The sequence below is a fragment of the Cavia porcellus genome, unplaced genomic scaffold (genome assembly GCF_034190915.1).
Source record: "Cavia porcellus strain 051 isolate PalLab524CR breed Dunkin Hartley unplaced genomic scaffold, mCavPor4.1 scaffold_6, whole genome shotgun sequence".
In the NCBI taxonomy this organism is placed as follows: Eukaryota; Metazoa; Chordata; class Mammalia; order Rodentia; family Caviidae; genus Cavia; species Cavia porcellus.
In genome coordinates this window covers 20813143-20880508 of record NW_026947489.1, presented here as the reverse complement: position 1 = coordinate 20880508, position 67366 = coordinate 20813143, and the positions used below count along the sequence as shown (strand labels likewise).

The window sequence follows — 67366 nt, the reverse complement described above, 5'->3', positions numbered from 1 at the left end:
GTGGGGTGCACATGGGGTATAGAGGTGACCGAGAGGCTCTGGGAGGGCTCAGTCCCCAAAGGAAAGCTCTGCAGTGCAAGAAGAGGGACAAGGGCTGGCCTTGAGGATTTTCGCGGTCAGGGCAAGGACATCTCTGCTTTTATCTCTGCTCTTCATTTGCAGACGGTCGCTGCCCACCCTGACCGGGGAGTACCCATGGTGATCACACAGGCGCACACTCTGGACGGTTAAATAGAGGCAATTTGCATCTCCTTAAACACTCACCGTTTCTTTATATTAAGAGCCATCCAACTCTCCTCTTTGAATTCTTCACAAAATACACAGTTAGCTGCTGTGAGCCACCATGCTCTCCTGTGCTGCAGAGCACCGGAACTTTGGTTTTTAATTACATTTATTGGTACAGTTTAAATATACCCAGTGATCACATCCATCCCAGGGACTCTGACCTGCGCGCGATACATCTGAGCTCCTCCCCCTCCACTCCCCTCCCTTTAACCCTCCTTCCTCTCCTTATTTGCAAAGCTTTGTTTCTATTTTATCCTGTTTTTCTTTTCCCTTCCATCCCCTCCCATACTCCTCTCCTTTCAAACAATCACTTTCTGTTTCACAATATCTACTATACAACCTGGTTCTTATTTACACCTTCAGTTTCTCACACCAGCGAAATAATTCAACATTCGACCTAGTGAAATAACCTGTTTTATTTCACTTAAGAATATGGTCTCACGGGCCATCCATTTAGCTATAAATATCCTCAAGCTTATCCTTCTTTATGGCTGAGTAGTACTCCTTTTTTTGGTACTAGAGATCGAATTCAAAACCTTGCACTTAACCTAGCAAGTGCTTGTACTGCTGAGCTAAATCCCTGGCCCCTTACTCCATTGTATTAAAAAAAACACCTCTTGTTTTTATCCATTCATCAGTTGACTGATGAACATTTGGATTGTTTCCAAAATTTAGCTATCACAAGCTGAGAGTACCAGAACTTCTCCCTCCTGTCTGACTGTATTTCCACCCCCACTGTCCAACTTCTTTCCGTCACCTCTCCCCGTTTCTAGCCTCTAATGACAACCACTGTATCCTCCTAAGAAATCTGCATCCACTGGAAGTGGCCTTGTTTATTTCACTCAGTGTTTTGGAGGAGGACATTTCTTGAAGTCAATGCAAACAAACCTCATAGAACAGAGGTCCCCAACCTCCATGGCACTAGGAGTCAGCTTCGTAGAAGACAGTTTTGCTGTGGGTATGTGTGGGTGGTGATGGTTTTGGAACGATTCAAAGGTGCAGGCAGCCTGGATCCCTCCAGTGCACAGCTCATGGTCGGGTTCGTGCTCCTGTGAGAAGCTAATTCTCTGATTCTCTGATTCTTTGACGCTCTGGTCCTCTGATCTGGCATGAGCAGAGCCCAGGCAGTGGTATGAGCAGTGGGGGTATAATTACAGCCGTAATTACACATGAAACTTTGCCCGCTGCTCGCCTCCACTGTGTGGTCAGGTTCCTAATAGGCCCTGTGGCTCTGGGGTTGGGGACCCCTGCTGTAGAACTTAAGAGACAGGAAAGCAAGTTGTATCTGCTCCACGATGAATCTCAAGAGGGACTTCTGGGAGCCCGCTGGCGGGGGAAAGCCATGACTGCAGGGTCTAAGGAGAGGCTGCTTCAAGAGACAGACAGCAGTGACATTTTGCCTCTGGCTTCCACACACTGCAGTTCAGTGATGAAACACTGGTTTTCTACAGCGAGCACATTTACAGTCATGTCGTCTGCGATATCTGAGTAGGATTCTGTCAGGACAGGGTCCCCTGAAAGGGGACACCTGCTCTGTCATTTACTACCAATAGCCTGGTACCTCGGAAAGAGCCCCAAGCTACGGATAAATCTGGTCTCTGGGTCTGAATCTAGTGCTAACCAACTGGGTTGTCTTAATCAGATAACTCACCCAGAGGTCTTCACCCAGACATCAGCGAGTTCCTAACCAATCCTTACCTGCTATTGCTGTTCATGTTGGAATCCCCCTAAACACTCCTGTCATGGTTTAGGTCTAAAATGTCCCCCAAAAGTCTCATGCATGTGGATTGAGCCCTGGGTTCCAATGGGCGGGTCCATTCTGGGGGTCACCCATGGAGTTCAGGAGCTGGATGTGCTGTCAGGAGTGGGGTGCGGCTGGAAGCGGCAGGGCCCGGGGATGTGACCTGGAAGGCTGTGTTCTTGTCCCCAGCTCCTCCTTCCTCTCTTTGCTTCCCCGCACGCATTAGCTGCTCAATAAGCCTGCCGCCTGGGGAGGTGGAGAGATGAGTGACTAGGTAAATGGCAGCTTCTGGAGGCGGTGCCCAATCCATACACAAGGGGACAGGAAGTAAAACTCTCTGCAGTTTCCATCCACGGCCACCAACCTATTTCCTGTCACATTTCCGCAGCCTTGTCCTGTACAATCAGTGACAGGATCTTTGAAGACTGCTGCTAAGCATTCCTTGAATGAAAAACAGGTCATTCCCAGCTCTACTCTGGTTCTCCAGGAACACATTTCAGGACGTCGGCACATGTGGTTCTCACGGTAGACAGCGTGCCACCGTGGCTGCCAGCCGCTTGAAGATTATCCTCGACGACCAGACAGGATGTGTTCTTGTGGCCACTTACTGGTGTGACAGATGTCACATCGGCTTGGCAGCTGTGGGTTTGGATTTGTCCTTACATCCGTCAGCCTGTCACCACAGCACTAGCAAGTGTCCTGACTGGGGTGGCCACTGTGTAAGAAAGAAGCTGACAATTTAGAAAGTGCCTGGAGCATGAGGCCAGGATCGAGAAGGGTCTGGAAATGTCAAGAATCAGAGTATTGTTCACTAGGAGAGGAGACACGGTGGCTGCCTGTGGATGCATACAGCACTGTAGCAAAGGGTATTGTCCAAGTGGACTGGGACCAGACTCTACTTTTTCTCCCTACTTAATCCTCCTGGAACAGACCATTGGCTGTAAGTTACAGGGAAATCGATTTCAGCTCCTTCGAAGGAACTTAAACCTGGTTCTCCCCAGAGTAACGTAGAATTGACTGTCCATTCACACTGCTGGGGCCCCTGGGAAGGAGTCCACATGGGCCGGGAGGCTGGGTCAGGTCTCAGGTCTCCTCAAGTGGAAGATCCAGGATGCCAAAAGAGTTGGCACACAGGGCAAAAGAGAAAGGACCTTGCTTTGTCAGTTTACAAACTGACTCCAGCTCTTTACTCTGGTACATCTAATTCCTGGCTCATCGCCTCCAAACACATTTTTCTAGCCTGTGGCTTTGGCCTCCTGATGTAGATGAACTGCAGGCCTCTCTCTTTTCTAGCTTAAAAAACGGAGAAATTTTTTTAAAGTTTTCCTAATTAAGAACTTAGAAGGCCTCAGGAAAACTGTACCCAAATGGAGAAATTCTGCAAGAAACAAGCAAACAATAAACTTTCAAACCAAAATTACATGGCAGTGAAGGCTTGCCCAAACTCAGTTAAATTAATACAGCTCTGTCCACCTCCAATCTCTTCAGGAATGAAGCGTTTGCCTGACCAAAGGCTGGACCCTGAAATTCAAATCTGGAAGCAGGTAGGTGGGACCTTCTGGACCTTGAACCAAAGGTGGGACCTTCTGGACCAAAGGTGATGGAGAAGCATGGTCTCCATGGCAACTGGAGGCCCCAAGCATAACACCTTCCTTTCCACCTGGGATTTAGTCTTCCAGCAGCCTCTAGGCCTGAGGTTTGCAGCCTGGGGCCTCCTATCTGGTGGCTGGTGACGTCAGTGGAGCCTCTGATGGAGTGATTTTCTTGGAATTACGCAGGGAACGTGGCCCATAAAATAGAAATTAATGTATCAGCTGCAAGGCTTAAAATAAAAAGTGATTCACAGCCACTTTATTTGAGACAGCACCCCGGCCAAGCAGAAGTAGCTGTGGGCTCCCAGACCCGGAGCTCAATGGGGTTTTCTTTTCTTAGTGGCATGAGCTGTCAGAGCAGAGGGCTCTCTGGGATCTGCCAACCCCCTCATTTTACAGATGAGGTTTCCTTTGAAGCTTGCTTCCAGGAGGTTTGGCGTCCAATAGGGAAGTGTTAACATTTTCCAGAAGCAGCCTCCGCCTCCCAGCTGAAGGCTACTTTAACATGAAAGTCCACGGCTTGTTTCAATTAGTCTGCTGCTCTGGCTTCATCACTGGGAAAGGGGAGAGTGACGAGGGGGAGTGACATCACTCGGGACCCCAAGTAAAAGCTGAGGGACAGGATGACGGTGGCAGCAGAGCCTCCCTGGCTCAGCCAGCAGCCGCGTTGGAGGAGCAGTGGGGCTGTGTGTGGGGGCCGTCTGCTCTTCCTCCGAGAAGTGTCAGCTACTCATGTTTTTGATTGGATCTTAAATTTTGAGGATCTAATATTTTGAGTTCTTTATATGTTCTATGAGTTATTCCTCTGACTGAGGAATAGCTGGCAAAAACGTTTTCCCATTCTGTAGGCTGACTCTTCACTCTTGGTCATCTCCTTTGCTGTGCAGCTTTTTAATTTGATACAATCCCATTTGTTGATTCTTGTGCAACTGGGGTTCTTCTGTTCAGAAAGTTGTTGCCTACGCCTGTGTCTTCAAGAGTTTTAGTTATTTTGTCTTCCAGCAGATCATGTGTTTCCATTTTAGCATTTAGATCTTTTGATTTTAGCTTAACATTTTGATGTGTTTTGATTTAGCTTAGTGCATGACGAGAGATCTGCTCAGGGCACGCAGTTCCCCAGCACCGTTTGGTGGAGAGGCTGCCTTTCCTCCTTTCCCCTTGTCAAAGATAAGGTAGCTGACGTGCCAGGAGTTGTTTCTGCTTCTCTACTCTGTTCCATTGACACGCACGCCTGTTTTTGTTCTGAATTTTTTTTTTTTTTTTTTTTGCCAAAATCGTGTTGTTGAAAAGAAAATCAAAAAATTTTAAAAAGAAGAAGAGGAGGAGGGGGAGGGGGAGGTGGTGGAGGGGCTGGCCGCTCAGGCTTCTGTCACTAGGGGCCACTGCAGGAGAGGCACTGCTCTGCAAGCATGGTGGGTCTAGACACCAGGGTGCTGCCTGCTGGCCATTGGGATCAAGTGTGCCCATTTGGAGCCACCCTGTGTGAGGCTACTGTAGCTAGCCATCTTTGCAGGGTATGTTTGCAGGGGCATGAGTTGTTTGAAGAGGAGCCTTCTCTCACCCCAACACCCCCACACTCACCCACACTGGCTCCCTCCTTTCTCCATCTTGCAGCAGAATAGATGTCAGTAAAGAAGGGCTCCATTCTCTGGGGGCTCAAGTTCCTCTACAAACACACAGAAGCCCCCACTGGCACGGTTTCTTTTCCATGTGCTTGCGGTGTGTGCTGGGGGAAGGGAGGGAGACGGAGGAAGTCCCGCTGACAATTGCAAGTCTGTTTAGAAGCCCAGAGGAAAAAGTTAGCACAGACTAAGTAGGAGAAAGAAAGTTTCAGGGTTTCCAAGAATACTTAAATAACTGCTGTGATTCTGGCCCTTGGATTGGCGGTTTGTTTGAGTAACAGCTCTGGCGCGTGGCCTTTATACCACACTTTGTCTTGGTGGAGGCCCCCTTGCCTCTGTCATGTTTGCAAGACATGTGGCAAGGGTGCATGGTACCTGGAGGCACTCACCCTTCCGGCAGGCGAAGACACGAAGATGTGGTCAGTGTGGTTAAGGGGATGTCACCATGGGGGACCATATCTGGGTGCCCACATGTGCTTAGTGCCTGGGAGGTCAGTTAGAGGCTCTGCCATGCAAATGCATGACTTGTCTACCACCCAATCAGGGCTCAGCACATAGAAAGAGGCTTTTGGTCATTATCTGGGGACACTCTTGCCTGGTGTTATGGTTTATGTCTGTGTCCCCCAGGCCTCATGAGTTAGCATTGTTCATTTGTGATGGTTCATTGTATAGTGCTTGGATTGATGGTGTTAGTGCTACACCTGTGATAGCTCGGACCCCGGAATAAAACCCAAGGAAGCAAGAAATTAAAATTTGGGGAGCAAAGGCTTTATTTTAGGCCAGGCCTGGCGTCACAGTCTCCAGGAGCCAATTTGGAGATTGCGCACCTCACAGCTAAGGGAAGTAGCTTTTAAAATTAAAAACCACAGGAATGCTGTAACTGTCAACACAGCTACATAGCAGTTGGGCCTTATAAAACTTCTTGTAATTTCCTTGAAGTTAAGCATTTCTTAAAGAACAGCACATTTTATTACAGATAGCCAGATGAGGGGTAGGGGAGGGGGTTACAGGAAACTGATATCTAAGGCTTGTATAGCTTTCTCAGGAAATTGAAACTTAACCTAGATAGATAGGAAGGGGAAAGGGGAGGGGGAGGCAGTAAGACGCACACAGAACAGAAAATGAGGCGCAATGGTTAAAATAGGTTACAACATTCCCCTCTGATGTTGTGACTGAGGTCAAATCTTTGACCTAATTTTTAAGGATTTTGAGGTATGGGCTCGTAGGCATGCTGGTGTAACATCATCAACTTTATGCCTTGCATTTGTTGTCTGACATATGTAGTTATTTTATTGAGTAATCAAGGACCTACTGTGACCAGGAGCAGTACTCCTAACAATGGTCCAAACAAGGGCAGGAGATAGGGCAGAATTTTATTTTAGACACTCCATAAAGGGTTTTTAAATAGCTCTCTCTTCCTTTTAACTAGGTCTTCCTGTAGTCTCTTGATTTTATCTTGGACAATGCTGGACTTATTTACATAAAAGCAGCATCGTTCCTGCAATGCCGCAAAGATCCCTACTTGTTCTGCTGTTAGGAGGTCTAGTCCCCTTCTGTTTTGGAGAACTACTTCAGCCAACGAGTCTATTTCGTCTTGAATGACCTGAATGGTACTAGATAATGCCTGCACATCACTAAAAATCTGGTTGGAAAGTTGGACAGAAACCCCTACTCCTGCTGCCCCCTTACCTAAGGCTTTTGATATTTCTAGGCCTACCAATAAAGGGATAAATTGAATTGCCCTCTTTGAGCAGTCTGTAATGTAATCTAAACTAGGAATGGGGACAGGCCCATCCCCAGGTAGGATCTCTATATCAGGCAACAGGACAGCTGTTACACATATCCCTGTCCAGTCAGTTGGGAGGAAAGTATAGGCCATATTTCCTCCACACATAAATACTTGTCCTTCGGCGGGATAAAGGGAGGTAGTCCGGTTAACTATGGAACTACAATTAGTAAATGCAATGAACCCCACGTCAATGTCAGAGGTATCATTATGAAAACCTCTTTGGAGACAGAGAGAGTCCTTGAAGCCTGCTGGTTGTACTCTAAAGGGGGGGCCAGCACTACAATTTAAGTAATCTTGTTCCTCCAGCATAGTCAGAGAAACATTGGTGGGGATCCCAAGGGGCATTGGGGAGCCCTGTGCCATGCATAACTAGCAATTCTTCAGCCAAAGTTAGGTTGGAAGCATTTAAGGCTTTATGAGTGGCCTCTAGAATATCACAAGTTTGAGCATCCAGATCAACTCGCTGCAATTTAGGCAGCATCAAGGGGTGGTAATGTATCTGGGGAAACATTATTTTTATTAGCTGCTTGACTCGTTCCTCAACCATGAGTTTTCTGATCTTATCTTGTGGGCCGCCCCATCAGACACATGTATAGGGGCCACCCTCTCCAGCACACTGATTTACCAACCTTGCCAAGACATGAGCCTTGGGAATACTTTGAACTTCCTGTTACTGTTGGATTGGTGGACCAATCACCTCTAACACTTTCAGCCCTTGTCCTCATAAGCTCAACAGTGAAGTAAGTTTTGCTATCTATGCCTATACATTCTTGTACAGAATCTTAGCAGGAGGGATGCATTTCTGAATAATAAGTACAATTCTGAGGGCATGGCCCTGGCTGGCTGCCTTTATTAGGTATCACATGGGGCTTTAACATACACATCCACCTTTGAGTCAAACCCCCTGTAACTGAGGGTATAGCAACAAGGAATGTTAACTTGTCCCCACAATCTGTCCGAAGACTGTATGTATACAATTTATCATTTGTGTGGGAAGGATCTCGACCCTTGTTTCCTATTGTATGTATAATTCCCCCCCCCCAGTTGGTGTCTTTACCTTAGTAATATAGCCCCCTCCGTGATCACAGGGGCTCCCATACAAAGACCTTAACAATTGTTCTTTGCTTACAAGGGGACCAAAGCCACCGTGCAAGGTTGACATCAATGTTATTAAAATCAAAGCAAGCAAGCTAAAACAGTTCATGATCTAACTATGTTTTATGGCGTAATCTAACTATGTTTTAATCAACTTTAAGGGGTTACCAGTCTGCTGTACAGTCCATTGAGAACACTCCTCGCTGTCTGTTGCTTCCAGTGGTTTGACGTGGGTATGGCTTTGACGGCAGTGGGAGTGCTGAGCACCCCGGTGAAAGGTCCTTCCCAGTGGGGTTCAAGGGAGTCGCGGTGGTGACATCACACCAAGACTGGAGTCCCCAGCTTGATCAGCACTTTGAGGGGCATCTCTGAAGGCAGATCCGGGTGTTTTTGTCTAAACAGCTGGTGGATTGAAGTCAACATGGGTTGGAGAGTCTGCTGGGACTTAATGAGATCTTGATTAGTTATTTCAGCTAGTTTGTCTTCTGACAATCTTGGAACCAATGGCAGGGGCCTCCCAAACATAATTTGAAAGGGGGAAATTTTAGAAACATATGGGGTACACCTAGCTCTTAACAGTGCAAAAGGAAGAAGGCTCACCCAATTATTGCCAGTTTTTGAAGACAGCTTAGCTAAAATGTCCTTGAGAGTTGGGTCATACGTTCTACTTGCCCTGAGCTATAGGGCCGATAGGCACAGTGGAGTTTTTAATTAACCTTTAATGTCTGGACTAACTTTTGGGTGACTTGGGCTATGTAAGCCAGGCCATTATCAGACCCCATTGATAGTAGGAGGCCAAATCAAAGTATGATCTCATGCAATAGCTTTTTAACTACCACTAAAGCTGACTCAGACTTAGTATGGAAAGCCTCTATCCAGTCAGTGAAGGTGTCTACTAATACCAAGAGCTAGTGGTGCCCCTGTAAACTAGGCTTTACCATGTCTGTGAAGTCTACTTCCCAATGTTCTCCTGGAACAGTCCCTGGATGTTAGGTGGTCTCCAGCATAGAGCTCTTGGCTGAGTTGACTAACAAGCACTGTGGGCATCTGGAGCTCAAAGAGGTGGTCAGTTTGCAGAGTTTTGGAATAAAAAACCGAGTTCTGAACAATTCAGCAAGTTTAGTTCCCCCTAAATGGGTAATTTGGTGAGCCCGGTGTAACAGCTCCCGCCCTAGTGCCTCTGGTAACAGTACTCGTTTATCAGGTAACTGGTACCAGCCCCCTGGGGTGGGGGACTTCGCTCCAAGTTGAGATGCTAACTGTAGGTCTTTTTTTTTTTTGTGTAGACTGGTTCTGACCAGGTCGGAGGGACTAGCATCAGAGCAGTTACCTCTTTGGTTGGCCCCTCTGATATAGTGGCTATTTTTTGAGCGGCCTGATCTGCCAAATTGTTTCCTAAGGTGACAGGGTCATCTCCTGTCTGGTGAGCTTTGCAATGAATAATAGCAACTCGCTGTAGCCAGACAGCTGTCAGCAAGTCTAGAATCTGTGGAGCATTTTTAATCTTAGTCCCAGCTGACGTTAAGAGACCTTGCCCCTGATAGAGGGCTCCATGTACATGTACAGTAGCAAAAGCATATCTACAGTCAGTATAGATGTTTACCCTCTTTCCTGTGGCTAGTTTTAGTGCCTCAGTCAAAGCAATGAGCTCTGCCTTTTGGGCAGAGGTGCCAGGCTCTAACTGCTTAACCCAGAGTACCCCTTTTTCGGTGGTCACTGCTGCCCCAGCCACTCGTTTGCCATTCTGGATGAAGCTGCTTCCATCGATGAAATAGTTGTCGGCATTTCCCAAAGGCTGGTCGGGAAGATCAGCCCATAGGTTCTGCTGCAGTTCGACGATATCAGCACACTCAAGGAGAGGTGTCCTTTGTTCCTCCAGGTCGTCATCAGGCATAAGGGTGGCTGGGTTTAAAGCTGAAGAAGTCTTGAATATCACTGACTCTGGGTCTAGAAGCAGGGCCTGGCAGTGTAGAATTTTGGCATTTGAGAGCCACTTTTCAGGAGGGGTTTTGATAAGTCTCTAAACTGTGGGAGGTCACTACAGAAATCTTCTGTCCAAAAGTGAGGGGTTTTTTTTAGCCTCTTTAAGTAACATTGCCACAGCTGCTAGGATTCTCAGGCAGGGGGGCCATCCTCCTGTCACCAGATCAAGTCTTTTGGAGAGGTAGGCTATAGGCCTCTTTTAAGGGCCAATGTCCTGGGTTAGGACTCCTTTGGCAATGCCCTTGAGTTTATCTATGAACAAGGTGAACAGCTTGGTAACCTCAGGGAGTTCCAGGGCTGGGGCCTCTGTCAGGGCCCACTTGAGTTGCTGGAAGGCCTGTTCACATTTATCAGTCCAGTTCAGTGAGTTTGAGTTTCTCCCTTACGGGAGAAATATAGAGGTGAGCTTTTCAGTAAAATTTAGCCTACAGTATCCAACCGCCCCCAGAACTCTCATCTGTTTTTTAAAAATTTTCTCTCATAGAGCAATTCTAACACCTTGGTTATCTTTTTGTTGGTAGCTTCTTGTAAATTCTCCCTGTTTTCAAAGACCTTTTGTGTTATCTCTATTAACTGGCCGAGGGGCATTTTTTCAAATCTCTCAAACCTTTGCAATTTTTATCTAACATGTGGGGCCGACTGAGTTGCAAAGAGAACAACTAGCGATACTGGGGGGAACCTCTTTACCTCTGGTTGTTCAATCAGGGTGGGACAAAAGGAGAACATGGTTTTGGCATTCCAGATCAGAGAGCAGGCTTCATCTGGATGGCACACTGCTTTTTGTCCCAGGGTGTCACGTGGCAGGTCATCATTTTACTGAAATTACATTCTTAACAAAAAAGAGCTTTTTCATAGGTAATAAAATTGTGCTGCATAAACTCCCAGATGTTCACAGCACATGCAAGAACTTGTATCTTATCTCTAGTATCACCTATAATCTCATTTTAATGGAAACATTTTGCAGCAAAGGTTTACCAATCTTATAAATAAATCTACCAAAACTGATCTAATACTGTCAAATTCTGAACACATTTACTTCTTGCCAAACCTGTTATTTGCAGCACTATAAACCAAGACAAATAAAATTCACATCCTCTTGAGCTTTCTATAACTTACAATATACCCCCAAGTTGAGCTTTTATCTTCTTCCACATTCTGGCACAGCCAGACATTTTTACTTGAAAACAAAACCACTTTTTTGTCCCTCTTTTTTTTACTTACTCTTTGTTTACTTTTTTTACAGTCAATTACCTTTCCTCTTGCTTCTCAGACATTAAAACTCTCAACAAAACCCTTGAAGTCACCTTTTAGTAGTCTAAAACATATTTAATTATTTTATGTCTTTTTACCACATAAAAATGCTGTATTTTAAAAAAACTGTAACCTTTTAACTGGCTCAAATATAGTATGACCTGGTTTTTACTTGGTAAAGTTGATACGATTCTTAAAAACCTTAAATATACATTTATATGTGCACATATGTTTACATTTTAACCAGAAAGAAAAATACTCTTTTTTAAAAGGCATGCTGAGGTTGCAAGTAATCAATTGAGGACTAAAACATTAAACAAGGAACCACAACATTAAAGACACAAACAAAGGTTGCTTCGTGCACAGTTTGGCAAGCTAAAGGAAACAGTTTTTTATTATGAACCTTGAGTTTAATAAGCCACATGGATCCTGCAACAGAAATGGGCAGCAAGCCCCTAAGTTAGTAACAAATTCAAACAGGCAGACAATTCTAAAGTAGAAAAACACTGAACATAAATATCTAAATCCCTTTGTCTGTTTTGGACTCGTAGAAGGGGTTCCTAGGAGAGAACGTTCTGTTAGATTTGGGGTAACCAAAAGGAGAACAATTAGAACAAATGGACACACAAACAGACATACAAGACAAGACAAGCTGCAGCAAAATGGCTTTTGCTCAAAAATTGGTCAAATTTTGGGATCTGGAGGAATTAACAAATTAATCAATGGAGCGGTTCCCCACCTGGGGTAGAGTCAGAAATGGACAAAGTTCATCCCAAAAACTATCCCAAAAACCAATTGAGGTCCCCGCTTCCCAAATCAAGGGCGTCCCCTCCCCAAGAGTACAAACTGACTGCGGCCCAAACAAACTCTCCAGAGTACTTACTTTCAAATGTTCAGAAATGAGTCTGGCGTCTTGCTCCCACCCCAGGCGAGGCCCCAAATGTGATAGTTCGGACCCCAGAATAAAACCCAAGGAAGCAAGAAATTAAAATTTGGGGAGCAAAGGCTTTATTTTAGGCCAGGCCTGGCGTCACAGTCTCCAGGAGCCAATTTGGAGATTGCATGCCTCATAGCTAAGGGAAGTGGCTTTTAAAGTTAAAAACCACAGGAATGCTGTAACTGTCGACACAGCTAGATAGCAGTTGGGCCTTACAGAACTTCTTGTAATTCCCTTGAAGTTAAGCATTTCTTAAAGAACAGCACATTTTATTACAGATATCCAGATGAGGGGTAGGGTAGGGGGTTACAGGAAACATATCTAAGGCTTTTACAGCTTTCTCAGGAAATTGAAACTTAACCTAGATAGATAGGAAGGGAAAAGGGGAGGGGGAGGCAGTAAGACACACACAGAACAGAAAATGAGGCGCAATGGTTAAAACTAGGTTATAACACACCCACTTACAGGTGGAGCCAAGATGTGATGTAATGGCAGGAAGAAGTTGTGTTCCAGCTTGCTGTTTGCAGCCGCCATGAAAGGTGGGCCAGCCATGCCCGCCTGCCTGGGAGCCAACTGAGTGTGGACTGAAACCTCCAAAAACTGTAAGAAATAAACCTTTCCTTTCCCAACTTGGGCATCAGGTATTTTGTCTCAGCGACGAGCATAAAGTAACTAAGACAGAATTTGGTACCGAGGAGTGGGGTCGTTTGCTGTGACTATACCTGGCCATGTTTTTCAAGAGGCTTTGCAAATGGCTTGTGGGCAGAATCTGGAAAGGTTTGGACATGTTGCCTGGAGCAGCTTAGACTATTCTGTAGAGGAGATTCTGGTCAGAGTTCAGGAGACCAGAAAGCTGATAGAAAGCCTGATGGTAAAGGCCAGGTTTGGGAGGTTTCTGCTGGGAAGAAGGACTGTATTGGTTGCTGGGCTCCACATGATGTGTGTTATGGCTTGGCAGAAAGTTTGTCTGCATTTTGCTCTTGCCCAGAGACTTTGCCTGAGACTGAGACAAAGGGCAATGGACTGATTAACCTTGAAAAAGAAATTAAAAAGCAATCGAATGTTGAGGCTATGGCATGGCTATTGTTGGCGGCTTTTAATGAGCTTTATGTTTCAAATCAAGAGCAAAGAGCCCAGCAAGATAATTCACAATGCTGTGAGTTTGGCCAGCAGAAAAATTCCAGGATGGCTGTGGATTGTAAAGACAGAGTTGAGATTTTGATTGTTGATGGGAAACAGAGAGATAAAAAAGATGGCCCCGGGGCATCCCAGGAAGTGGGTCCCCACCCTGTGCAGCCTCACAGCAAAGGTGAAAAAAATTTGCTCAGAGGGAAAAGCTGCAGAGCGCCATGTTCCGGAATGGTGACAGCAGCCACATGAGGTTCCAGAATGGTATAGAGAAGCTTTTTCTCACAATCAGGCAAACAGAGCCCTGTGATCCAGGCAACTGACCCCTACAGCCAAGAAAGAGAAAAGCCTGGTTATTGCTTCAGCTAGCAGCAAACCTTGACGGCATCCACAAGATGCTGATTTTAGGTGCAAAAAAAATGCACAAATTCTGAGGGTAAGACGGCTTCCACTTTGATTGCAAAGGGCCTGGCTGGCCAAGCAATGTGCCCCTGAGAGGGCAATTTGTGAAGATGTAAGTGTGAAGGCGAAGGTGCAGTGGAGACCCAAAAGTTTGGAAAAGCCAGGAATGTGGATGATCCAAGGGAAGCTGCAAAAAGCGAGCAGAGAAGAGTCAAGAGAAAAGCTGCAGGAGTTGAAATCGCAGGAATTGCCCTGGTGGAATCACCAAAGCCTTTTGGAGCTTGCAACCAGACTTCAGATGCTGAGCATGGAACTCCAGGACCTAATATTTGTCCTGCTGAATGTTGGACTTGCTATGTTTCCAATGCTTTATATTCCCCTGTTTGTAACTTTTGGAATGGTAATGTTTATCTTGTGCCTTTGCATTTCAGAAATGTTTAACCTTGTTGCATTTGTACAGGGGCTTACAGTTAACAGTTTGCCATAGATCTTGGAGGAGATTTGGGACTTGGGACTTTTCAGCAATGCTGAAGCTGTTAGGACTTTGGCAACTCTTGGAGGTGGACTAAATGTCTTTTTTATAAAGGATGTACATGAGTCCTGGGGGTCAGGGGTGGAATGTCATGGTTTATGTCTGTGTCCCCCAGGCCTCATGAGTTTGCATTGTTCATTTGTGATGGTTCATTGTATAGTGCTTGGATTCATGGTATTAGTGCTACACCCACTTAGGGGTGGAGCCAGGATGTGATGTAATGGCAGGAAGAAGCTGTGTCTTGCTCTTTGCTGGTTCTGGCTTGCTGTTTGCAGCCGCCATGAAAGGCAGGCCAGCCATGCCCACCTGCCTGGGAGTCAACTGAGTGTGGACTGAAACCTCCAAAAACTGTAAGAAATAAACCTTTCCTTTCCCAACTTGGACATCAGGTATTTTGTCTCAGCGATGAGCATAAAATAACTAAGACACCTGGTATGACATTATCTGGGCTCAAAAGGATGCTGTGCTGCGGAGATTCTGCATGTGTTTGACCTCCTGGGGCTCTGTCTGCACCTACAGGGTTGACTCGTGACTGCCCTTTCAGAAGCAACTCGGGCAGGCGCCTGTTTCTAACCTAAGCCATGATGTTGGCACCTTCCAAAGTGCCCAGGTAGGAGGAAAAGTATCCTGGAGGCCTGGTCTGGTCCTGGTTCTGCCATTAAGTGGCTTTGGGCTCAGTGAGAATCACCTCATTTCACTGACAAGTACGAGAGCGGGACTCAGTCTGTGCCCTCAAACACTATAGTTTGTGACCCGCCAGTGAGTCAGTATAAAATGAACTTGGAATCATAAAGACTTGGGGAGCTCTCAGGCAAGCAGTATCCAGCTCACTCAGTGAAATGTGAGGACTCCTTGAGACTCCTACTCAATGTAGAGTCCTTTCTTGGTTTAGGCACCTGGAAGGGCAGGGTACTTACTAACAGGACAATGACAGTGATGGCTCTCAGTGTTTAAGCTTCTTTTGCATCAGCCACTATCCTAAGCTACTCAAGTGCAAGACTCTCATCTACCCTCCAAGCAGGCCTTCCAGTTCACACGGAAGCATGCATGACCTGAGGGCCCATGCTTGGAAGCTCTGCTCGTTACTGGACCTCTCTCACAGAACGGCTGTTGTCTCTAAAGAAGTCCTTCCTGCCTCCGCCTGATAGGGGGACCACTCTTGCCCTGTGCTGGATAATAGAAGGCCTACCGACAGCTTCCAGAAAGCAGAAAGTGACTACAGTGCCATGACGTCACATCTGAGGGGAGGCAGAAGACTGATTCTCTTGTGTTCTCTCTGGTTGTCTCTCTCACCTCTTCAGGAAGCCAGTGGCCACTTGGTGAGCTGGCTGGGCACAGTCCACAGAGCCAACAAGCCCTGAGAAGGAGCACGGGAGCCGCATACCTTCAGTGACTGCAGCCCAGCCAACACCTTGAAAGCTTCTCTTTATGGGAGAGTCTGGTAAGCAGAGACATCAGCTAAGCCACACCCTGAGTTCTGACCTAAGGAAATGGTGAGATAACAAACCTTGGTTGTTTGAAGGCACTAGCTTTCAGGCTCATTTGTTACTCAGCAGTAGATAGCTGACACATACCCAGTGTCCTCCACTCTATTCTCCTTTTGAGACGTACAGGGTATCTTCACACACCTGCAGCTTGCACCATGTCCCCTCTGAATGTCCTCTTCTGCAGTTTCCCAGTGTCCTCTCGAGGACAGGCGAGGACCTGTGGGCTTCTCACTTTCTCAGAAAAGGTATACAGGTCAACGTCCTTTTTACAGGTGGCATTGAAACCGGCCCCTGTGGTTCCGGGTCTATCACCCTCTGATTTCACTATTCCTGTTTGGAGATCAGTCCTTCACTTACTGGCTGTGTGACTTTGGGAAAATTACTCAACTTTTCTAGGCTTCCATTTCCTCCCCTGTAAAATGGGGAGAATAAAGCCCCTCTCTTGCAGGGCTGTTATTTGTTTTTGCTGTTGATTTTGAAACCAGGTCTTGCCATATAGTTTAGCAGGCACCCCCTGAACTCAGCCCAGGCTGACCTCGAACACGTGCCGATCCTCCTGCCTCGGCCTCCTGCTAGGTCAAGGCCTGCACCAGCACCCCTGGCTTTATGGTGGGGTTGTGGGGAGGATTAACTGAGATACTGTGCACCCAGTGCTTGCATCAGTGCCCAGCATGCAGTGGTGCTGAGCAGTGCAGCTGCTGCATGGCTCTGTCCCCACAGCAAGTGTGCGGAGCTAGCTGGGTGGCAGACGAGGTTGGGGGCCGTCACTGACCTCTCCAGGATCTTCCCAAATTCAAAGAGAATTCACAAACTTCTTGTCATACAGGAGATTGCTGTGGATGAAATGGAGATGCAAACGTGTTTGTTCCTCTCATTCTATGCCAGCAAAGGAAAATAGCTCTCTGCACTGCCCACCCACTATTCTAGCAAGAAGTTCATCTAGGGCTTCTCCATCTCTGGCTGCTCACAGGTGCTATGCTTCTGCTGTCCACATCCAGTCAGGGAGTTGGTCCAGCTCCCTTCCCACCTGCTGGGCTCTGCACACCCCCACCAACACCAAGCTGAAACTGAATCCCCATCGTGAGGTGTTCAGAGGGTGGGAGTTGAATGCAGCTGTGACGTTTGGAGATGGAAACTTTGCGAGGGGACTGGGGTTGGACAGGCTGTGGGGAACCCTTTCTGCTTGGAGCATCTGAGAGACCAGAGTTCCATGGAACATGCTTTGAGAACCACAATCCACAACAACGCCCTGAGCGGTCAGCAATGTTGGCCGCCGCTCTGTCCCGCTCTCTGGAGTGCCACCCAATCCCTGATGTGCTGGGGGTCCCGGAGAAAGCTCGCAGGTGTCTTCGGGCTCTCTGCTCACACCTCCAACTGCACGACGTCCCATCACCCGGCCAGCGCTCCTCAGAGCAGGAGCTCGGCTTTGCAGAGTGTATCTCTGGTGCTTGGCAGATATCAAGCACTTGATAAATGACTGTTCAGGACACAGGTAAGTAAAACTTTCTCAGTCTGTATTTCAATATTGCCTCTATCTCTGGACATTTCACCATGAGGGCAGTTTCTCCTTGACAGTGAGCCACAGAGCCACTTGAACTGGTGCCTGTATTTCCTGTGACATCTGTTTTGAACACTCATTGGTTTCCTGGGTGCTGTTCACCTGCCATACCCATGACTCTCACATGCAGTCTCTTGCTAGGCCCTCTAACCCACCCCAGGGCCTTTGCATGGCTGCTCTCTTTGCCCAGGGTGTGCTTACCTCTTTTCTGTCCTTCTGTTCTCAGCTGAAACGTCACCTCTGCAGAGAGCCTTTCCAAAAGTAAATCCCTCATTGCTCTCCACCATGACCCTGTTTTTAATTTGTTGTGCTCACTGCTGCTCAGTTATTTTGTGAATGCATGTGACATCTAACAGTGTCATCACCGTGCACCTCTGGGTTAAAACGCCCTTGGGACTGCACCCAATGTTTTGGCTTAAAGAACACCATAAATCTGCAATCATGGGATGGTAAGTGAGGATCTTGTCATTCAAGATGATGCAAACACCAGTGCCATGTATGGTCAGCAAGGCTGTTGCCACTGAGTGATCAGATCCAGGGGCAGAGAAAAGCTTTGGGTGACTGACCACCTAACACAGGCCGATTCACGAACCACTCCCTGCAGCGCCCGCCTGGCTCGGCACAGCCAGGACCTGTGAAAGAGGCCCTTGTCACCTTTGACTGTGTGGTCATTCACTGAGCCTGGCTTACCTGGCAGGGAATTTTAGTTTTTTACAAAAAACCTTCCAACTATCTTGAAGCACACAGACCAAGCTCTGAGGCACAGGTAGGGAACAGATGGATGCATTTATTTTGAGAGTTTCTTCTAAGAGTCTGTTCTGACCCTGTACTTGTGTACCCCTTTCTCGGACCTCCTCCCCGAAGGACAGAGTGCTCTGCTTTCTGGAGCAGAGGAAGGTGGGGAGATGGTGTGGAGGGGATTCAAAGATGGACAAGGGACCGAGAGACAGACTCAAGACTGTGTCTACTCTTGGGAACTTCACATGCCTGCCGAACTTGACCCCTCCCCATCATCAGTGCTTGCTGAGTGTTTGTTTCCCCCAAATTTCATAAATCTCCCCAACTGCCACGCCGAGCTGCTCAAGGCCCATCCTCACACCCCCGACCATGAATCAAGCCTCCAGCAGCAGGAAGGTCAGTTCAAAAGTGAACCCCGAGGCTTTACACTAAGCTACCTCTGGCAGACACCACCCCACCCACTTTTTTTGAAACAGGGTTTTTGCTAAGTTGCTAAACTGGCCAGGCTGGAACTTGTGATCCTCCTGCCTCAGCCTCCCACAGTTCTGGAATTATAAGCAAGTGCCACTACATCCAGCACCAACCTCTTCTTAAATCCCTTTGATGAAGCATCACCCTTCCAGCTGAACTGTCTTCCTCCCCAGAATTCAGGCCTTTAATCTGAGTCCTGTCCGCTGCTCCTGCAGCACGGCCAGAAGGTGCAGTGCACAGGGAAGACCATGGAGTCGCGATATCTCCCCACACCATGGCGGGCTCAGCGGCATGAATCTGTGACCAGTGAAAGACAGAACAAGTGGAATCTGGGAAGAGGTGAAGCAGAGCTAATTCTGAGAAGAAAAGTTAGGTTTAGGGTGGCAAACTGGAGTGGGGGTTGGGTGGGGGCAGGGGTGCGGGGATGGAGAATTGAGCAGGTGATCACATGGCCACGCTGTGCCCCTTGGGTGAGGAACGCAGGCTTAGGAAGGCACAAGGTGAACAACTGGAGCCAAGTCACCCCAGTAGAGCCAGGGCCTGTGGGTCACAGCCTCGGAGCAAGGCTGGACAAGCAAACCCACGTCCGCAGCAGGAGGAAGTGCCCAGTCTCACACAGATTCTGTTCCTACATGAGTTTTGGATTTCAGGCAACCCACTGGGAGAAATCCAAACCCAGAACCCACTCTTCACATGATTGGGCAGTCATGTGCATGGCCTCTGAGGTCCTGCAGCCCAGCCTGAGAAACTAACAGAACAGTGCTCCAACCTCTGGTCCCGCGTCACAATCCCTGTGAGGGAGCCCTGCAAATGCTCAGGGCTCGGACAGAAGGGCTGCTCACAGGAAGAGGGTTCCTAGGAAACTGAGCTGACAGCAATGTAAAGAAGGAACCCAGCTGGGTGTGGTGGGGCACGCCTGTAATCCCAGCACTGGGAGGCAGAGGCAGGAGGAGCCTTAGGAAGTAGAGCCAGCCTGGGCTACAAAGTGAGCTCGAGGTCAGCCTAAACTGCATAGAGAGATCCTGTCTCAAAAAGAAAAGAAGAAGGAGGAGGAGGAGGAGGAGAAGGAGGAGGAGGAGGAGGAGAAGGAGGAGGAAGAGGAGGAGGAGGAGAAAAGAAGAAGAAGAAGAAGAAGAAGAAGAAGAAGAAGAAGAAGAAGAAGAAGAAGAAGAAGAAGAAGAAGAAGAAGAAGGAGCAGAAAATGGAGCCCAGGCACATGCGGAGGGGAAGGAGCAGGCTCAGGATTAGGAGCCCCAGAACCCCTGAACCCCAGGTGTCAGCGCACCTTTCTATAAGTGGCACATGTGTTCACACACTTGTGTTAAATGCATTGAAATAAAACACCAAGGAGGAAAAATACGACAGGAAGACTTGAAAGACAACTGTAGTGGGTTAAGCAGTGTCCTCTCCCACTAAAGTCACGTGCATGTGGACCCTCAGCCGTGATCTTGTGTGGATTAGGGTCTCCGTGGACAGAGAGAACGAAGCCACCCGAAGATGGCTGGGTGGAGGGTGGACGCTGCACTGAGGAGGATCCTGCCAGCAATGCGGGCAGGGGGAGTTTGTGAGCCTCTGCCCCTGGGGTTTGGCCTGTGTTTTTCTTTCCAGCCACTCTTTCCCCAGGGTAGTTATTAGTAAAGGTGGCAAAGCCACCGTGACTGGAGGCTGGCCCTGGCTCAGCCCGTACTTACTCCCTGTCGTGGGGTGGAACCCCTCGGCAGAGAGCTCCTGCTCTGGGGAGCTGGCTGGCAAGGTTCTCTTGTCCCCCACCTTCTGGCGGATGCCACATGAGTGCAATACACCCCTTGCTGCCAGAACCATGTTGGGTGAGTGATGTGGGCCCTTCCACGGGCTCTAAAAGGACAGTCCCTTCCCCTCTCGTCACAGCATCCCATGTCATGACATTGAAAGGCCTTAGGTTCTCCTGCCCTTTTTTTGGTCCCCAGCCCTCCTCACATGTGGGGATGATGGGTGCCTCTCGGTACCCCCCCTGCACCTCAGGACTCCCTAGACCAGGGCTCCCGCAGCCACCCCCATTCTGCAACCTTGGCCCACCTTCCTGGAGGTCCCACCGCAGCTGGCTCCTCTCTCCCATTCTGCCAGATAATGGGGGCTCGTCCTAAGTCCCCACCCCACCTGAGATGCAGTGAGAGGCCCCCAACTCCTCATCCACGTGCTCCTCTGCTCTGGATCTCCAGCCCCCTCCTCCCAGCCTGGAAGCTATGCACGGTTTTGCCAGTCTGGAAGTCCTCTCCCAAGTAGCGTCACTCCATCTTTCTGGATTTGTTCCAGGACAACAGCATGGAGAGCTTAAAAGCCAAACATTGTCCTGATTTTGTTCTGTGGCTCCTGCACGTCCCCTCCTTGGAAGAAAGCTAGGTCTGTCCAGACACACAGCGGTGGGAAATTCAGAGCAGCTCACATCTTAGCCGTCACGCCTCCAATGCTTTGCTCTTACTCGAGGCATATCCCTGTTCCCTCTGACCCTCAGTTTCCTCCGTCTCTGCTCTCTGCTGGGTGGGGCTGGGCCCTTCTGATGACAGCTCCTGGTGATGATTGCAGCTCGGACACCTGCAGCCAGACCAGGCTGCTGTGGAAGAAGCCCATGGCCTCAGTGATGGAGCCACAGCCTGAGCGGAAGGAACTCTTGCTGTGCTTCTGGGATTCCCACCTACAGGACCCACTGAAATGCTGGACTGTACAGAAAAGCACTTTAAAAGCTACCGCCGTGGCATTTGTTTCTGGGGTTACTACTTCCTAGACGTGCAGCCTCAGAGAAGGCACATCATCACATCTTCAGCTGAGCCTTAGTTTTACCATCTGCAAAGTATGAGTAGCAATACAGCTCACCATCCCGCTTCCTTTGGGGGGGACATTTAGATACAAGCAATAACACTAGTGAATTAATTTTATTATTTTTAGTTTTCAGGGACTTGGAGGTTTGGAGTTGTAGAAAAAGACCGTGCTTCCCCATGGCTCCATGAAAATGGCACCGTAAAGGAGACCAGAAATGCCCATTGCTCTGTGGCCAGTCCAAAACCCAATTGTAGGGCTTGGGCTGTAGGGATAAGACCAGGCTGCCTTGTGACAGGCTGAGGTGGTGGCAGGGAAAGTGACAGTAATTGGCTGTGCCATTGCCGATTGTCTGAGCCATTAACCCAAACCAATAGGTCCTAACTGAGGACTTAGAGCTGTAGAGCAGATGTTTGGCCTGAGCCTGGGGACACCCATCCTGACCCCTACTGCTAGCTCAGCCACCAAGATAGCGGTGCCCCCTCCTTGCCACTGTCCTCCACCTCAGCCAGAGCACCGGGGCATGGCCCAGCCAGGGGCCACATGGCGAGGCCCTACCCAGGAGGCCCAGCACCCCGGTTTGGGAAGGGACCTACCAGCCTCTGGACGCCTCCCTTTAAGGGCATATTGGTGTGTGCCACGCATCTATGTGCAGGTGTATACATGTGTGTGCGTCCATAAAGCCGGGGCAATGTATAGGCACTGGAGACCAGGAAGGCACAAGCCATTTTCCTGTCGTATTTGCAGCCACAATGCCTCACAGAACCCTGTCCTTTGTCACCAGAGCTAGTGAGGCTGGGCAGGCAGAGGGGTGAAGGATCTGACTCCTGCAGGGACTAGGTGTGCATTCCTCTTGGCACCCAGCAGGCAGCTGGGCAAATGGGGCGGCGCCTCCTGGGCGGTGGGGTCCCATGGCAGCAAGCGTGGCCTGCGCATGTCTGGGTGAAGGAATCTCATGCTGCATGGTTTCCTAAATCAAACTGCACAAACCCTAGGACCTTGTCCTGGGAGGATGAGAAATCCCATCACGGAAGCACAAGAAGAAATGAGCTCACCACAGCCCCGCTGAGATGCTCACTGTTCAGTCCCATGTGGGTCGTGGGGACCATCCCTTCTGCCTGATGGTCATCAAAGGCCATTTGTCACAACTGCAAGATCACAGTCCAGTCCCCTCACAGTGGAGTTTAAAATAAAGTTTAGAAGTCCCACTTAGCTCCACCCTCCTGTCATAGAGAGGGTCAAGCCAGATCCCAGGAGGTGGCACAACTTTTTTGTGCCATGGCAAAACCAAGGACAGAACCAAGGTCCCCTGGGTCCGGGCCATTCGTGTTTTCACCGCCCGCAGCCTCCGTTACAAGTGAGGAGGCAGCAGCTTCAGGGCTGGAGCGGTGCCACTTCGATCCCGGTCCTGCCACAAACCGGCCATGTCACCCAGGGAAGCCACTTAACCTTGGAGCAAGTCCGATTCCTTCTCTCCAACGTGGGGTGCGTGCGGGGGAGCCTGGTTTCCCCAGCCCTGGCCTCTTGCCTGTACCCCCGGACCGCACCAGTCTTGGAGACTCTGCCTGGCTTCCCACCCGACCTGTCCCTTCTCCGCTTCTTTGTCTGGGGTCCGCCTGGACCGGTTATTGGCTGATCTTCCTGGTTAGACAGACCCTTCATCCCCCTGACCTTTGCTTAGCGGTGAACACATTTCTCCTTCATAAAATGTGTTTCTTCAGTCCCTTCCCGGTTCTAACAACTCTCCAACGATTCTTCTCAAACACACAAATTGCTCACATGTGGCTGCAGAGCCTGAGGATGCCTGGGTGGCCTTCCTGAAACATGTTCCCACTCCGCATTCCCCACTCTGTCCTGTTTGTTGAGCTCACCTGAACTCTAGTGAACCAAAGCCTTCTGTGGGGAGTGGAAGAGGAGGACACAGGCAGATACAGGCCCATGGCTGGGCACAGAGCTGGGTGGATGCGGGGCCCTGTCCAGCATGGGGTTCGGGCTGGTTCGTGCCTGGATCCAGGGCTGGCCCTGTGGTTCATCCATAGCGATTCTTCTACTGAGATCACAGTGATATCTGCCTCCGATTCGAACTCAGTGCCCATCTGGGGGTCTTGAGGATGAAGTCTGGATAGAGTGAGAGCTGAGCCCAGGAGGACTTTCTTGTAGTTCTGCCTCTGTCATCAGCAAGCAATGTCATCCCTGTCTGAGCCTCAGTTTCCCATTCATGGGTTAAACAGACGGGGCTAATGTTGTGGTGTGTGTTTCATGGAGCCCACACACCATGTAGAGCCCAGCGAAGTTTCCCACACAGCCTGACATGAATGGGAGAGGTCCCAAGGTGGATGTTGGCCTCACCCACTGCCTTCTCTAATCAGAGCAGCCGGGTATAAACTATGTCTCCACCTAAGACTTCATTGGAAACAAGCCTGGAAGCCATCCATGCACTCGTCTTTAGAATCCAGCTGACAGATGGTGGTATAGTCATGAAAGGAATATTATGCAGCTAGAAAAATGAATATGGTCTCAAAATACTAGTCAGAAAATATTCAGGGCTGGGGAAATAATTGAGAAGTAAAGCAATTGTCTAGCATGAGTACGGTCCTGGGTTCAATCCCCAACATTGGAAAAAACAAGACTCTGAAAACCTGAACAATATAGAGTGTGCTATTTCTTATATAAAAAGGGGGAGAAAATAAACATATCTGTATTGCTCTTTTTGCATAAAGAACCCCTGGAAATTTCACTCGAGGCTAAGGAACACTTCCTGGGGTGGTGGTGGGATAGATGCACCCAGGTGGAAGTGAGATTTATGAGTGCATACCGTACTATACCATTTACATTTCTGAACCATGTAAATACATTACATTTTCAAAAAGAATAACATTTAAGTTTTTAAAATTTACTAATGGCAATGAAGATCAGGAGAAAGCTAGTTGGCCAATCTCTAAGGCCCCTTATGGCCTAGATGGGAGGGCTGCAGGAGGAAAAAAAAAAGACTACCAATCCTGTCCCCAGAGCCAGGGAGCAGGAGTGAGGCTCTGGGCTGGGGTCTGGGAGGAGGAGGTGGCCCCAGGCCCCCCGGCAGCCTCTGCAGGACCCCCTGCCCTGTCCACCAGCATAGCACACAGAGAAGGCCCCGAGTCTTGTGCTCCCTCCCTGCCTGGCCTGGCCCGGCTCCCTGCCCCAGGGGAAGAGGCCAGGGACTGTGTCTGTCACCAGCTTGCCAGGGGCAGCCCATGTCGGCCAGAGCTGCAGCAGCTCCTCCTGCCCTGCTCCTGCCCTCCCCCTCCCTGCCCGCACCCCTCCCCTGCATGGCTGTCTCCAGCCAACGACGCCAGCCCCAGACTGCGGCCTGAGCCACGTCCAGGACAGAGCCCAGGGCACAGATGTTCCCATTCTCTGGCTCCCGAAGAGCTTCTTGGCAAAATCACGCAGCCAGCCTTCCTCAATCCACCTTTGAGTGGAGAGAAGAGGGGCCCTTCTTTCCTGCGGCTGTGGGCACCTGGCTGCCCGCCCTCCAGCCTGGCCACGACTGAGGATCCATGCAACCCTTGTCTGTGTGGCTGGCTCCTGGCCGAAGGTCCCCGCAGGAAGGCGGTTGGGCTGGGAGAGGGCAGCAGAGGCTCCAGGCAGCCCCTGTCTGAAGGTCTCCATGCTCTGGATTTTTCTGGCAGGACAGGAAACTGCCTGGCTGGAGCAGGGAGAGCAGCTGTAGGACCTAGGGTGGGGGGATTATGAATACTGAGGTGCCCACCCTTGCCATGAGGCTGGCTTGTGCTCATATCCAGGGTCTGCCCCAGGTACAAGTTCCACAATGTCCTCTCTCAGCTCAGTTTGCCCATCTGTAAAATGGGTATGACAATAATAATATTCCTGAACCGAAAATCAAATGACATAGGGTTTATAAACTTTCTAGTCAGACAGTGAGTGCTAAAAATACATTGTCAACCCTCTCCTTCTAGAGACAATGCTGAATTCAACTCCCTGGATTCAAGTCACAGTCCTGTCACTCACTAGTGTCATGTTGGCCAAGTCACTTCATCTCTTTGTGACTGCGAAAATGGGGACAATGGGTACATAGGACTTCTAGGAGGAGTGAAGGAATGGGAAGTGGAGACTGTCACATGGACAGCACCCTGCTGGTCACCTCTCACAACTGCCTAGGGCCCTTTTCAGCTGACAAAGTGTGCGAGCTGTCATCTGAGGACAGCTTCTGACTCCAGCTAGGCTGGATGGTCCTCCGTCAGCATGTAATTCCCTTCGGCTGGAGGCCTGGGAAGGAGCAAGAGCTTCCTCAGGCACCGAAGTCCTCCAAACCACCCGTCATGGGGTGGGTGGACCCCCTGGCCTCCTTCCCACCCCACATCTGGTCCTGCAATCCTGGGGGCCACGCCCCCCTCAGCACCTCGGCCAAACGGCAGCTCCCTCAGTCCTGGGTGCAGCTAGCTGCCTGTCCCTCCGGCTCCTAGTGGCCACTGCTGCCACCTGCATGTCGTTCCCCAGGCTGCCCAGTGGCCGTGGTGGTGGCCCACTAGCCCAGCAGCACTGACACCCTCTAGTGCTTGCACGACCTGTCCAGGATGCTTCTCTCCAGGCCTGTACTGGGAATTGAACCCAGGATCTTCACACTGAACTACATCCCCGACTCTTTCTTTATTTTGTTTTTATTTTCAGACAGGCTCTTTCTAAGTCACCCAGGTTAGGCTTAAACTTGCCATCAGGTTCCTGCCTCAGCCTCCGAGAGTGTTGGGATTATAGTGCCAGACTCCTGGAGCTCCTTACAGCAACTCCTTAAAGAAAGACAGTGTGGCTCTTTCTGGCTCTTTCTCGTGCAGGAGAGACCGTGGACCTGCCAGCTTCTGCAGGCCCCCTTCTCACCCCTTACCCTCTGACCCCTTCCTTGAGCTTTGTCTTCTCTCCACCCATAAGCTCTGCATAAGCTTTGTTCTTGGTCTCAATCAAAATGTGCTCAAATATGAGTACATCCCCACGGTTTCCATCTCTTCAGGAAAACAGGACTGAGCAACCAGGGCCCACTGTTTCTTGCCACCTTGGTGGGAAGCCGGCCCTCTGGCACTGCCAGTCTCTGGCTGTGTTATGGCTGCCCACTGTGCCTGGCACTTAAATTCAAGACAAACAGGAGCCTGAAAGAGAAACCCTAGAATGAGCAGAAATGTCTACTTTATCTGCAGATATAGTCTCAGTGCTGGGAAGAGGGCCCACCACATAGAAGGAGCTTTAGTGTTTGCTGAGTGAATATAAGAGATACTTGTAGCCTGAGGCTCAGGCTAGAGCCCTTGACAGGGGCTGTGGCACTATTCTTTGCCCTGGGGGAAATGTGCAGGATCATCAGGCCACATGTCACCTCCTCCTTCCAGCAGCCCGATGGCATTGTGTGATAGGGGAACAACAAACACAGGAACCACTCTTCCCACCTTATATTTGGTGGACCACCACGGAGCCTTGGCAATAGAGTGGACCACGCTGTCACTGCAGAGGCCTAAGAGATCAGATAAATATCTGAGCGCCCCCTGTGGGTGAGGCGTGGACACAGCACAGGACCTAGCGACACACACCCTCTGATTAGAAATCATTCATTCTTCCCAGGCCCTCTGGGCACCCAGGGTGCACTGCCAGCTGCCTTCCCGGGGCTGGGCCTGGCTGCCTGCACCCTCTTCCTAGCTGGGCTCTGAGTCCGCTCCCTACAGTGTCCAAATGGACCACTCGCTCTCCACGCAGCCCAGCAGCCTCCTGGTACGCTCGTTGCTCGCTTGCATTGACTGAGATGTTTCCGGTAAGAACGGTGAGGCGGAAAGCAGGTGCTGCGGCTCCATGTTCCTCAGGAGAAAGCTGAGGCTTAGTGAGACACCACCTGGGCACCTGCCGTGTGCCAGGCTGAGTGGGGAGGATGCAGAGACAGTTGCAGCATGAGTGCCAGCTGGGCAAGCGCTGTGGAAGGTGGCGCCCCGTCCGTGGGTGGCGGGGGCGGCTGCACAGAGGGAGGGACACAGGCTGAGTGTGGAAGGAGAGGGACAGAAGGACTCTGCAAGACAGACCACGACTGAGCTCTGCGGGAGGAGCAGGTGGAGGCCACTTCCCGAGGGCCTCGCCAGTCTCATCCACCAGCCCGGATTTTGGACCAGGCTTGTGAGTTAGGAGGAAAAAAAATCAACTTTTGGCTAAATTCATCAGAAATGAGATTTTTTAAAAAGGAGAAAAACTGGTTACTGGAGGCAAAGGGGCTGGGGAGTTGGGCTTAGAAAGGACAGGGGCCAGGAAAGCACCAACAGTGTAGGCCACAACCCAGGGCTGCTGCTAGAACAAATGAGTGATTTATTACTTTGTTTTTGAGACAAGGTCTCACTCTGTAATTCAGGCCGGGCCTGAACTCACTTCACAGCCCGGGCTGGCCTCAGACTCAGCCTCAGCTCCCAAGTGCAGGATCACAGACGTGTGCGCCAACACTCGCCCTCTTAATTTCTAGGTAGCGCCCTGTATTAGATCTCTTGGCTTTCCTGTTAGGAAGGTGATTATTGACTCCTCCTTATCAAATATACTGACAGACGGTCATGCATTCATACACATTCTCCAATTTCTTCCCACATGTTTTACACCACTGTTTGGGGAGTTAAATCAATATTCATTGTTTACATTGCTGTTTCTATGTAGCCCATGACAAAAGAGTAATATGCCTACTAGCCTTCTACATCTTTTGTTTCTTCACATTAGCTTTTTAAAATTTGTTTTGCGATGCTGGGAATAAAGCCAGGGCCTCACAAATGCTAGACAAGCACTTTACACTGAGCTACACTTCTCTGTCTCTCTCCTTTCTCCTCTAATGTGGAAGATAAATGTTTGAAAATATAGATTTCTCAAAATTTCCTTTGTCTTCCTGTGTGATCTGTGATTTGTTTCGATACAGAATGGTAGGTTGGAAATCTCTGTCCCTCTGAATTGTGGGGCATTGCACCACCATTGTCAAACTTCTGGTTTTAAGTAGTTAGAGTTCTCTGACTCCTGGCCTTTAGTATGCGCCCTGTGCTCTCTCCCTGGAGGTTCCCAGGGCCTCCTGTTTACTCTTGGACACTCCATTTCTATAGTGATATGCTTGGTTCAGAACCTCCTGTAGGCAGCTTGTTGAAAATCTCACAAGTCTTTGTCTTAGATGATCATATGCTTCAGTTTTGAGAACTCCTGTTTTCTCTCTTCTTTCTTTCTAGAACTCCTGTGGTTGGATATTAAATCCCTACAAGAAGCCTCTAACTTTTTTTTATCTGTTCTGAGTTTTAAAGGACTCACAAAGTAGGCTTACAGTGGCTGCCCGTGAAGTCAGAGGGAAGAAGGCAAAATGATCAGTGGTGTACTGGAAAGTAAGAGTATCCAGTCAAAAGTCAATGCCCAGCGCTCTGCAAAATCCTGGACAAGTCCATATCGGAAAGCCAAGGACTCTACCCTGGAGGACTGAAGAGTCTGTGTGGTAAGTGAAGGAAATGGAGATGAATGCCCAGAGGCAGTGAGGACCAGAGTGCCTCCAAAGAAGCAGAAAGTTGGACTTCCTGCTACTTTCCCTTTTTATTCTGTCCAAGCTACAAGCCTATTGGTTGGTGCCAGCCATATCCTGGGCGGGTCTTCCTTCCTCAGTTTATGGTCTACATGTCAATCATCCAGACATATGCAGAACTGTGCTCCACTAATCCACTAGGAGCTTCACAATCCATTCAAGCTTGATACCATAATTAACTATCACAGACAGGATGACAAGGCCTAGGCCAGCCTAAGTAAAGTAGCAACTTAGTCAGAATTTATCTTGAAATAAAAAAATCTATAAAGGCTGGGGATGTAGTTCAGTGTGAAGTATCTGGTTCAGTTCCAATACTGCCAATTTTTTTTTTTAATACTGTGTCTCTAGTTGTTTACTTCTAATTAGTTCTTCAGGAGCTACACTTGCTATAACCCTCTTGTCTCTAAGGATAAGTTTTAGACTTCTTGTTCAGACTTCTCGTTTGCTCTCTGCCTCTGACAGAGGTGTCCCTTTATGGCTTTTGGGACAGTGCTGGTGTTCCTCAGGTGTCTCTGTGTTTGTCTGTGCAAGTGCATCGCTTATTTCCTGTGAAGCCTTGGCTACCTTAACTGGATATGTCTTCCTGGGGACAGGGTACAAGCCTGGTCCCTAGCATATGGTATTTGGGTCAGCTGGGAGGGCATACTTTGATTACAATCTGTAGGGTGCTGGGTTCAATCACTCCCTTCCCCCTCACACCTACGGTTTCCTCCAACAATTCTCAAGCCCCAGACACACTTTCGCCTGGTGCGCTGTGAGGTCTCTTCTGTAGTGCATCCCTCCCTGGCTGAAGTTCCAATGTCACCTCTGACTTGTTCAGTTTCTAACTCTCTAACAATGACAAGGTGAGCGATGATTCACTCAGGCTGTGGGGGAAAGCGGAACACTCAGAAAGTCTTTTCGCAGCCATGATGGCACCACTGCAACCTCAGATCCCCACACACTGGGCCCCAACTCACCAGGGCTGTCCGTGTTTGGGTGCAGCTGAGAACTATCAACCTTCCTGTTTCTACTGAGTCAGTCCTGGGAGTTGGATTCGGAGGAAAACTTCCACAGGTCATGAGTTAGGTTTTTCCTTGGTGCAGCAGAGAAGCAAGGGCAGAAAAAGAAAAAAGGAAAAGACCTTCACTGGGGCCATGGGAGGGCTGCGGAAGGGAGTGCAAAGTCCCTTAGGGGAGAAGCGGCAGCAAGCTTTTATTAGGTTTGACAGGGGGTGGAGTTTGAGGGGGCGGGCAGAATGACGTATTGACAGCTGATTGGTGGAATGCTGGTGCGCGGAAAAGCCGGAAGTTCAATTTTGGCTTGGAAAAAGAACACAGAAGTTAGTATTGAAAGGACGTGCTTTCGTCTTTAGGGTCCAGTGCCATGTTGGGCAGGCGCCATGCTGAGCCTGGCAGAACTTAACACGGGCAGAATCCATCAATGACAACCTCCGTGTTAGTGATCTGTCATCATTGCTTGAGCCAGTTATGCAGGGGAGAAGGTGGGTTCATTTGTTTTGCTTTGAAAGACTGCCGAGACGTTATGGTTTAAATCTAGATGTCCCCCACCCTCAGAGCCTCACACACTCATAGGCAGAGCTTTGGGAAGGCAACTGCATGGCTGACTTGCTGTTAGGAGATGAGGTCTGGTTGGAGAAGACAGGTCCCTGGGGGTGTGATGTGGACCTCGCTCCCGGGTCCTCCCTTCCCTGTCCTCTTGCTGTCCATCTTACCCTCTGCTACACTTTCTTCTTTGCACCCTGACAACCCTAGACTGAAACATGAGCCCAAACAAACCTCTCTGCCTTTAAATTGTGGGTGTTGGGTATTTTATCCCAACAAGAGGAAAGTGACTAAGACACAAGATTTGATCATATTTATAAACCACAGAGGTGGAAAGGGAAAGGTTGAAGATGGAGGAACATGAAAAACTAATAGAATGAATCTCCAGAGCGCTAGCATTTCAGGACATGGCTGTCTGCTTCCAGGGCAGTGGCTCCCGTCACCACGAAAGGACCTACACAGCCCACTCACTGTTTTCATTCCTTTGAAAAATGTCTTTACCAAGCTGGTGCCAGCTAGGTAGCAGCATCGGAGGATAAAGAGGTGAAGAAAACCTTTGGGAGACTGAAGCAGGAACAGCAGCGTGAGTTTGAGGCCAGATAGAGCTACCCAATGAGACTGTGTCTCCAAAAAATAAAAAAGAAAAGTTGTAGTCCCTGTTGTCACAAACAAAGGCATAGGTCCAGCTCCTAGTCAGGGAAGGCCTCTCTAAACAAGTTACCTGAGGAGTCACCTAAGCAAGGCGTGGAGAGGAGAGGTCCTCAGCAGGGGAAGCCGCATGTGCAAAGGCCCTGGATGACTCAGGGATGGGGAGGAGGCCTCAGCGGCTGGAGGGGGAAGCAGAGGGAGCCAGAGAGGCAGAAAAGGGTCTGGGCCCCCATGGCCACGCATCAGAGTTTTCAGTGTGTCCTAACTGACCAAAGAGAAGCCTTTGAAAGTCCTGCTTTGGTTTCTTTGGGATAGTAGTTTGAGTGGAAATGGTTTACTTGAAAAGTGACGCTGGGAAACAACACTGGGAGGAGTTGGAGGAAGTATCACTGTCTCTTTTTGTGTTGCTATAACAGAAAGGCAAAGCTCAGCTATTTCTAAAGAAGAGAAAATGTATCTGTTATTCCAGCACCCTGGGAGGCTGAGGCAGGAGAATTCAAAGTTGGAGCTCCACGAGGATGACTTAGCAAAAACTCATTTCAAAATAAAATAAATTAAGGGCTGGGGCTGGGGCTCGCTGTGAAGCCCCTAGGTCCAATCATCAGTACCACAAAAAGAAAAGAGGAAAGGAGAGAAGGAGGGAGAGAGGAAGGAAAGAAAGAGAAGAAAGAGGGAAGGAAGGACCAAGACAGTCCACTTGCTCCACCCCTGGAGTCCAGATCTGAGTCATCATGACTCAGGTGCTGGGCCAGACGGGGTCACTTCCCATCCCCACCCCCAGATTCCCTGATGCTTCATGGTTCGGTGGCAAGGGTGGTAACTTATTCCTGTTGCCTTAGTGCATTTTGCAGTATCTTAGGTCTTTCCACCAAGCCGGGCCAGGAGGCGAACCCTGGTCTTTTCTTCTGTCAACTGAGTTCAACTCCTCCCATCTAATTCCCCTCTGTCAAGGCCTTACTGAGAGTGGGATTGGGGAAGTGGGATGGGAGAGGACAGGGTGCTGGGCAGAAGGGAGGCTGGGAGGACCCCACTGGAGAGGAAGCTCTGAACTGTGGGATGCTGAATCCAGAGGGGTGGGACAGGTCACCAGGTCAAAGTGGGGAAAATTTGTTCTGGGAGGGAGCTCCAGGGGCCTGTGGATAAATCAGGATCCCGTCTGTCTTCCACACATACTTTTAGAGGCCATTTTCTGTCCCTGGACACAGCTGGCTAGGGGTAGATGGCCCCAGGTGACAGAGTCACATGTCGGCAGGGCAGTGGCCTGTGGGCCAGACACACCCAGGAGATTTGCCCACTTGCCGTTTTCTGCTTGGCCACCATTCACTGGGACTGAGTGACAGCTGCCCATCCCACCCCACCCTGGCAGGTACCTGGGTCTCCATGGCACTGCCAGCCTGATTGCTCCGGTGCCCTCAAAGCAGAGGCACTGACCACGCACACTTTTCTCCCTCCTGGTTACTCCGGGCCGTCCTGATGTAGGAGCTAGGGCGTGGCAGAGCAGGTTGGAAATGCGCAATGACCTGTCAGTCATAACATCGCAGAGCAATGCTAGGGCCCCGTATGTACAACTTCTCTCGAGCTCCCACGAGATGTGGATGGCACACAAAGGGCCAGCTATCACTGAAAGCCGATAATGTGTATGAGTGTGCACAGTAACCTGCACGGTGGTATGTACTTTCATTTTTTTCTTTTATTTTTTCCTCTTTGCTTGGCCCAAGTTTGCTCTGTAGGGCTGGTTTCTCCCATACCCATTTACCCCATTCTTTTCAAGAGAACTTTCGGCACCATTATTGAGTTGTCTCATTCAATTCTTTGAAGCAAGAAGGACCTGGTTTGGTGAGCCATTTCTGAAGAAACCACCCTGTAATACCTCCAGGACAGGTCCTCCCATGGCCACTTGAGACCAGATGCATGAGCTGTCTGGCCTTGGCTGTGCTCCCAGAGCTTCTGGACTAGGAACCCTGCTGCTGCCCCTTCTGGCACCTTGCTGGTGTGTTGTGGCCTCCAGGGACAACTGTCACCACCAAAGAAAGGAGAGTCATCTTTGCAGCAGAGATGGCCCCCAAGGGGCTAGAGCCCTGGAACAGGGTCTGGAGCAGGGACACTGAGGGGCCCAAGGGAAGGGACAGGAGGGAATGGCTGGACCCAGGGCAGGATGCCAGCCTCCCAGGGACAGGGGTGGGCTGCATGAGGGAGTGGGACTGAACCTGAGGGGCTGAGGAGGGAGAGGCCCAGGCAGGGTGGCACTTCTCCCTCTGGTGGACCTTGAGCAGAACGAGGAAGGAGTGGTCAGTACCTGCCAGGGCAGTTTCCAAAGGGGTTGACTTCCTGTCCCTTTCATCCCCAGAGTCAACACTAAGGCTTCTGTATTGTGTTAAGACAATGAAGTATGGATGCAGGAGTCACCTGAGGAGGAGCCTGGCCACTCCTGACAGTGGCTCTTGGTGGTTCACCTGGCTTGCTTGTGGGGTGCTGCCAGTCTTCTGGGTGATACAGCTTGCTGGGCTGGGCTTCCTCACCAGTAGTGGGATGGACCTTTGCTTTCCTGGTCCTGGGGTACCTAGCCCCACCCCAACAAACCCTCCACTTGCATCCATGGTATGGAGACCCGGCATGCAGCCCCGGCCCTGAGGCTGCCTTCACATCACCTTCAGGATTCACAAGGATGAACACTGCTCAAAGGTCCCCACTGCCCGCCGCTGGGGGTGGGCACCCAGCAGGAGATCCCAGCCCACTTCTTTGTCCAGTGTGAGACTCGCCGAGGTCACTCAAACCAGCCCTCAACTCAGCAGGCCCAAAAAAGTGTCCTGCAGCCCTCAGTGTAAAACTGGCTACACAGGGGAATGGACCCTGAGCAGCTGCCACTGTGCCTGCCAGGGACCAGGCTCCACTGGGGTGACAGCCGGGAGGCAGAGGGGATCTCAGATTTTCTCTCCACTTCTGTGACATGCAAGCAGCAGGAAGCAGAAGGAACTAGTAGCTTCTTGGGGACTGCTGGGCCTTTGGGGACTCGGGAAGCTGAGGCAATGGGGTCACCTCTGGAAATTCCCCCCCCCCCCATCACTGCAGGACCTGGGGCCCAGCCTGGCCCCTCTCTGAGCCTCATAGCTCTGGCCGACAGAGGACAGCCTAGCAGGTCCCTCAGTCCTCTCCTTCCTGCACTGGGGATTGAACCCTGGGCTGAGCCATGAGCTGCATCCCCAGCCTCTTTTCTATTTTTATTTTGAGGCAGTGTCTTGCTAAATTATTAAGTTGCCCGGGCTAGGCTCAAACTTTCAATGTTTTTGCCTCAGTCTCCCAGAGCTTTGACATAACAACAATATTTCCAGCTCTCCTCAGGAACCTTTTTAAAGATAGAGCTGTTCACATCTCCTAGAGAGCTGGCCAGGCTGCCTAGCAGGCAGACAGTACAAGGCCACCACCTGGTGGCGAGTCACAGAGAGACAAGCCAGTGCTCCACGCAGATTTGAAAGTTTATTAAAACGAAACAAAACACCAAAAAACAGCATAGAAGACCACTGGTCTTATCCCTAGGGCAGGAGAGCCCCTGAGAGAGCAAGCTGTGGCCCCCCCAGTGGTGGGAGGGAACCTCCAGGTCCCCGGAGGAGGAGCCTAGGGGAGGCCCTGCCATTCATTGTAAAGCATCTGAGATACCATGAGCCCCTCCTCAATGCAGGGGGTGCACTGGGGCCTTCTTGCAGGGTGATGAGCCTCCCTCTGCAGGAGCAGGGAGTCAAGGGCAGAGGCTGAACAGGTGACCAGGCCATTGCCAGCCACGGGTGCATGTTGTAGACGGCTCAAAGCCAGCATCACTGTCAGTGAGGAGTATGTTGGAAAGGTACATTCTCAAGGTGACCTGCTCTGGGGGAGGGGCCGGCATTCTCAAGGGATTTTGACCACACTTATCTGTGGGTCCTATGATCAGGTCCCAGGATGGTTTAGCAAGCACCTCAGATTCCAATGGCCTGGGGTCAGGATCACCACAGAGATGAAAAACCTAAGATACCCACGCCACACCCCTGGGAACCTGGCATAGTAGATCCAAAGTGGCACCAGGCACAGATTAAAATGACAACAATCCTCTGATCCCAGCAACTGTGGGCTGCTGAGGCAGGAAGATGGCGAGTTCGAGTACAGCCAGAGCAACTTAGTGACTCAGCAGCAGGCTGGCTCAGATTCACACATAAAATGCAGCTGCGATGCAGCTCAGTGTGAACGCCCTGGGTTCAGTCCCCAGTAGCACCACCACCACACACCGGTCCTGCTGCTGATGCTAATGAGGCCACACCTTATCTTCCAGCTGGGCCCTCAGGGCAGAGTGCAGCTGTTGCCCCAGGTGGCCCCCAGATCTGCAGGTCCTCTGGGGAGTAGCAGTAGTTTCTGGCATTTGGTGTATGCTTAAGCCAGGACAGGGCTGGTGATGGAGGTTTTGCTGTAAGACCTCTTAAGCACCCAGTGAACTGTAAATCCTGCTTTTACAGATGCAGCGTTTACAGATGGTGGGTTAAGGTTAAGACAGAGATTTTAAGCAACCTGCAGGTAGGATTCTGACCCAGTCCTCCCGGATTCCTTTGCTTCCTCAGTTTCCAAGAAGGAGAGCAGCATCCATCACACCTTGAGTGTGGTACCTTCAAAGGCACTGACCTCGTGATGGGATAGCTGAACCCCACAACAGAGTGCAGTTGCAGGAAAGAATTTCTCTTCTCTGGACGCAAATGCTACACGAAAAGCAGGGCCTGGGTGGTGGGGTATGGAATCACTTGTCTGATTCTCAGAGTGCTTCTTGGGCTCCCAGAGTCAGGGTGTTGAGGAAATGGGCCTCTCCCTCCAGGAGGGTATGGGCCTCCTCACCCCACTCCTAGCCCACAGCACGTAGCCTAGGTGTGCACGTCGAACCCGGCTCAGAGGGGAGAAAGAAAGACAGAGAGGGTCCACTAGAGGAGTAGACAAAATAGGGAACCATTTTACTATGAAAGATGCATCTTCCAAAAGCTCTTAAGCGAGATGCAGTCATTGCAGAGGAAGCCTGTGGTCTTCGGGGCAGGGAAGGGCTGGACCAGTTCAGTCTGACTCTGCCAGGCGAGGAAGCCCCTGGCGGGCTTGGATACGCTGTGAGAGCAGGTAGAGCTCCATGGTCGCCTTCGCGTCTTCCACAGAGCTGTGTCCAAACAGGTTGTTCTGTAGACCGACAGGTACAAGATAGGGCGAGAAGCTGGCTGAATCCAGAGGCCCAGGGCCTGCTCACTCCCAATTCCTCAATTTGCAAGGTAGGTCAGGGGGCTGGGATTTCCCCAGACCTCTGACTCCATAGGATTTGAAGTGTGTGGCCAAGTGGTGTCTGGGGGTCAAGGCACAAAATCTAGCATCATTAGAACGAGCCTAGGCCCCAGCACAGGCCCTCTGGTGGGAGACAGGGCTGCAGCCAGGCACACAGCAACTGCTCTAAGGGGCCACTGGACCAGCCAGGGACATGGGAAGGGCTGCTCAGAAAGGAGCAGAGACCGGGCCCTGCTGGTCCCTGCTGTGCAGGATGGAAGGAGACACCCCAGCTACCTGGTACCCTGAGGAGTACAAAGCACTGGGGAAACATGCAGAGGCGGTGCCCCTAAAATCAGAGCTCTGGGTAGACAATGGTGGAGGAGGTGATCTGAGGCCCCTCAAAGCCCTTGAATGCTGCGAGGAAGAGTTTGTACTTTATGGGGTGGAGGTGCTAAGGGAAGTCAGAGGCCATTCGATCCATTAAAGGGAGAGGTGACCGCCATTAGCCACCTCTCTCTGTGATACCCCAGGCCCATGTGATCTCTTCAGCTTCGGTTGGATCAGAGGATTCCTCCATTTCATGGATGGTGAAACTGAGGCTCATGCATAAGGTGAAGACTGGAGCTGGCATTGCCACTGTACAGAGTGGTCTGTGTCTGCTGTGCTCAGCCTCACACCAGGCTCTCCTGCCAGCCTGTGTGATCATCTGCTTGCCACCACTTCCCTTTCTCTGGGCCGGCCAAGTCTTGCTCAGCTATGTGCCCAGTGCCCACTAGGAAGCTGGTGCTCACTAAAGGACAGCAGAGCAGAGTAACCACACACTGTATCTGGCCCAGTGTGCAGAAAAATCAAGTGTCTACAGGTGAGCAGAGTTGTGGTATCCAGCTCCCTGGCCCCTCCCGTGGGGCACATAAGCAACACCTTGGGGGTCATAACCCCTGCTCACAGTACTGGAATTTGAACCCAGGGCCTTTGCACTAATTTTATTTTTTTCTTTGGGAGCAGGGTCTCACTACGTTGTTAAATTACCCAGGCTGAGCTAGAACCTGTGACCCTCCTACCTCAGCCTCCCAGAGTCCTGGAATTCCAGGCATGCGCCCCCACATCCTGTGGTTCTGCAGTAGCAAGAGGGGAACTGGCTTGATTTAACCACCAAAAGCACACCCGTACTGGGAGCCGCCTCCCCTGCCATCCTCACTCTAGAAGCAGGTCCTGGAGTCACCTTGCAAAGCCCATCCTTGTCTCAGGGAAGGCAGAACTAACATAACCCTGTCCCTCACAAGCACACGACCTCTCAGAGGTGAAAGGAGCAGAGGCTTTGTCCTTGAGCAAAGGGACAAGTTCAGAGTCCTGGCGGGAGAGGCAGGTCCGTGCAGGACCCTGGAGTGGCCTCAGGCAGGCCAGTTGACGGTCCTGGTGCCCGCTTTGGGGAGGGAAGGCGAGGATGGGGAGGGGAGGCAGAAGGGGAAGGGAGGTGTGGGAGGGGAGCAGCCCTCACCTGGATGCGCTTGTGCAGGAGTCGCTCGCACAGCACCCGCAGGGACACCCGCTTGCAGTGCTCCAGGTGGGCTTCGCGCCTCAGCACCCAGTCGGTGGATGTGTCATAGATGGTGTAAGCACTCATGTCCTCCTTCAGCGCCTTGAAGTCATGCTTCAGGTCATGGCCGACCACCAGTTTGCCTTTCAGGAGCTGCAAGATCTGCCAGGAAGACACGCACCCCACACATGTCCACCCGGCATCCCACAGTGGCCTCCGGTGGGTCAGGGCTGGCACAGAGAGGCCCCTCCTCAGCTCTCAGGATGGCCCGAGATCCAGGTGAATATCACCCTCCCTGGCCTTCAGATGTACCGTCTCTGACAAGAGGAGGTAGACCAGTCCCTCCTCAGGTGCAAGAGTTCACATCAGTGCCTGGAGGCCCCTGGCCCCGTGGCCTACTGACCACTTCCTGTGCCAGCCCATGCGGGACCGTGCCACCAGCTGTGTCCCTCAGTCCTCTGCACAATGCTGTGGCAGCAGCAGGATAATGACTTCCCGAAGCCTTGCACACCCTGACCCCAGAAGATTCGACCCTGCTCCATGGAAAAAGTGACTGTACCCAGAGAAACGTCCTGGATTATCCGGATGGCCTCACGTAATCACAGGTCAGAGTGAGTCTATGTGAGAAGGACTTGTGAGCTGTAGCTAGCTTGGAAGTTGGAGGAAGGGGCCCAGGTCAAGGTACCCAGGAAGCTTTTAGAAGCTAAAGGTTGAGCTAGGCCTCCAGAGGACCAGCCCTGGTGGCACCTTGCAAACCCAGCAAGAGATTATGTTGGACTTTGAACCTACAAAAACTCTAAGATTATAAATGTGTATCATTTGAAGTCACTAAACTGATGGCTTTTTTAGCAGCCTTAGCAAACTAATTCAGTGAGGAGGGGTGCTGGCTGTATTGAAGGGAACTTTACAGAAGAAAAATGTACTTATGGTAATTTGCCTCTGCTGGTTTTTATTTTTTTATTTTGGTACTGGGGATCAAACTTACCAGGCAGGCACTTGTGCCACTGAACTAAATCCCCAGCCCTTTCTGAAGGTTTTAAAGCAAGTTTGCAGATTCCTTCACATGCAAAAAAAAAAAAAGTGGAATCTAATCCCCTCCCCAGGCATCTAAGGTGGCTTGTGTGACTCCTGACTTCGGCAAGATTTGGAATTCTAGGAGCCTTGAATGGACATGGAAGAAGCTTGGTTACCCCAAAGCCACCAGGCAGTAGAAACCTTGGGGAGAGGCCACCCAGGAATAGAGACAAGTCCAAGGAACCCCAGGATCTGCTACAAGACATGTGGTGGAAAGACTTTCCTCTCCAGCCCCTGCCTCCAGAAAGCTCAGCTGACGCTCCGCCCCCACCGTCCAGCCCTGCAGGTGCACAAAGGACTCAATGTTGACACTGTGGAACACTAACTCTGGGTGATTCGCTAAGCACCCTTACAGAACTAGAACAGTCATGTGGCTCGTTGGTGGCAGCGCCAGGTCTCTAAGCACTTGCTTGTCACTGTCACATTGGCCCAGGTGTGGTGGACAGGCCCAGAGCACCACCCATCGGCGTCCTGCACATGTGACCCGGTGCCCTCTGGCTGCCTCACCCATGTGAGCCACCTCCTGTGCCCCAGTGACACCCTAATCAGAGTTGTTTAACTTGGCTGCCATTAGAGAGGATGACGGGGGTTGGGGTGAGGGTGGGGGAGCTGGGGGGTGGCCAGGGCAGGGGACCGGAAGAGGGCAGTAGTACCAGGTCTGGGGTGCAGGGCTGACTGTGGCTGTTTGGGCCGTTTTCTTTCCCTTTCTTTCATCTCCTCCTTCTCTTTCTTGGTAGTAGAGACTGAAGCCAGGAGCCTGCATATGCCAGGCGAGCTCTGTCACTAAGCTGCACCCCCAGCATCCTCACCTCCTATCTTTTGAGAAGGGTCTTGCCAAGCTGCCCAGGTTGGTCTTGTACTTTCAACCCTCCTGCCTCAGCCTCCTAGAGCTGGGACTGCAGGCATGGGCCACCACACCTGGCTTGGGATTCTGTGCTCCTAGAAGGCAGTGTGATGCTGCTGGTCCAGGGGGGACATGACTTCCGAGCAGCAACTCAGGAGAACCCGGGGTGGAAGAAGGGGACCACAGAGGGAACACAGAGGGGGCCACAGAGGGGACACAGAGGGGACACAGAGGGGGCCACAGAGGGAACACAGAGGGGGCCACAGAGGGAACACCGGGAGGCAGAGGCTGTGGTCATGTGACTGTTCTTGCCAACACCCTTTATGTTTCTGAACAATGTGACCTGTTTTTCCTGTCTAAGAGCCTGGCTCGGGCCCAATTCACACAAAGTACTGAAGAACTCACCCTCGTCCAGAGACAGCCATTGCTGGTCCCAGACACAAGAGGGCCAAGCATCGGATCTGTGGATTCCTGGGAAATTCATCACTTCCTGAAACCCAGACTTGGGCCGGCATTGGGCATTGTGGGACTCCCAATGAGACAAAACAAGAGGCAGAAGAAGAAAGAGGAGGAAAGGAAAAAAGAGAACCTGCGTAGCAGAGACGCTAATGACTCCGAAGGGCAGGGCGGGGAAACCCCACTGCACTTGCTGGGTGGCCTCGCTGGGCCTCCACGTTCACATTTGCAAGTGTTGCACTGGTGAGATCTAAACAGCTCGTCAGCAGCTGGGGCTCTTCCAACTTTCCGGTGCAGGGCTGGCTGGGCGGGAGGGGGTGCCAGCAGCAGGCAGGGCCTCGGGGCTGTGTGACCTGCTGGCCTCGGGACCTGTCACGAGCTAGGCATGCCAGACTTCACTAAATAGGGAGTGGAGACTCATTCCTGGAAAGAACTGCGGCAGGCATTTGCCACTCCTCCCTTATCAGCGGGGCACCGGGCCAGGTGCTTGGCTTGCCTCAGCTCGAGGCTCCTCCTCGGGACTATTCTTAGTTCCATTTTAAAGGAGCAGCAAGACCAGAAAGGTCGGGGGCTAGAGTTGCAAGCAACATGGCAGCGCCGGGGATCCATCTGACCTCATCAGAATGAAGTTGTTGAATGAAGTTGTTGGGGCTGGGGATTTAGCTCAGCGGCATAAGCGCCTGCCTTGCAAGCAGGCAGTCGTGAGTTCGATCCCTGGTACCGATAAAAAGGAAAAAGACAAAAAAAAAAAAAAAAAAAAAAAAAAGAATGAAGTTGTTATCAGTACCACCTGTGAGTGCTTGAGGACAGGGGACACTTCTGGGGCTCCAATGGCACACAAAGAAGAGAGGCTCGTTTTACTATCTGACCAACTGTAGGAAGGATGCAGAGGATCCCGCCCGCTACGGTCATTTTTGGGAGTAGCAACCATAACCTCTAATCCCCTGCCCCACACTCTGGCTGCCCCAGCTCCTAGCTTGTGCCATCTGCCCTGGGGTTATCTAGGCGGCGAATTTTTCCTGCATCTGGCTGAGTTCCAGACAGACCCACCAGGTGGCAGAGCCCTAGCGGGACACTCTGACCCATGCAAAAGCCACTCTTCAGTCACAAACTCCCTCTGCATGTACTCCTCCAAAACTACAGGCTTTGTAAATTAGGTACCGGTTAACAAAAAGAGTTTTAACTCAACAAAATTGGATTACAAGCTATTAAACCTTACCACCAAGTGGGAGCCCTGAATTGTGTCACAGCTTTCTGAGTGTCCTTAGGGAAATCACTGACCCCCTCTGGACCTTGTGGAAGGTTCTTGAACAAGGACATGGCCCCACAAAAATACCTGCAGTACTGTGTCATCCTCATGTTGCAGAGGGCTCTGCTCAGGTGGCACAGAGCGGGCAGGAATGGGCTGGAGGACTCAGAGCAATTGGGGGCAGAGCAGGAACAGGACCCAGGTCCAGTCAGTGTGTTTGCTCCATGCCCTGCGGCTGCATGTATGTGACAGCGGCTGCACAAAAGGGACCAGCAAGTGCCAGCAGGACAGAGGCGGCTTGGCTGCACTCAGCCACCAGAACCTTCCGTACTTATGGAACCAGCACCACCAGCCCACAAGCACTCCTCCCCTTTCAGAGTGCCTGCCCAGCTCCTGGCCTAGTGCAGAAACAGGAAGTTGTAGGAGATGGAGAGGGAAACAGACATGTGTGGGCAGGAGGAGGGGGTGAGAGGTCCCCCTGTGGGGGCAGGAGGGACAGGGACAGGGACAGGGAGAGGACAGCACCCCCCAGGCTCCTTTCCCATGGGGATGGTGGCACGGGGCTGGAAGGTGGGCAGCACAAGGCTGAGGCTGGAGGCCGGATGAGTGGTGCAGAGCTCAGGGAAAGCAGGTGCGTGAGGGGCAGAGCCCTGGGCTTGCGCAGCTGAGGCTGCGGGGAACAGTGGGAGGTCCAAAAGGTGATCCAGTATATGGTAAATATTCACATTAAAAAATGTTTTATGAGCCAAATGGGATGGCACATGTCTGTAATTCCAGCACTCAGGAGGCTGAGGCAGGAGGATTGACTTGAGTTCAAGGTCATCCTGGGCTACATAGAGAGTTTAAGTCCAGCCTGAACTACATAGTGAGACCCTGTCCCCAAAAATAAAAACAAAAAAATGATCGTAGTAAAGCATATATGCATCACCAAGAGTCCCCTCAAAATCCTCCCCTGACATCAAGCACGCTTATTCATCATCTGGCATTTTCTGAAGAGCTCTGGAAGTCCCCTTCCCTGAGTGCCTTTATAAGACATGATTAAAATACAGTGCATGCTGCTGCCGAGTGCCATCCAACTGAAAAACACCACACCGTCCTGGTCTATCTTATTCACTGGATCCTGCACCGCGTGACTTATATCTCTTCCCTAAAGACAAAATGGCCCTGAAGGTCCACGTTTTCAATTGATTCAGGACATCAAGGCAGCCACAAGAGGACAACTAAAGACACCCACGAAAGAGGACCTTCAGAACTGCTTCAGACAGGGGCCAGAACAGTGGGCTGTGTGTGCTGGCAGTGAGGGCTAATATTCTGAGGGGGATTCACGGCAATGTATCTTTTACTGTAATAATGTTTTTAATCAAACATTCACCAGATTTGTTGATGCGAGCCACGTGGCTGACAGTAGCTGGGGTCTGAGCTGCCCTGGGGACATTGCTCAGGCAGCTGAGAGGTGGGCAGCAAGCAGCACAGGAGATGGGAGCACTGGACGGTGCTTTCAGAATTAGAAAGGTCCCTCTCAAAGGCCTGTGCTCAGGGTCCCAGCTGTGTCCCCATCGCCACCTGAGGCCACGCAGGAGCAGAAGCTCCACAACTTGGCTCGGGTCCCACAAACCAGGCAGTGAGATAGACAGGCCCCGAAAGCCCAGATGTGGTTGTGGAGAGCTGCTGGTGGCCACAGGCACCCACTCTGGGCAGGGCTTTGTGACAGGCACCTGTGTCCTGAGGCTCATCGAAGTTCTAGTTGGGGGATGAGACGGAGCAAGGTGCCCCGGCCCCCAGGGCCAGCGCTCAGGATGCCAGGGATTTGGAGTTTCCTTTCTGTGCACCCTCTGGCCTCTTCTGCACCTTGTGTCACTTTGATGGGAGAGAAGCTGGGGGTGAGGAGAAAGGATGAGGATATATCCACCGGGGCTGCTCAGTGGGGACCTTAGTTAGGGAACACCAAGCCATGTCCCTGAACAAACCCCTTCTCTTCCCTGTATTGCCCTTCCTGGCTTCTCTTCTCTGGCCTCCTCCCACTCTCCCCTCACTCCTGTGTACGCTCTACAACTAGTTTTCTTGAAACTAGTTTCTATCCAGCCATACCCTTGCTCAAGAATCTTTAGCGGCCTGCTATGGCTCACCGGATGATATCACATCCGCTTTCCCCATTCTTCTCAAATGCCTCTGGCCACACGTGTCTTTCCAGAACCACACTGACACATTATGCTCCTCTCTGGGGCTCTGCTGTTATCCTTTTGATGTGTCTAGAACAGTGTCATCCAATAGAAATAGAATGTGCCACAGATGTAATTTTAAATCACTTAGCAGCTATATCTATTTATATTTATTTTTATTTTTCATTGGTACCACGCATCGAACTCATGACCGCCTGCTTGCAAGGCAGGTGCATATGCTGCTGAGCTAAATCCCCAGCCCCAATAACTATATTTAAAAAGAAGCTGAATTTGGTGCACACACCAGTACCTAGCACTTGGAAGGCTGAGGCAGAAGGATCATGAGTTCAACCTGGAGTACTAGGTGAAAGCCTACATAAATATTTTTAAAAGGTAAAAAGGGACAGATGAAATGAATTTTAATGTTTCTTTTAGCCAACACGTCAAAAACATGATCATTTCAATATATAATCAATATTTAAAAAGCATTAAGGTATTGCACGATTCCTTTCTTAATACTAGCCCGTCTCAGCTCGGACGAGCAGGACTGGAGCTGGGTTTTTGGGTTTGCACCCTGACCCCTGGGCAAGTTCCTCAGTGCAATAAACTGCCTTGTCTCCTCCTCCCCAATGTGCATGGTGAAATCCTAACCCTATTATCTCCAAGTCTGGCTTATGTGGAAATAGGGGCACAACAGACACACGTCACTGCTCAGTGTCAACAGACAAGGATTCCAGGACCCCCAAATCCCCAGGCGCCCGAGTCCCTTGTGTGAGATAGCACCCCTTAAATCATCTCTAATAATGTATGGCCCCTAATGATAAAATGTAAATGGTATCTGAATGCTGTTAGACTGCTGTTTAGAGAAAACAAGGAGAAAAAAGTGTCTGTACATGTTCAGTGCGGACAGATGCACTTTTCTTTCCAGCACTTTCAAAAGTCCCTGCAAGGGACTGTGATTGTTTTTCCTCCGGTGTGGGCTGGGTGGGTGGGTGAGGGAAGCCTCAGTTCCTGTGTCCTTGGACTTCCCCAGCCCCACAGTGACCAATGAGCTCCCCTTGCCCAGCTGAATCTTCCCAGAGGTGAGTAGCCAGGGGAAAACCTCTAGGTGACTTCAGTTCTGTTTTCCCCTTTCTGTTTCAGAGAAACAGAAAGTAATACCTAAAGCTGCTATCAGCAAAGCTAAAAAAGCAAGCGGGTGGGGAATCCTGGAGTTGGAAACCTGGGCTTCATAATGAGTCGGTGGGCTGCCCTAAGCCAGTGGGGAGAGACCTCTCTCAGGCCCTGGATCTGGGGTGCTCCAGCCTGATCTGCAGAACCGGCTCCTGTGAGCTGCTTACCACAGGCTCCCTTGTGGAGGCCCAGCGTAGGGGAAGAGGGGGAGGTAGCCTCTGTCATTCTATGGAGGAGCATCAGGTGGGACTTAGTTTGCCCGTGAGTCCAGAAACCAGATGTGAATGTTGGTTTCTCTGGCGGTGAGAGGGCTGCCCTCCCTGCAGCAGAGCGTGGGCTTTTCCCCAGTGGGGCTGCAGGTCCAGGGCAGCAGCTGGGGACGCACTGCTTCCCTGGCCCCTGACTCACCTCTCGTCTGGCCTCGGCGAAGGGTGTGGCTGTCTCCATGTGCAGGCGTGTGACCCCGCTGACCCGGGTCCTGTAATCTGTGATCACCCCCTCGGGCCGGATGAACTTGTCATACAGCACAGAGCCGGTGGAACTCACGAGGCTGCAGCGTGCCAGGCCGCTCTCCTGCAGTGGCCCCAGCCCCACCATCTCGCAGTCCATGGCCACCGCCTCCAGGCTGTCCGCCATGTTCCGTGGGGGCCCTCAGAAGTGCCGGGGGAGGGACCCTCAGATGTGCTGGGGGAGTGTCACGCGGGGTGGTCACCACCCAGCCGGCCTGCACCCTCCCCACCCTGCCCTTTGTCTCCAATGTCACCTGGCAACAGGGGAAGCTGGCCTCTTGCCACCCACTAGGTTTCCCAGCGCTGGGTCCCGGGCCGCTGGTCCTGTCCCAGCAGCCTGAAGCCTGAATACCGGGAGGTCCCCTCCCTCGCCTCCGCTCTCACCTTTCTGCCTTGGCACCCTCAGCTGAGTCTGCCTCTTTGCTGCCACCGCTCAGCCACTACAGGCGCTCTGAGCAGTGACTCATCCCTCACTAGGAGTCGGGCATCCTGACACTGTTTCGGTTTCCAGTTTGTTTCAAGGGAAATCAGGGGCGGGAGGCTGGCAGTGGGCCGGGCTACTTCATCTCCCAGGTAGGGAGCTGGCGCGCTGCTGAGTCAAGCAGGCTGTCCAGGTGTCCCTCCTCTGCCCTGCCCTCCCCGCTCTGATCAGCGGCATGTGTGGTTGCAGTGAGTTGCTACATCTTGCTTTCTAACCCTCCACCCAGAAAACAAACATCCCCAGGACTGGAGCCCGGAACATCCCCTGCTCCTAGGGCTGCCGGTCTGACACTGTGAGGTCTTTTACGGGGCAAGGTGAGCTGCTCTTGGTACGCGGAGGCTGTTAATTGGGAAGGGCAGGAGGTTGGGGTTGGGAGGCCCTACCCCCAATCCAGGGCAGGCAAGGAGGCCACCCCTTCCTCACGCCCTCCATGGCTCAGGGGCACCACCTTGAAACAGACCTCTGTCTGCCCTCTGACAAGGAGAGGGACATGGAGACAGAGGTAGGCCTTGGGGAACCCTCCAAGTCCTGCCAAGAAGGGTGACCCTGTCTGGGGCCAGAACCCCGAGTTCTTACAGGAGCAGTTGGCACGGAGACAGCATTCAGTACTCAGCACATGAGAATGAGTTACCCTGGGGTCAGAAATGGCATCGCTGGGGCTGGGGATTTAGCTCAGCGGCATAAGCACCTGCCTTGTAAGCAGGTGGTCGTGAGTTCGATCCCTGGTACCGGTAAAAATGAAAAAGACAAAAAAAAAAAAAAAAAAAAAAAAAGAAATGGCATCGCTGTCCGGGGGCACAACCTGCGGCTCTGCAGGCTGCGGTGGAGCGGGTATGATGAGGGGCGACACCCCCACTTCGCTGCCTCCCTCCTACCTTGGCCCTTCGGAAACAGCACGGATCCACGTGCTGGTTGCTCTTGGCTGTCACCAAGATTTGTGGCTGGCAAGGGAACTTCCCCAGATTCACCGTGTTTTCACCAAGTGAGACGTCAGACTTTAACAGACCCCCAAAATGAAACCAAATGTTGGACTGCGTCTTGGTATAAGGCTTCTTTCCTCTCTGCTGTGTGGCTGGCTCACATCTGGGGTATAAAAGAGAATTTTTGCTTCCCATGCTGCATGAGTGAGTTTTGCCCACATCAGACCGGTGGCTTTCTGCTTTTCAAACGCGTTGACAGTGGTTACAATCCGAGGAATCCCTCCGGAATCGACCACAGCACCCTGATCAGACCCCTCTATGCTGCCCCCTCCCGGCACAGCTGCCCCTGGGGACTCAGTGGCAGCCTTGCGGTGGACAGAAGCCACTGTCTCTGTGCTTTCTCAAGCCTCTCAAGCCTTGTTCTTGGCAGGAGCCACAACCCCTCTTCCTGAGCTGTTCCCTCCCCGTGACCCCACAGCCTGTGTGAGAGCAGCTGGCCTGGTCTCTTGTGCCAGAGCGTCCTTCTCAGGTTTGTTGAGACCCAGCCTGTCCTGTTGAGCTCAGTCCGCTGCTCCTTTTCCTTTTTTCCTAACAGCAGTGATTTAGGGAGATCGCTTCTCCCGGTCTTTTGGCTAAGACCACGTGTAGCACAATGATTTAGAGGGAGAAGCAGCAGCATAAATAGGTGAGAAATTCATGTTACTTTTAAGTGCATTTAAAGAGCAACCCCCTAGAGGTCGGACTGGAGGTTTGTTTCTCCATTTACCACAGGACCCAAGCAGTCGGTGGCAATCCTGGGTCTCCCAGAAACCACAGAGTTCTTTGTCACTCCCCACCCCCATCTTGAAGTCTTCCCTCTTTGCTCCTTCTCTGGTCCCTCCTCACCTATTCTGTGCACCTGCCTTTGTCTTCAAGGCTTGACTGAAATTGTCCAAGTTCTACCAGTACTGTTTGTCATGATTCTCCTCAGCTTAAGAACTTAGTGAGTTCCTGAAGGGCTGGAGAGAGACAGAGACAGAAAGAGAAAGGAGGAGAAGAAGAAACAGGAAGAATTAAAAATTAGTACTTAGAAACAATGGAGCTGAGAAAGTCATTTTTTATACCCATTTAAATTTAAAACAGCACTGTGTTAGGTTTTTTGTTTGTTTTTTGAGACAGGGTCTCACTATGTAGTTCAGGCTGGCCTTGAGCTCACTTTGTAGCACAGGCTGGTGTCGAAATCACAATGATCCTCCTGCCTCAGCCTCCTGAGTGCTGGGATTACAGGCTGAGCCACCAAGCCCGGCTAGCACTGTCTTAGTTACTTTATTGGTTGCTGAGGCAAAGTAGCTGTTTAGTCAGGCTTTGCAAGGGAACAGCTTTAACACAGGACACGATTTATAGGATTATTTTCTAATATTCACCCAAAAAGTCAAATGCAGAAGAGTACAAGCGATCTGTCCACACACTAGGAACTCCAAGAAACCAACTAAGAGCCTGGATCCCATGGCAATGTCCTGCACAAGTCCAGCTGAAGACCTAAAGCCCACTGGCAATGTGTCATACAGGTCTCTTATCAGGAATCTGTGCTGGGAAGGCCCAAAGGTCAGTGGAGGGAGCTAGAATTCTTTCTGTGCCAGCTGGATGAAGGAGCTGTGTCAGCAGGCTGAGAGATCTTCACAGGAGCCACATAGCAGAGCTCGAGGTAAGGACCAGAGCTCCCCTTCACCCCCCCACGAAAAGAAATGCAGCCATCCTCAGCGACAGCGAGGACTGAGCTCCTTCAAAGATGAGACCAGCTGAGTTCATATTGGGAAGCCCACACGACAAGCTCCTCCAGGAGAATGAACCGCACACCGTCTTCCCCTCCAGTTCGCCTTGTATGCTCTTGGCAACAATCCTTAGCCAAATCCATCCAGATGGGCTCTTCTCCGGCTGGAACCATGCAGGATGTCAAAGAGAAGAAAAAGAAGGTTCCTGCTGGGCCAGAAACCCTTGAGAAAAAGCAAAGACATTTCCCAGAGCTGAAGGTAAAGAGCCTGAGAAAGAAGTTTGCCCAGAAGATGCTTCGAAAGGCAAGGAGGAAAATCATCTATGAAAAAGCCAGGTACTATCAGGAAGAGTACAGACGGATGGACAGAGTGAGGTTCACATGGCTAGGAGGGCAAGACAAGCTGGCAGCTTCTATGAACCTGCAGATTCCAAACCGGCATCTGTCATCTGGGTCAGGTATCAATGGTGTGAGCCCAAAGGTCCACAAGGGTTGCAGCTTCTTCATCTTCACCAGATCTTCAGTGGTACCTTTGTTAAGCTCAACAAGGCTTCAGTTAACATGCTGAATCACATGGAGGTACCCAAACCTGAAGTCAGTAAATGACAGTCGAGGCTATGGCAGAATCAGTAAGAAGCGAGTTGCCTTGATTGATGACTCATCGATTGCTCGATCTCTTGGCAAGTACTGTTGGGAGCCGCGGCTGAGCCCGGTCGCCTTACTTGGCGGACGTGAGGCCTGTAAGAAAGAGCAAAGCCTGAGCTAGATTACCCCTCCCATCGAGTGAGCCAAGTTGGCGCCTGCTTCCTGCCCCCTGATTGCCCTGGCGACTTAAACAACCCGCTCTGTAAGATAGTCTGCCTAGCAACAACTGATGTTAGCCAATCAGCCCGCATCGCGCGCTTTGAACTGATTGGCCACTGTTACCCTATAAAAGTGAGTGCCTCTCCCGCCACGAGAGAGAAGCACAGAGAGAGATAGAGGAAGTCCACCGGTAAGAAAGGACTGGTGGCAGAGCGGAGGCCTCGCGCGGCCCACGCGGAGACAAATAAAGACAAGGTTGCACACCGTCAGAATCTGTCGTGTGTTCTTCCTGCCGGCCGGGAGCGACACTGACAAAGTACAGCATCATTTGCACGGAGGATCTGATTGATGAGCTCTATACCACTGGAAAATGCTTAAAGAAGTAACTTCCTGTGGCCCTTCAAACTGTCACCTCCATGAGGTGGAATGAAGGAAAAGACCACCTGTTTTGTGAAAGGCGGAGATGCTGGAAACAGGGAAGACTGGATCAACAGGCCTATTGGAAGGATGAACTAAAATACCTACCATGATTTGGTCAGTTGATAAAAAGTGTCTGCTTCCAAACTGAAACAAACAACCCCAAATCCATCCAGATGGACCTTCCACACCCAGAACCATGCTGATTCGGTTCAGCTGGGTGTTACAAGTTGCCCATTAGTTGATCTACCCCAGTGCCCAATACCCACCCAACTTAAAGGAGGAAAGGTTGACTTCAGCTCAGTTTGCAGAGAGGTCAGTCCACAGTCAGCTGGTTCCAAAGCAGGGCGGCATGGCAGGGGCATCACAAGGAGAAGCATTCTATGATGTGGCGGGCAGAAAGGCAACAAGCAGCCAATCAATGAGCAGCTGAACGCCTGCCTTTCTTTTCTCTTTCCATTCCATTCAGGCTGAGACAAACATATTGACTGGGGCCAGCTGCACCCAGGTTGGGGCTTCCATTGTCCACATTTTTAATCGCAGTGCCACACTCTTAGCCCACACCCTAACTCAGCCACCTTTCAAACCGCCCACTGTTGTAGCTTGGCATAACTGATGCCAATTTTTTTTTTTTTTTTTTTTTGGGTACCGGGGAATCAAACTCAGGACCTTGCGCTTTCCAGGCAGACACTTACGCTGGTGAGCTAAATCCCCGGCCCTCTGACGCCATCTTGTCCCCTGTATTTGATCTGAAGAGTGAAAAATTACTCAGGGTACAAGCCCCATAAAAAAAGCAGGATGAAAAAAAAAATAAATAAAAACCAGAATGAGCTGTACCCACAAGAGAGAAAAATTAACCTGCTCAACAAAGAAGCAGGATACAGGTGTCAACCAAAATTAATGTAAGATTCTAGCTAAATTGTTTCCAACAAGATGTCTTGCTTTGGTTTTTTGCTTTAAATACCCTGTAACCCTCCAGCTCTGGGCCACTGAGTTTGACTCTGAAACAAAGACTGAGCTCAGCTAATAAAATCCCAAAATTTATCAATTTGGCTGCTTGGATTCCTATATTGTTACAAATTTACTTCAGCTACCTACCACAACATGGAGATTTGGGGGTACACTGATGCAAACCTAACAAGCACTCTAGCATCATTCTGTCTCCCACCATCCTTAGAGGGGCAGAAAATAAAATAAAGCTCAGAAGATCAACAGTGCTCTAGGCAAGAGCACATGGGCATAAGATTTCCTACCACTGGTGGCAAATCTATGGCAGGAATGTTATTTTCCTTTAAGACAAAAGATGTTCATGTATGAGGTTTCTTTTTTTCTTTTTTTTTTTTCCCTAAACTAAAACCTCAACATTCAGGTTTAATTGCAGTGTTGGTGCTTTGCCATAAATAAGTGGGTTTGGGGCTGCAGCATGGGCACTTGTGTCTAAAGGGTTCGCCATCACTTCAGAATCTAGCCTGGCCTTCAGTCATCTTCACTCAACTTCAACCTCTTTAGGATGTATAAGGATGCACTACATGTCACGGACTAATTAAGATGAGAGTGCGTTCTGGGATAAGCACGTGCGCTGAGAGCCCGTGAGATGACAGCACCCTGTCAATCATTCCTGTCAATCACACCTAGAAGTTCAAGGGGAGGCACCTAAGCAGAGGTTCTGGTCCTTTAAATTCTGAAACCCTGGTTTGACCTAAGTGCAGCTTAGGCGCACGATGTGCTGCACCTTTTGTTACCCCGACACCTTGTTCTGTCTGTATCTCCTGTTGGCACACACTTGCCCTGAGCACCACTTCCGGGATCTTCACCCAGTCAACTCTCTTCACTTGCCCCTTGTATTGTGTATCTGCAATTCTTTGCTCATCATATGAGAGCCTGGATTACATTAGCCTGTTTCATGGTTATGAAACCTCACCTCTCAAGTCCCAGGCAGTTTCTGATGCCTCTGTCTGTCCATGTTTCTATTTATGTGTTGGGCATGATGGTACACACCTGTAACCCCAGCACTCCAGAGGCTGAGGCAGGAAGATTGTTGAGATTAGCCAGTGCTACAAAGTAAGCTTCAGGCCAGCCTGAACTGCAAAGTGAAACCCTGTCTTAAAAAGGCAATAAAAAAAAGTTTCTATTGATGGCCTCTTCTAGGTTTATACCTGTGCAAAGAGCCTCAGGTTATGTACCCAGTGGCCCCTCCCAAACCATCAGCAGGTCCTGCCTGCCGCCTTTGGATGCCTATTATTGCTCCAGCATTGGGCAAAATGGCCAGAGGGACCAGTGAGGTCAGGCCAGCTGTCCTAAGGAGGCGCATCCTGTCGCAGGTCTGGGCACTGGCTGAACTGGTTCTAGAATGCTCCTTCCCAAGTACTCTCCTGTGTTCCTCTTTGTCCCACAGGCCTCTCTGTATGTGTTGGTTACTTTTCTCTCCTTGCTGAGACAAAATACCCCACACTCAAAATTAAGGAGGAAAGGTTTATTTAGCTCACAGTTTGTGGAAGCTTCAGTCCATAATCAGCTGACTCCAAGGCAGGGTGACGTGGCACAAGGGCAACAATTCAAGGTGGCAGAGGACAACAAAAGCAGGAAGAGGAAAGCGGGGGGAGCCTCTTCTCCTCCCTTATACTGTTAGCAGGTCACCACTCCCTTGCGGCCGGTGTAACACTCACACCATCTTCCTGCCCTCCTCTTGCACAGGATGAGGATCCTGGCTTCCTGCTGAGCTGCTCAGTTAAACTTCTAAACTTCCCAAGTTGACACAGTGTATCAACCATCACACCATATAAAAGTGAACCTCTTCCCCGGCTTTTTCTATGACAGTGGATGGCTGGCAAACACTGCACAGCCCGCTGGGTCACCCCCTTCCCGCCCAGTTCAGGTTTACTGCTGGAATTCCAGCAGCTGAACCCTGCCTGGACCAGGCTGTACTTCATTCAAAGGTATTATATGCCCCAAGGTGCTGGTGACCAACAGCACGGAAGGAGGAAGCCGGATCTCTGCCAGGGGGTTTCCTGATGTTCTCAACTTCACAAGAAAAGAGATCAAGCCCATCTCCACGCCACACCAAACAAACTTTGGCTCAGGTGAGACTGCAGAGTCCCTCAGAGTTTCTGGTGAAGTGGCTTTACCAGCTGCACCCCATAGTCTGATTTGTATCTCCCTAATAATCAGGGTCTTCAAGCATCTTTTATATGCTTACTGGTACAGTTTATGTTTAATTCAATTCTTGTAATGTGAGGATTCTATTTTCCATTAGTGGAATTTATTTTATTTTTTGTCTTTTTCATTTTTATCGGTACCAGGGATTGAACTCACGACCGCCTGCTTGCAAGGCAGGTGCTTATGCCGCTGAGCTAAATCCCCAGCCCCCCCCCCCCCCATTAGTGGAGTTTTAAGCGTGTGAAGCTGGAGGCCCTGCTATCCTGACTGCAATGAAGGGCGCCCCCGTGTGGCTCCCCATAATCCCCACCTTAAGGCTCCGCTGGTACCTACCCAGATGGCTCATGTTGTGCTGGCAGCCTGGTCCCCAGTATGGTGGCCTTAAGGTGGCCTGATGGAAGGTAATGAGTGGGAAGTCACCAGCCTAATGCTGCCTCCAGAGAGGCTGGGGGAATGGGTTGTTTAAAGCAAATCTGGCTCTCAGCTCACTCTCTTGCTTCCTGTCCACCAGGGTCTCTTCTTCCACATGCTCCCACCATGGTGTCACCATCTGTCACGGGGCCCCCACAGAGAAAGCAGAGGCCAATGCCATACTCTTGAAAGGCTAAATAAGCCCTTCTCCTTTCTGAAGCACCCAGCCGTGGGCATTTGGTCACAGTAACACAAAATCAAACAAGATAGTGCAGAACGGAGGGTCAGAGGCCTCCCCTCCCTGGAGGCAACCTGTCCCTCCCAACTCAGCTGTGCCCAACCATGACTGGACCTGTCCCCCTGAAATGTGTGCCTGTCCGAATGACACATTAGAATGGAAAGCAGGATCTTAAAAGAAGATCTGCATGCACCATGTTCACAGGTGCATTATTCATAGCATCCAAGGGACGGCAACCTGGTGCTGTCCCAGTGACACATGAGTAGATAAACCCATGCATCATACCATGGACTGCGAAACCTGAGAGAGGTCAGTGACCCGAGCTACAACATGGATGGGCCTTGGGGACACTATACCAGTGGTATTGGTATACCACTATACCAATAAACCAGTCACAAGAATACTGTTTGAGTCCACTTAACATGAAATACAGGTACATGCCTGTAATCTCAGCACTTGGGAGGCTGAGGCAGGAAGACTGCAAATTTGAGCCCTGGCAGGGCAATTCAGATCCTATAAAAAAAAAGAAAGTGTACCTACTCAAATGTATAGAAACACAGAAAGTAAAATGGTGGTGGATGAGGAGAGAGGAGTTATTGCTTAGCACGTTCATGAAGGGGCTTCCTAATTCATGTCTTGCTGCTGGGTAGCTGATTTGAATTTGATTATTCTGTTCAACTTGAACTAAGATAGGACTGAAGAAATAAAATTAGGTAGGAGATTTAAAAAATCGAGAATTTAAAAACTGCAACTTCTAAACACAGGCTCAGGGCCAGATACAGCACACACCCATCATCCTAGCACTCCTGAGGCTGAGGCAGGAGGGTTGCTGTGACTGTGGAGTCCGCTTGGGTTGCAGTGAGATCCTGTCTCAGAACAAACAAACAAACAAACAAACAAACAAACAAACATACGCCCAGTTTATTCACTCCCCAAACTGTAAATCTGGGCAAGTCTCTTTGGGCTGCAAATCACCTTTATTTCAATTTTCTCCACCCCAGGAAGGGTGGAGATGGCCCAAGGTGTACCTCTACTGTGGATGGCTTGCACTATTACCCAGGGGACAGCAACAATGCACATGGGGATTAGAATTTGCCCCTCCTTTTCTTGAGCATCTGCTCCAGTCTGTTCTATTTTTACTTCTAACAAATCTTTCTCATAGCTCTTTTCTTCACTGGTGCATCCTAAAAATTCTTTTCCATGACAGGAGTCTGAGAACCTGCATACGTACGTTGAAGAGATGGATTAAGTTCCCTGTTTCAGCCTCTGGAACCCTCAGACCTAGCCTGTGACAGAACTACAGGTGAACAATGACTGTCTCACTGGGTGGCTTGCACAGGGTATCTAACAATACAAAGCTGGGCATCGTGGTGACACATCCCTGCAACCCCAGCACTTGGCAGGCTGAGGCAGGAGGATCCTTGAGAGTTTGAGACCAGCCTGGGCTACAAAGTGAGCTTAAGACTCTGTCTCAAAAAGACAACAAACAAAACAAAACAATAATGCAAAGAAAGGCACTGATTCAGCAGACTCAGTGTCCTCCCATTACAGTTCCTTATGGAAAACATTAAAATGGTAAAAAAAAAAAAAAAACTTGTAACATAGCTCACTGTGGTATTGAGTTGTAGATGCACATTATGTACATACAACACCAATGGGGTACTTGTAAGATTTCCAAGTTGAAATTATGGATAAACTATTCACAAATATAAATTTAATGAAGTAAATGTTCACTGTAGTGATTTTTAATAGGCTTGAATAGTACTAATATTTATATTTAGATAGTAATTCAAATTCAAGCACCCAGATCTGGCCCATTTAGACTTTTTATCAATTTTATTAGTAAAAAGACTGACAAAGTGCTTAGATCTGTACCACAAGGGGTACACACCACCAGATGAGACAGTCATGTTGCAGCGGGATGCGCTGTAATAGACAAGGCACTTCCGCATGATGAGGAAAGCCTCGCCAGGTGCACAACCAGCAGCAAGCAGCTACATTCACTGAGGTCATGGGAAGCTGAGCAAGTCTGCGCCGCCAGACAGAATGAGGTGCTGGGATGACAGAAAAGCACTGCACAGAGGCCAAAGCACACAAAACAGCCACAGCAACAGAGAGTGAGGACGGACCGGGCGCCTCTCCCTGAATGTACAGGTCCTGATTGATAGGAACGATGATTGAGGTGCTGAGTCATCCGAGGGGTTCCGGACATGCGTGCTGCCCCAGAATTCACTCTGATCTTAATTATATTCCTGACATATAACGCGTATTTATGAACCCATGAGGTGGGAGTAGGGTAAAGCTAAGGTCAGCTTAGGAGATTTCAACATGCATGTGCTCTCACCTAGAGCATCAGAGATCACCTGGGTTTTGTTATTTTATTTTCTACCCCTCTTAGACAATGGACACATTAGGTTTGTCTTAAGAGAAAACATCGTGGGCTGTTTAGAATTAAATGGAGGGAAAGATAACCCTAACCCTAACCCTAACCTAACCCTAACCCTAGCCCCCTCCGCCCCATTGTCTTAACTGTACTGGTCACGCAGACACCACAGTGATTCAAGCCAGTGAGACCAGGTTTAGATTTTGCAAAATGAAAGAGCGATGGAAATTTGCTATGCAACAAAGTCAAAGCATTCAACACAAAACTGTACACTTATAGACGGTTGAGCTGGAAAATTTTATAGTATACACATTTTATCCCAGGTTTAAAAACTTAAAAAGTGAGTACACAGTTTTAGGGAGAAATTAAATAAATTTGTGCTTTATAATAGGGCAATTGTAAAATTTTAAAAATTATATAATTCTGTAGCTGTTACTCTTTTGCCATGTTCCCACCACCTTAAAAGATGCTCACTGTAAGGCCAAAGTACCCGGCAAAGCTGGGTGCCCAATACATCAGATGATTCAGGCAAAGGCCACTTCACCTGCTCTCCCGGCAGAGCACTTTCCAGAACAAATGGTTCTGTAGGAAAGCAATTTTCAACAGCACTTCCCTACAGCGCCATCTCCCTTCAATCCGCAAACCAAGCTATTGCTTGGTTCTGAATCTGGCATCAGCTACACTGAAGGCCTGAACCAGGCCAGCGGCTGTCAGGACTTGGCCAGCTGCCTGCTCTGCTGACAGGGAGAAGCTGGTGCCCACAGGCTCTGACCTGGGGTGGGAGCCTCAGACACCGACGGTGGTGGGGTGCGTGTGGCAATGCCCCCTCCCTGACCTGTGAAGAGCCACAAACCATGGCTCCAAGTAACCTGGATGTCCGTGCTGCATTCCTGTGCTGTTCCCCTCAAGGTCAGCAGCCCATTCACAAAAGCTGGGCCGGGCACAGTATGGGCACCTGGCCTTTAGCAGCTTCCCTACCCTATGCGGGAGTCCATGCCACTCTCACCATGTTCAGTGGGGAAACAGGCTGGGGGAAATCACAGGCCACCCCAAGTCTCAACACCAAGAGGCAGAAAAGATGGGACTCAAGAGCCCCTTGGTCTTCTTGGCAGGCCCAAACTGCTCCTTTGGAAATGGCACTTTCAGAAATTAATCTAAAACCCAGCAGTCACAGTAATATCAATCAGAGTAGGGAGGTGCAGGCACAGGAGCTGCCACACCTGTGGCAGGAGACACTCTCGATTCCAGAGACGGGGCCCTGCTCACAAGAGGGCGGGTACAGCTCTGCTGGGGCCACGGCTTAATGCAAACCACCATGCAGTATCCTTTGGCACAGGGGAGCCCCATGCTGGGTGGGCAGGGAATCCCTGGATTTGGGTCACAGTGAATGTGTCAGTTCCCATTCAGAGCTGTTCTGGCCAGCCTGTACTCAAGGACCTGATGCTAAGCTTGGGAAGGATTCAGCTCCCCTGGGCTCTGCTGGTCCCTCCAGCCCAGCAGGGTGGGGACAGGCCCCGCAGGGGCCCAGGATGCTACAGTAGCTGTGGTCAGAATTTCGGCACAGAGAATGAGAAGAAAAGAGGGCTTAACTCTTTCACTGCAGGACAGTTATTCAGAACCCAAACATGACCCTGGAGGAAGTTAGGCGACAAGAACTGAACTCTACACTGTCACCAAACTGAGGTAAGGGATCTACAGCACACTGACCCCGGAGGAGAGGGGGTGTTGCACTACAGACAGCACCACATGGTGCCCTGTGGAAAGCCTGGGATGGCCACTGGCACTGCCCGGATTCCTGCCACCTGCCATTTCCAGAGTCTATGAAGTGCCATCAGTAAAACCACAGGAGCCACAAGAACCGCCAACCCTCGGAGGGCCACACTGCAGGCTCAGCGCACAGACGGTGCAGCAGCTCTGACCTGGGCACCATCCAACATCCTACCGGGATGCACTGCCCAGGTCCCCCGGCCCGGGCTCCTCACCGACCCTCCAACTTCTCACGCCCTTCCTTCCTGCGCCTCTCCCGTCTCTGCCCCGGCACCAGGGGCCAGGTCTTCGGGCCAGTACTGGTCCTCCATGTACTGCTCCACGTCAGTGCTGCTGTCGGGCTCCCTGTCCTCGGGGCATGACCACTGGCTGCTGGCCACCTCCTGCTCCCACCTGTCCTCCACCAGCCGGTAGAGCTCCATGGCTGTGGCGGCATCTTCCACTGACGAGTGCCCGTGTTGGCCCACCTGTAGATGAGAGCCAGTGTCACTGCCTGTTGGGACAGGCCACAGGCCACTGAGCTTCAGACCCTACTTCTCTTAACTGTAAGACATGATGAAAGCCGGCTTTAGAGGCTGAAAATTTGATGCCCATGAACACAATGCAGGGCAGGATCAGGGTCCCCAGGCCTGACCGAGGGCCTCATGTCTGCTTCTAGGAGACACAAGAGCAAACACTGGGGGTGCAAGACTGAGCGGTCAGGCTGGGGATGACACGCTCAGGAGAGATCTGCCTGGAGGTGACAGTTTACCCAGCGCATACAGGGAGGAAGGTGTAAGTGGAAGAGCCTCTGGCTACACAAGGTGACCTGGATGGGGAAAGGGCAGCCCACAGCCCTACCCTTCCTCATTCAGGGGCTTGGGCCCCCCGGCTTTGCTTCTGCCCCACTCACCTGGATCCTCTTGTGCAGCAGCTCCAGGGCCAGGTCCTTCAGGGAGACTCGGGCTCGGGTGTGGAGGCCAGGCTGGCCGAGCAGGCTCGGGACGCATGTGGTGTCACGGGTCTGGCTCCGGGGGTGGACATACTTGAGGGCCTGGAAGTCATTGTGCAGTGCATGGCCCACCACAACCTTGCCCTTCAGAAGCTTAAGGATCTGTAGGTGGAGAGGAACAGGGAGAAAGAGCCTCGTCAGGCCTGCAGTGAGAAGGACGAGCCCTCTCCCAGCTGTGCCCAGACCCTTGGGGAGCAGCGGGGCAGATCCATGATCAAACTTGCTGCCCCGCACTTAAATCCACGCTTCCTTTTTGGTTTTTTCTTTCGGTGCTGGGGATTGAACCGAGGGCCTCACACATGCTAGGCAAGGACTCTGCCATTGAGCTACACTTGCAGACCATTTTGTAATGTTGAAACAGGGTCTAAGGTGTCCGGACTGGCCTTGGACTTGCAATTCTCCTGCCTGTACCCGAGTAGCTGTGCATCACCTCGCCTGACTGAATCTAGCCCTTCCTCTTGACTGTAACTTAAGCACTCTGCATCCATGGACGGGCACCCTGCCCGCTGCATTCCACAGGCAGCTAATCGAGGGAGGTCACGGATGGCCAGGCTTCTCGTCAGTTGCTGCTGTGCAGCCTTTTTCGGGTGCTCCCGGCTCTTCCTGAGCTGTGGGTCCCAGTTCACTGGTGGGCTGTCCTACAAGTCACTGTCAAGGACTCCATTCTCCCCTTCAGGAGACTTATCCTGTTGCTAGGGACATATTTGGCCCTTGAGATGGTGTAGCCATACCTCCCACACCAGAACCCGAAAGCACAGGGTCCCTATGCGACTGGACCAGTGCTGCTTCAATGTATCGGTTTACTATTAGTTATTGGTCAGTAAAGACCTATCAAGTGAAGACAACAGAACCATGCCTGGTGCCAGTAAATACAGCAAAGGCAGAAGCTCTTACTAGTATGAAGTGACTTGGTCCCGGTTTCAGGATTCTGCCTCTTCTTTCCTGTGTACTGACTCTTCCTTGCCCTCCAAACCGGTATGTGTGCACAATTTATACCTCTCCCTCGAGCACCCATAGAGGCCCGCAGCCTGGGTGCAGCCTCTGTGGAGCTTTGCATGAGCAAGGTGTGTCCTGTGCGCTCTCCCTTGGTTCTGTCCAGCTGGGGACCCCTGTTATACATTAGTATTTCTCAGGAATAAAACCAGGTGTGAACAAAAGAGATGCTAATAAATTAGCATTCTTAAATTGTGTCCTAATCCAGTCACTGTATTGGAACAAATTAGCATTTTCAAAAGCAGCAACAGAACAGAACAACATTGTAACACTTCTGGGCTGCTGGGATTGGGCAAGTTTGGGAAATACAGCTGTACCTTCTCTTCCCTCCTGCTCCTCTAGAGGCCTTATGACCTCAGCAGTTCTTTGGGAAGACTGGAGATTATCCAGCAGGCCCATCAGGAACAGGAGCAACAGGAAGGAAGCCTGCGTGAGCCTCCCCCACTCCACCCCTCCCCTCCACCTGGCTGGGGTGGGGTGGGGGATGAGGCCTGAGGCTTGTGCTGTGATGCATCCCCGCTATGCAGGCTGAATGTGTCTCATCAGCCCACAGAGGTGGGTTGTGTGAGGCCTGCAGCTGGTGATGAGAACGCAGGCCCAAGCTAGCATCTCTTTTGTTCACACCTGCTTTTATTCCTGAGAAATAATAATGCACAACAGGGGTCCCCAGCTGGACAGAACCAAGTGAGAGCACACAGGACACACACACCTTGCTCACGCACCAGTGCTCCTACTTGCCCGGGTGCATACCTGTCTACACCTACAGGGACCACTTTCCTTTTTTTTTGAACACCAGAGATTAAACGTGGAGTCAAAGCCCAGAGTGCTTTACCACCAAGCTGTATCCCCAGCCTTTCCATCCCAAGACAGGGTCTTGCTAAGTTCAGCTGTCCAGGCTCGCCTTGAATTTGTGATCCTCCTGAGTAGCTAGTGTTATAGGTATGCATCAAGGCACCTAGGCTTGTTGGTACAACTTTCACAAATAGCTTTTCTGTCCACACTTCACTACAGCCCAAGCAGCAGCCCTCCAGGCACCGGCTTCCCCCAGCAAACTTCAGGACTCTCAAGCTAAAGTGCCCTGCTCATTAGTGTATTGTGCATTTCCTAACCAGTTCACATGTGCAAACTGCACAATCATTTTTTGTTAGACTTCTCTTTTCATCTTTATGGTGTCATCAACCAAGCCTTTGACTCTGTTACACTTAACACCCTTCCTCGTGAACATCTGGTGCTGTTTACGCTTAGCATAATTTTTAGAACCCCTCCCAAGCCTAGAGACCTGCAGGATCAAAAGCTATTAGTCAGGCTTTAGATGTTTGCTATAGTCAACGGCACCTGAGAATTTCTGCTACATTAGTGGGGTCTCAACTGCTAAGCAATTTTTTCAAAACACTTAAAAATTAGTGTAAGGAAATATGCCAACATCTCAATACTGGAAGAGTTCAGGGATATGGGTCCTGTACTTCTCATATAGACACCTAACACTTTATAGCACAAAGCAAACCCCAAAAGGTAAGCTGTTTAATCCTTAATGGTACAGCCTTCTACAGACATTAACCTGTGTGCTGCCCCACCAGCCCTTCAAGGAGATAGGGCCAGGACTTTACTTACCCTATCCCATGAGGTGAGATCATGAAATATGGTGAACATTTAAATCTAAAAAAAGAACTTATTGCAGTAGAAGTCACATTGTCATTGATCCCCCTCAAAATCTCCCTCATCTTGAACACAAGTGATCCCATCATTCTCACCACTGAAGCAGCTTTGGAAGTCCTCTTTAGGGAATGTCATCTGTTGTACTGATGTGGCTGCCTTCATCGCCCAAATGAATTCAAACATTTACCTTTTGTGGTTGTTTTGACTTTGGGGAAGAACCAGAACAGTGTCACATCCAGCGACCAAGGCCGATGAGAACGCACTGTAAGGTTTTCATATGCCAGAAAGCACTGTAAACATTTTGAATCAATTCAGGACACTGAGAAAGGCACAACAAGACCTGAAAGAGGACTTCAGAACTGTTTCTGGAAAGTGGCAAGCACAATGGGATCAGAGTGTTCAAAGAGAGCGGGAGAATTTTGAGGAGGATTAATAGTAATCTGTTTTTTACCACGGTATCTTTAAAAAATTAAAATGAACATCCATCATATTCTTTGATCGTGCACTGTGTCCGGAGAAGGAACCTACTGGAGGAGGGAGGGACTTTCTGAAGGTCTCTCTCGCTCTGTGAGACCCGGGTTATGTACTCACACTCAGGGCTGTACTACCCAGTCCATCACACAGACCCGATGAATTCCCAACTCTGTCCTCACCTCTTTCTGGGCCACCTGGAAGGGGATGGCTCTGCGCATGTGCTGCCGCGTGACACCACTCCAGCGAGTACGGTAGTCAACGATGGGCATCTCAGGCCGGATGTACTTGTCATAGAGGACGTCACCATGGTAACTCACTACGGAGCAGCGGGCCAGCTCGCTCACACACCCTCGGGGTCCTGTGCCCACCATCTCACAGTCGATAGCCACACACTTGCTGGGCGAGGGCCTCAAGGCTTCCCCGGGGGCTGGCCGTCTGCTGCCCAGGCCAGTGCCACCACTTCCAGCCCTGGAATGCTGGCTCCCGCCGGGGGCAGCTTCAGAGTCTGGCGGTGCCTCTGATGGGGAGGACCATGACCCCGGAGGTGTGCTCAGCAGCCCCTGCTCCTGCAACAGGGCCTTCCGGGCCATGAAGCGCTGGTGCTGTCGGCTCCTCCTCTTGTGCCTTCTCCGTAGCACATCCTTGGCGTTCAGGCTGGTGTTGGACAGGCACTGAGCAGACCCAGGGCCTTCCCCCTGGACCATGCCAGTCAGTTCACAGCCTGCAGCAAGGGACGCCAGGGAGGCGGTCTCTCCGCAGGACAGCACTCTAGAGAGAGAACACAGGAAGAAGCGGGCCGCATGAGGAAGTGGCCAGCCCAAACCTCTGTGTAGGAGCTCACAGCATCTAGCAGAGTCAGAGACCCACCTCACCAGCAACAGCTCTCACACTGTGGAGGGCTGTTTAACTCAACAGAATCGTACCATTATCCCAGCTCCTGAATACCCCACTTCCCAAGCAAAAAAACCTGAAGCATAGAGATTAAGGACTCCACCCAATTAGTAAAAGAAAAACACTGGTAAGAAGCAGAACCTCCCAGGTGTGGTGCCACTCACTGGTAACCCCAGCACTCTGGGAGGCTGAGGTAGATACAGGGACTGCAAGTTTGAGCTCAGCCAGGGCAATTCAGCAAAGCAGTTTAGTGAGATTTAAAAAGAAATGTAAAAAGGGCTGGGGATACAGCTGAGCAGGACCCCCTGGGGAGGTTGCTATAATGTTGATTAGCATCCTGGATCGGAACACTAACTGTCCTGACAGCACAATCAGAGAATCACTACACCCTTCAAAGTCCAGTTATGCAGTCTACTTCCGTCTGTGAAGGTAGCGATGGAGCCCAGTGTGTCTCTGCCACGTCCCCTGAGTCGTAGCCCACAGCAGGCCCTCTGGAAAAGTGTGGTGGGCGCCATGCAAGGCCTGCTGCTAGACAGATGTGAGACTGTGAGGACCACAGGGCTGGAATTCACTGTAGCCTCAGGAACTCAGGTTGGGTGGGGAGCAGATGGTTGCAAGAGTGCAAAAGTGTGGTCAGGACGCCAGCAAGGGACTAAGGGAAGGGGCATGGGGCAAAGCAGAGACACTACCAGCTGAGAGAGGCCTAGAGGTGGAGGGGATACTCTGCAAAGGTACAGCTAGGTCAGCCCACCAGGCAGCCCGGGAAGGAGTGGTTTTGAGAATCTTTCTCAAGCTCAAATCCCAGAAGCCAAAATGCACCACTGTAGGCAGCAGAGTTTGAAGGGCAGAGGCAGGGATTGAGGAGACAGGTGGAGGCCTAAGGACTGCTCCTGGGCTTCCGCAGGGATGAACGGGGAGCCAGGGAAGGGCTTCAAGGGGAAGTGAACCAATTGCAACTGCCTTCCAGGAAAAGTGTGGACTGGCTGAGAACCTAGCAGCAGAGACGGGAAGGGGCAGGAAGTGAGGTGGACTTTGGATTTGCTGATGCCAGCTCACGTTTGAGGCTTCCTGGCACACAGGGCCAGGGTGAGGCTCAGTGACCCATTCTGACTCATCCACCTTGGGCCTGCTCATTCCCTCCCCAAAGCGTCCTCCCTCTAATGAAGATGTTTAACCGAAGCTGTCAGAAGTGACAAGTTCAGAGTCCTGATTTGCCTTAACCCCACGATGGGAGAATCCCTGCACAAAGAAGCCCAAGCTGGCCCTGCTGGAAACTGGCTTGGGGTGTGGGCTTTCCAGAGAGGGGCTGTGTGTCACAGGGTGGGTGGCTTTCCTGCAGGACACAAGGTCCTAAAGAAACCCCAATTAGGTTCCCCAAGAAAAGGTCTCTGTGGCTTTGTGACTGAAGAACTGAAAGCAGGCCTGTTCCACCTGACCTGGCCTCGCTGGTTTGCCAGAACCAACAGTGACCAGCATTAGACCTGTGCTTCAGCACAGATGTGTGGGCTTAAAGTGCACAGCCCTTTCAGCAAGCGGATATAAACCTCTTTCCAGAACACCCAGTGCTCTGAGGGTCAGAGCAGCAGGCCTTGAAGTAGGGATCCCTGGTCCAAGGAAAAGGCCTCAGTGCCAAAGATTCGCAAAGCAAAGATGTGGAGGAACCAGAGTCAGAATCACCTGTGATGTGGGATCAGACTAGATTTAGGGGATAGAGCAGGTAATTCTTAAAAACACTGTCTGTTAAAATACAAGATTCTCCCGCCCATCCCTACACTATCTGGACTTCCTTGGGGAGAGAATCCCACCACACTGGGGATTAAACCGAGAGCTTTCGCAGAGCTATACACATACCCAATCCTTTAAAAAAATTTCTTTTTTAAAAAAATGTTGAGCCATGCTCTCTCCAAATAGCTGAGTTGCCCAGGCCGGGCTCGAATTTCTGACACTTCTCTCAGCCTCCCAGTGCTGGAAATACACGCGTGCATCACCCCGCTTCTGAGAATCATGGTGGCTACGGACGACCCCTCCCACAAGTCAAGATTCTCAAAATTGCCCAGGTTTCGGAGAAACTGGTTCAGTAAGATCTCCTGCGTTACTAAAAAGTTCACGGGGAAAAAAAAAAAAAAAAGCAAAGCCAGCACGCGGAGAGTGCGGCCGACAACGCCGGCCGGCGACCCCAGAAGGCCTCAGGCCGTATCACCAAGTCCAGGCCGAGGCTACCGCCTGGCGCCGCCCCCCAGGCCCGGGCCCCAGAGCTACGCGGGGATCCCTCGTCGGGGCTGGCCCCCATCACCCTCTCCAAAGGCGGGGACACGCCGCGTCGGCTGGTGCGACCCGCAGTCGGGGTCTGTGTCTCTGTCTCACCTGAATTCCCGGCGCCTCTTCCGCCCCGCACGTGTCGCCGGCAACCACCAGCTCCTACTTGCCCAGGCTAGCCCGCTCCGGCTGCCCGCCTATTGGCTCGCTGGACAGCAGCGCCCGCCTAAAACCGCTTCTGATTGGTCGATCTCAGTGCGGCAGTGGGCGAGCCAGAGCGAAAGAAAAGGGACTCTTTGAGGGGTGTGGTCTAGGATCCAGCCAGACGCGCAGGCGGGAAATTTTAAAGAGACCGGACCTGAACTGGCTCTGCTCTAGGCTATGGCTATCTCTGGGCGGCTGCATGTGTTGAGTTGCGGGCTTCTTTGGTACAACCAAAGGCCGAATGACCAGAGTACACCCACATCTGCGGAATGGAACAGTAGCCACTACCTCCTCCAGAGTTCTGGAGATTCGGTGAAATAATACAGTATATCGGTGAAATAATACAGTATTTAGTATACTATTCTTTAAAATCTCAGGTTTGAGCCCAGCGTGGTGGTGCAATCTGTAATCCCAGCCCTGAAGGGGTCTGAAATAGGAGGATCCTAAATTCGAGCCCGTCCTGGGCAATTTAGCGATTTGGTGAAAATCTGGCTTTAAAAGGAGGGACTATACTATTCACGCAGGGAAGTTGGACTTGCTGTTTTCCCTCTGAAGTCTCGGCAGTTTTATTCTATGTAATAAAATGGCAATAGATTACTGGAACAAAAAAATACGCGTTGCAGCATCTGTTTAAGGGACGAACTGAGTTCTACTCAGAACTCTAAGGGCTAGGGGGCTTTGGCTTGGGGGTCTGGCAGGTGCGCGGGCTGTGAAGAGTTGGCGGGGGAGGGAGAGGCACCGTGAGCCAAGGTTGTCTTGTTATGCAGATGAACTGTTCCGGGCCACAGCCACCTGTGGCCTTCCTTCCCCACAGGTTTCAGATGTGCAAATCTCTTCTTCCTGTAGAAAGATTGCCTGGGCAGATACGGAGCATTTCAGATGGAAATGCTGCTTATTCTTGTAGATAAATGTAAATTTCTTTTACAAGTGGATAGCTTTTCTGGGCCTTCCTTGTGACAGAGAATTGGAGGTTGCTGTGGAAATCTGAAAGATTCTTACAGAATGAAATGTGTATTGATTTTGATTAAGTGTAGTACTGATATTGCTGTGCTATCTCAGTCTGCAAGGAAAACAAAGGCACACTTACAGCCTTATGGCCACAGAAAAAAAATTTCAGAATTAACAAGTTTAAATTTATCTACATATTCTTGGGACAGAAAAGCACAATATATAATACACTAAGCTTGTATAAAATGCTTAACAGAAGCCAAGTATAAAGAATGTTGCATAGAATGTCAAAATTTTTTTCCAAATCCATTTTATTTCAAGGATAAAAAGAAAAAAGAAAAAACTAAAATAAAATTTCAAAACACATCAGTAAGGGGGCTATAATGATACGTACATTGCACATTGTCATCCCCAAATCTAGAATGTCAAAAGATTTAGTAAAGAAACACTATATTTGAAATGGTTATTTTGATGGTGGGATGAGGGATGCTAAGAGGACAAATAGGAAAAATCCATAAAATTTACAGTCTCTCAAGGATTAGACAAAAAGTTGATCTGGAGAGCGGAAAAGCAGGGTTGAACCCAGGGTCTCTGACATTCTCAGCCCTTTTTATTTTTTATTTCAAGACAAGGTCTCAGTAAGTCACTCAATTCCCCAGGCTTGTCACTGGGCTGGGTTGGAGAGCTTGAAATTGAAAAACAGAACTTGACCCAATCTTTTGTAGAACAAGTCCGGTTTGATGACTCCCACTGTGGAAAAAGCATTTTCAGGCCTTCTCAGTAAGAGGCAGGGGAGGAGTTTACTAGGAAGAGATTTTAGGACACACAGGAATGGAGTGCAGGTGGTTTGGAAATGAGACACATTATTTCCTGCAACAGGGAACTTTTATGTTTCTCTTGAAGGGTGGAAACCCCAAGAAAAGGTGCCCCCCAAAGGTACTCACCGATTCTACAGGTATGTGCAGTTTTTTAAATAGAAAACAATCATTTTTGGATTCTGTGCCTTAATCTTAGGGTCAGGTGTCTGCTTTTTATTTTCTCAATCCAATTTATGAACTTTCAGTATTCCTGAGGAATTTGGGTGTGATAGGTCTGCCAGGAAAGGAGCCTAATGTTTTGGTTTCATTTACACAGGGTCTTGCCATGTAGTTTAAGTGGTCTTGAACTCACTGTGTAGCCCAGGATGGCCTCAAACTCCCTACGTAGCTCAGGCTG

The 67366-nt window shown here is 50.5% G+C and overlaps 2 protein-coding genes and 1 pseudogene across 8 annotated transcripts; 1 reads left to right on the top strand and 2 right to left on the bottom strand.

The window, feature by feature from the left end:
• Window positions 1-34606: 34606 nt before the first annotated feature.
• On the bottom strand, window positions 34607-45948 carry Isg20 (interferon stimulated exonuclease gene 20). Of its 4 annotated transcripts, none has more exons than XM_013158983.3 (4): window positions 45796-45948; window positions 45311-45586; window positions 37909-38109; window positions 34607-36329 (listed from the first exon to the last, which is right to left on the bottom strand). In XM_013158983.3, exons 2-4 carry the CDS (start codon window positions 45536-45538, stop codon window positions 36213-36215), a joined length of 546 nt encoding a protein of 181 aa, XP_013014437.1. In that variant the 5' UTR covers window positions 45539-45586; window positions 45796-45948; the 3' UTR covers window positions 34607-36212. The 4 variants fall into 4 exon arrangements, with proteins under 4 accessions (XP_013014437.1, XP_013014439.1, XP_013014438.1 ...); XM_013158985.3 differs by having other exon boundaries at window positions 45311-45552; window positions 45796-45941; XM_013158984.3 differs by having other exon boundaries at window positions 45666-45836.
• A 1944-nt stretch (window positions 45949-47892) lies between these two features.
• Aen (apoptosis enhancing nuclease) lies at window positions 47893-65191 on the bottom strand. 4 transcript variants are annotated; one of them, XM_013158883.3, is made up of 5 exons: window positions 65108-65191; window positions 62032-62620; window positions 58631-58831; window positions 57954-58205; window positions 47893-49300 (listed from the first exon to the last, which is right to left on the bottom strand). In XM_013158883.3, the coding sequence occupies exons 2-4, from the start codon at window positions 62554-62556 to the stop codon at window positions 57969-57971; spliced, it is 963 nt and encodes a 320-aa protein (XP_013014337.1). In that variant the 5' UTR covers window positions 62557-62620; window positions 65108-65191; the 3' UTR covers window positions 47893-49300; window positions 57954-57968. The 4 variants fall into 4 exon arrangements, with proteins under 4 accessions (XP_013014337.1, XP_063106094.1, XP_023423197.1 ...); XM_063250024.1 differs by having other exon boundaries at window positions 57958-58205; XM_023567429.2 differs by lacking the exon at window positions 47893-49300 and adding an exon at window positions 50053-50164.
• LOC106028861 (large ribosomal subunit protein uL30-like) lies at window positions 48636-49882 on the top strand (annotated as a pseudogene).
• Window positions 65192-67366: the final 2175 nt, after the last annotated feature.

What these genes read in the sequence shown, in the direction of transcription:
- Aen (XM_013158883.3), bottom strand. Translation starts at nt 62,556, where the DNA reads ATGGTCCAGGGGGAAGGCCCTGGGTCTGCTCAGTGCCTGTCCAACACC. An exon ending in TCCAGGTGGCCCAGAAAGAG is followed by an intron (nt 58,832 to 62,031) that starts GTGAGGACAGAG and finishes CTCCACCTACAG; the next exon opens with ATCCTTAAGCTTCTGAAGGG. An exon ending in TGCTGCACAAGAGGATCCAG is followed by an intron (nt 58,206 to 58,630) that starts GTGAGTGGGGCA and finishes TCTCATCTACAG; the next exon opens with GTGGGCCAACACGGGCACTC.
- Isg20 (XM_013158983.3), bottom strand. Translation starts at nt 45,538, where the DNA reads ATGGCGGACAGCCTGGAGGCGGTGGCCATGGACTGCGAGATGGTGGGG. An exon ending in TCGCCGAGGCCAGACGAGAG is followed by an intron (nt 38,110 to 45,310) that starts GTGAGTCAGGGG and finishes TCTTCCTGGCAG; the next exon opens with ATCTTGCAGCTCCTGAAAGG. An exon ending in TCCTGCACAAGCGCATCCAG is followed by an intron (nt 36,330 to 37,908) that starts GTGAGGGCTGCT and finishes GTCGGTCTACAG; the next exon opens with AACAACCTGTTTGGACACAG.